Raw genomic sequence first — 72,089 nt, forward strand, 5'->3', positions numbered from 1 at the left:
TTGACATTGCATCTATATCTATGTCTATCTAATCTAATCTAATCTATCTATCTATCTATCTATCTATCTATCTATCTATCCATCTTGCTAGCATGTACAAGATAGAATCTTCCTGCTGGCTTGGTGAAGTAAGTGGCCATGCTGAGGAAGCCCACGGGGCAAAGAACTCTGTATGGGTGGCCCCTCTGCGCTAAGGACAGCCTTGAGGCCCTGAGGGTAGCTTTCAGCTGACAGCCAGCAAAAAGCAAGGGTCCTGTGTCATACAATCACAAGGAAATGAATTCTGCCAAAAATCTGAGTGAGCTTAGAAGCAAATTTTTACCCTGGAGCCTTGCTAGACCCTGAGGAGAGGACTCAGCTAAGCCATGCCTGGACTCTGGACTCACAGAAGCTGTGAGCTAATATATAAATGTTGTTTTAAACTGTTCAATTTGTGGTACTGTTTTTACGCAGCAATAGAAAACAAATGCTAATGTATACTGAGTGCTGGAACTTCATTAGATATTTGATGGTGTAGTGGTAAGGGAGATGAGAATCTTGCCCTCATAGATCATAAAGACTAACAGGGGAGATAGATGTAGTAACTCTTGCCATCATGAATGTCACACTGTTGGGTATTAAGGGAGGTAGAAAGCATAGTAGGGGCCCTAACATAAGGGTCAGAAGAAGACCTCCCTAGGGAAGTGATGTTTGAGGCTTGAAGGATGAGTAGAAGTTAAGCAAAGGAAGAGATGGGGAAGAAGTCTCTGGGAAGATGAACAAGGACTCAAAAGAGAGCAGAGCGCATACAAAAGAATTTGAAGGGAGACACAGAAGAATCATACAGAACAGATCTTTCAGGAATTGTCAAGTAAAAACCACCTGCAAAGAAGACAGAGGAGGCAGTCAGAGAGTAGATCGAGGGAGCATGTCCTTGGGCCCTCTATTTTAGATGGGAGAGGCTTTATCTCGCTTAAATGGTGACAGAAAGAAGCCAATACATAGGGGAAGTTGAAAAATGCAGAAAAGTAGAGATAATCAATAAAGCAAGTCCATGAGGAGGTCAGAGGAGATGAGATCCATATCACAGGTGGAGATAGAAGCTGTAGATAATAGTACCTTGCTTCCAGAAAGGATGGGGGAAAAAAATGAATGGGAAAAAAACTAAATATATTTGCAGGTTGGGTGGTAGGAAGTTGAATGAGGTGTCTTCCGATGGTTTCAACCTCCCTCTACTCATAAACCAGAAGTCATATACTGAAGGCGAGCCCTGAAAGTTGAAGGAGAGAGGAGAATGTTTGAAATGCCCATTATGGAGAAATATACAGACAATTGACTGAAAAAATATAGGATTATCAGTAAGTGTTGAAGACATAATTTAAGAGTTACAATAAGTGATGAGATGAGCCTCTTATTAAAAACTCTCGGACAAATATAGATGTGATTCAATAAAGAGGGCAGTGAACATTGGGCAGTGAATCAGAGACAGAAAGCAGGAGTAACTCGGAATGAAGCTGCTAGAGAAGATAGGCAAACAGAGAAGCTTGGGGTTTGGATGGGCCAGAGATTACAAGAAAAAGAAGCACAGTTAAGTTAAATGGCCTTGGTGTCTAAATTTGAGAGTATGATTGTTGTGTATGTGCCAGGAGAAGGTGTGGTCTTAGTCATAACCTAGCTTTGCTTGCTTGTTTGTTTTTTGCTTTGGTACGGGAGAAAAAGCGTCCAGGCTCAGAGTATGTCAATGTGCAAGAACCAACCCATTTATGTAACCTCTACAGACAGACACATGGACTCACTATCTCCCTCATGGGATGGAACTCCAAACATCTTTACTCTTTGCAGAGTCTTCTTCTCCTGTGGCGTGATTCTCTCTTCCCCTCTCACTGACCCTCTCTGTCCCTCTTTCCATTTTTAACACATGATTTCATGTCACATTGCCCCCCCCCCCCCCCCATAACTCCACAGCCTCTCATATATCACTCTGGACGTCTACTTTTGGCCACTCAGATTCCTCTCAATTCTGTACTTTTAGGGGTTCTGGACAGTAGGTCTGGGATGCTGTACATCTCCCTACTATATGCCAGTGTGAGAATTCTGAGCACTTGCCAGAGCTCTTCCCTATAGCACAGAGCTGCACTAAAGTCTGAGGTTACTACTCATAAACATAGAACTCCCCAGTTGTTATTGCCCAGATATCATCAGAGATCCAGGTCTTTGTCTCTAGCTGTCTACTAGAAATGACCACCTCCATGCCCTTCAAGGATCTCAAACATAATATACCCTATCTCTTCTAATTCATGCCCACATCTCCAATCCTTTACATTTGAAAACACTGGTTCTCTTCATATCATCTTCGAGAACCACCAACTACCCAGTTGCCCAAATCAGAAACTTGGGCATTATCCCAGACACTTCCCTTTCTTTTTCTACTCACAGTCAATACATCTAAACTGCACAGATTCTGCTTCCTTAGTATCTCCCACTTCAGAAATTCGACAATGTTCTCTCTATCATGGAGGCTTTAAAGATACCCTCTCTGATGCCTACAAGATAAAAATCTAAATTCCTTTACTGAACAGGCTAGGCCCTTCACTATCTAACAGCTGCTCACCTACAAATAATCATCTTTTATCAGTCTTTCTCCTCCCCTGCAGACAATTTATTTTATACCCTCCAGTATTACTTATGTTTTCCAGAACATGCCTGGTTTTTTAACATTTTTCTGATTTTCATTTAACTATACCCTCAGTTTTACAGTATTTTCCCCTAATTTGCCTGCCTCTTTGGTGATACCTCCCCTGACTCTGACACTCAGAAGGGTTTTTTCTATGCTTTTATGGAACTTATTGCTCATCTCAGTTATAGCACTTGTCACAAGACATTAAACTTGGCTAATTGATGACAAAGTCTATGTCATCTTCACTCATGTAACCCTAGCATATGCAGTACATACGGAATAGCTGATGGTTTAATAATTTTTGAATGAATGAACAAATGGTGGGGATGTTGCTAAATTTCTTATCGTTTTCCAGTTTATATAGTAAAGAGATTGGGGTCATGGCATGAGTTCTTAGTGTCACTTTTTTTTTAATTGAATGTTTTCCATTTGGATTCTGTTCAAGAACAAGAAAGACCAAGAGATTTGTGGATCCAGTATAGAAATCATGAAGATATTGCACTGAGGATATGGAGGAAAGAGGAGCCTCAGTGGGTATTAATGATTTTCATGATCCATCTTGCATAGGAATAAACTTCTGTGAAGAATCCTTCACTTCCCAGGGTGACACTTCCTTTTGCCCAGGACAGGATTCCACGCAACCTCCCACTGCAGATGGCTGGAGCAGCTGAAACTTCCTACCAGGGAAAGGGAACAAGACATCAATGTTTCTTTGTTCTCATGGAACAATAATAAATCCCAAAAAGTAGCACTTTGTAGTTGCAGAGGCATCTAAGGGGCTGGATTCATTTTTCTTGAGAGGGGACAACCCTCTCTTCACATCCACGTAGGTCTCTCCTCTCTTGGTTCAAACTTAATCCAACCTGAGTGTAAGCAGGAGAAAGAACAAATGGTTCTACTCAGAATCTCTCCCACTCTAAAAAGGGGAAGCGGGCGTAATGACAAAACCAAAGACTGGGGGCCAGCCTGGTGGCGTAGTGGTTAAGTTCACACGTTCTGCTTTTCGGTGGCCCGGGGTGCGCTGGTTCGGATCACAGGCGCTGACATGGCACCACTTGGCAAAAGCCATGCTGCAGTGGGCATCCCACATATAAAGTAGAGGAAGATGGGCATGGATGTTAGCTCAGGGCCAGTCTTCCTCATCAAAAAAAAAAAAAAGAGGAGGATTGGCAGTAGTTAGCTCAGGGTTAATCTTCCTCAAAAAAAAAAAAAAAAACCACAAAAAACCCCCCAAAGACTGAGGAGGGAGAGGAGAGTGACTTCAGGCCCGTTGGATGAGTACCCTTTGATTTCTTGCAATCACCTCTCCTCCTCATGGAGCCCTGGCTATCTTCCTAGCTGGGGAAAGGAAAGATACCTTGATTTTAGACATGCTCTTCAGAGGCTGTCCCACACACATGATGTTTACTATCATTCTTCCATCTAGCATATTCTGGCAGTCATTGAAGGGAAGAGAATGTTTGTTTATCCAAGTCAGGATGTCAGGGTCACTAACTGTGGAAAAGAGAAGACAAATGAAGTTCAGGGTGCTTTCCTTATCATATATACTCTTGAGATCAGCCCGTTTTGTAAATACAATAATCCCTGAGAATATTCAATGCAGATAGCCAACATTCCATCCTTCTTCGGATCCTCGTTCAGCATCTCTGTGTTAGAGCAGTGGATTCAGAGCATCAAGTCCCATCAGATCTGTAGTTCTCTCTCTACTATGCATAATTTAGAAAACTTTGAAAATCCACAAGAAAATTATGAATGACTATGAAAAGAGACAGACACAAAGCCATTGTTCCCAAGAAACCCTTACTTTTGGCACCTACTTCATCTTCTTTACATTTAATCATAAAGGGAGAAAACTATTTTTAATGTGTCTAAAAGTGCTTTTTTAAAGAAATAGATTATTTAGTAATGGGTTATTTATAAGTGTATATATGTGTGTATATGTATTAATATACATAAATTTTCCCCTCAGAAGTCATATTGCTCATCTCCATCATAGCAATTATTACTATACTGTTAGCCTCAGGATGCAAGGATTCTAACCAAGGTATTACATAATTTTAATCTCCGGTGGAGAGCAGCAGGAGGAAGGAAACAAAAAATTGACCAGAGCCTAGTGTTACTTACGGAGCAGGATTTTTCTGATAGAGTATATCCAATCTAATGTCCTAAAGAAGATTAAACCAGAAAGTGTCAGGTTAGAAAAGAGAGGAGTTATGTTGAGTTTTAAGTTTTTATGGGAATTCAATTGACGTATATAGAATAAACTAGGTGAAAGTTTTTGAAACAGTGAATTACTAGAAAATATTGGGAGCCTTGCACCAGAAAGCTTATAGAATTACAATTTTTCGCTATGATTCTGACTTGCAGAGCCTGTGTGATAAAACCTTTGCAGTACAGTTTTATTTTGTTTTCAAATGGTATATTATAAATTACTTTTGTAAAATGTGATGCAATTAATTTGAATAAGACGTAAAGTTAAGGATAAAAATCATGAAGCTTCAATTTATTCAGAAAATATATTCACTTAGATTTTCAGGAATGTTGCTTCTAAATTGAAAATGAAGTTACAAATACTGAAAATATAAAAGTCCCTACTTTTTATTTCCGTTTTTTTACAAAACATTGATTTTAAAATTTCCCACTTTTTATTTGTTTTTATAGAACAGACGGCTTGTTCTGTAGGCACCAGCACAGTTTAAGCCTGATTAGTATCCATGGCAACTAGCCTCAGCAACACAGCTTTAGCAAACCAATCAATGAATGCCACTTTTTAAACTCAGCCAATCAGATGCCCTTCTAATAAAGGTGCCCCAGAGTGCCAAACAATCAACAAAAATCTCACCCAAGTTATTGTGCCTCCACAGATGATGTCAACCCTCTTAAGACTCTGAAGGTCTTCCAGTTCCTGTATAGAAACTTCCCACAAATCCCACATAAACCCAGTACTCAGCTCTGCTCAGTGAGACTGTGCCTGCTTAGCATTGCTCTTCCTTACTATAATAAGCAATAAATTTAGCTTTATCAATTTATTTCAAATATCAAGTGGTGGTTCCATCATCCTTTGACAATACCTAAAGAGAGTATAACGAGTTATTAGTAGCCACATGAAGTAAAGGCCACGAGGGACCAACCTTCTCTGCTCATACCAATTAGAGTTCAGAGGGTAGAAGGATGTGTGCCTGCAACCTGGGTGGTGGCAATTTTTCCCAGAGGCATGTCAGACCAGAGGGACACCAACAGTATATCATAATAATCAACTCCCCTATGAATCCTGCTAGTCCCCACTTCAAAGTGAGAACTATTGGAGGAAGCAATAGATCTAAGAGTAAATAGCAGTCTCTGCAAGGAAACAGCTCTGGTGATGGGAGAGATGGCTGCCTCCACCACCTTCTTATCTCTCAGAATCCACTTGAATGAATCACCATCAACATAAGGTTGGGTATGGCAGGGAGTGGGAAGTATTCTCTGTTGCCTCACCATATCACTTGTTTTGTTTTTGTTTTTCTCACTGCTGTTCCATTAATTTCTTGGTGGACTATCAGCAGCCACAGGATGTCTTGAATACTATCTCTAATGTGAGGACTTCTAGTTTCCCCAACTTTATTTAAGTTCAGTTCCCTGGACTCTTGTCTATTGAATGTTCTAGAGATATAACAATTACTGCCTGCTCCATGCATCAGTGTAGATTGGCTGCCCTACATCAATCAGTCTCTTTGAATTTTATCATTTGGCCTCTACTCCTGATAGTATAAAGTCCTGGCAGTAATCACTCTAGGGTCAAGAACAATACCTCATAGCAGTTATTTCCTTCAAGTATATTCCTCCACATTTTTCCCAACTCCAAAGTCTCTTCAGGATGAACATAGAGTCAAATACTTACGGTTTTTATACTCATTCCAGATCCAGGTTGGGATAAAGCAGGTATCATTAGTTGCTAAGTGTTCCATAGCTATGGCTATGGTTCCTACATGGCTGTTGAGTGCCGCAGGCTTGGACAGTTTTATCATCATCAGGTCATTTTCCAGGGTTTCTTTGTTGAATTCAGGGTAGATCACAGTCAATGAGTAATTCCGTATCTGCTCTTTCTTATTTTTGATGCTGGGTTGATAAACTCCCAGTCGGATTTTAACACTTCGGAAGAAAGAGGGCAGGAAGATGGAAAAGAGCAGGGTCACAGAATGTAAGAACTGCGACAAACATCACAAATGACCTTCCCCAATCATCTTAATTTTATCTCTTAGACCTGAGAACTGAAGTGACCTGCCTTGGTCTGTAAAATAGTAATAACAATAGTTTACAGGATTATTGTATTAGAGTCAATGTATGTATAGAACCTGACATCACGGTATGTACCACCTAGAACACTCTCAGCACAGTCTAGTTATTATATTATTATTGTTACTGTTAAGATTTGGATAATCCAAATGAGCAGGTAATAGAGATGGCACCACAATCCATTATTCTAGAGCTCTTTGCCTATACTACACAGCCTCAAGCAACTCTAGAACAAGCATATTGGACCCTTTGTTTCCGGCTATTCTTAGGCCCTTCCCAGCTGCTCTCAGGCCAAGTAAGACAGACTCTTAATATCATCAGGTAAGACAGACTCTTCATAGTCTATCAGGATTCCCACTTACCACTTTCTCTTATATTTCCTGGACAAATTCAAACCCACCCATTTCCATTGCCAGGAGTCCAGTCATACAACAGATACAAGAACCATTCCCTACCAAAAACAGTTCATGCATTAGATCTAGTGGAGAAAAAAAAAATCAGATTTTCCAACTTCAACTCTTGGAAGGAATGAACTGTCTTTATTTCCTTTATATTTCTGATAAGGCGCAGAGCAAGGGTTCACTCTGTGTTCAAGTAAACTGTTTTTGAAAAACTAGGTGGCTGAGAGCTCTGAGTTTGAAATAACCCTTGTATACTGCTGAAACTCTGAATAGGTCCCAGTCATAAGACACATCTCTCACCCAATCACAATAGAGACACTGAAATTTACAAAGGATAGCATTATTTTGTGCAGTGCCCCTTGCCCTTCTCCTGTTTCCTGCATCACATCATATGGCTTCTGCCTAACTCTTCAACCTCATCCTGCGAACATCCCTCCTACTCTATACACTCAGTCAACACTGGCCTCTGTTTGCCAAATACTTAAATATCTTTACAACTTCATGGACTTTATGTACACTCTTCCCTCTGTCTGGAATATTCTCCAGGCTGTATTCACTTGGCTGCCTCATCTTCTTCCTATTGGTCTCGTCTCTTCAAAGAGGCTTGGCATGACCACCCTAACTAAGGTAGATCTCTTGTTTGATTCTGGTGTATTACAGCTTGCCACTCTTTTTGTATTTTATCTTTGGCCACTTATTTGTTTTGGCTTACTTCTTCTACCAGAATGTAAGCTCCATGAGGGAAAACTTATTTCCATCTCATTCCCTCGCTGTTTTCTCAGTGCATTAAGCAGTCCCTGGCAGATAGTAAATGTTCAATAAATATGTTGAATGAATGAATATTATTTACTCTCCATGAGAAAGAGTCTTCTGACACCTTCCTATTGATCTCCTCTTAAACCACCAAAATGTGTATTATTTTCCCCATTGGGAAGAAGAGCCTCTCTCTTCCTGGACCTTCTGATTCCCTTAGGATATCATTAAAACTTGCTGAGATGCCTCATAAGACTTGCTTTCATTTAAATAGATTTCTTCCAGCTCCCAAGAGCAAAGGGATACTTACGGTAAGGGGCAGTGAGCAGCTGTCAATACCCACTCAGGGTGAATGAGAGACCCCACACAGGGTTCTGGGCTGGATTGCAGATAGACCATGTAAGGAACAGGAAAATCTTCTTGTAAGTCCAGCTTTTCATTTTTAGAATCGTTGGCCAGAACAACTGTCATAGGTGGAAAGAGACAAAAAGTTTGAGAGGCGAGAGTTGGCTAAGGCAGTTTTTCCTAACCTAAGGTTTTCAAAGATATTATCAAGGTCTTCACCTTATTTTAAATATTTTTTTTTAAATCAGAGGGAATTATGCATGTCACCCAAGCTATACACATTAAGAAAACCAACATGTCTCTTTGCTTGAGATAGAATTATATTAAAGATCTGTTAAACTAGCACATGGGCTTGTCTGAGCCTGATCAGAAACTGGCAGCACTGTGTATTACAAAAGTGAAAAAAGTGAATTATTACTTTGGAAACATTATTTTTAATTAACTTTTGCCAATTAAGCATGGAAGTAAAAAATTGCATACTGCCTGACTTTGGTGATCAAAGCTCTGGGGAGGGCCATGAGGCTTCCAGAGCCCTGACCCAGCCCACCTTCCTTTCCTGTGCCCACTCCTCTAAAGCCCATCTGCCCAGGGAAAAGGAAGTGTGGCTGTCCAGGAAAAGTGGCAGTCTAGGAAGTCACACACCCAAGACTCTTGGGAGAAAGTAAGCCACATGTGGTGACATAACCTAACATGTTCACAGGTCTCAGAGAGGCTTAGAGAGCATGCTGATGGGATGAGCTGCACACTGAGAGTGTTTCCTTTCATTTCCTTCAACAGTTAATTGAAGCAAATGCTCACCACTTCCTATCTCTTCAGTTGTGGCTAGCTGCTTCTCCTTCCTCCCCTTCCCTACGCAATCCCATCTCTTTCTAGGCCACTGCAAGGCCTCAGACTCACCAGCTGCACTCATGAAAGCAAAGATGAGACAGCACTTCATGGCAGGCTGTGATCTCACCAGGAGCAGACAAGTTGGATCAAGTTGTAAACTGTCCCAATTTTCAGTCCAAGTGCCCTTGACAAGAACTGCTGGGGGAGAAACATTAATTGAGGGTCATGAGGAAAAGCAAGGATCTTACAGCAGTTTTCAAACTAGTCCTCATCAAAACCCATTTGTATAAGGCATGGCTGGGAGCTGTCTCTGATATGAGTGAAAGAGAGAAAGGAGCTGACCAAGTCAAGACCCTGGTGCCTCTTCTCTGCTCCTAAAAATCTCAGGAGTGATGATGTATCTGCTGACATTTTTCCTCCCCTCTTTGTGACATAGCCTTTCTTTGTTGTCCCCTCTTCCCTTTGTGACTGTGGCTCCTCTCTCTCTGGCCTCACTTGCCATCTCCCTTCTTCCAGAGAGTCCCTCTGTCATTCTCAGAGACTCATCAAACATGGGGATGTGAAATAAATTTGATAAACCATTCCTCCGGCCCCTCCCCTCCCATTTTAGTGATGAGGAAGCTGTGGTCCTCATGGAAGTTAGAGGCAAAGGCAGGACTCAGAAATGAGTCTCTAGATTTCTTCTGACATATTGAACCTTACCTGAGTCTTGCGCTCCCAGAAAAGAGCAGTGAGTAAAAAATTCTCCAGGAATTTTGTATTCCAGGAAATGGTGGGCCACAGAGAATTGCCCATCACCACATGAGCTAGAAGAGACTGTCTACTCTTTCTTTTGGTTCCCAAAAGACTTGAGATGACTTCTTTGTTTACCTGTGATAAGGTCAAACACAGACCTTTCCCCTTTTGCCTGAACTTGCTGACATGACCAGACACAGACCCTCCAACTTTGTCTCATGAATGATTAGCTGAGCTTAGAACTATTTTTCCCCTGAAACTAGCTGAACATATAGAGATAAACACTTCTGTTTAGCTAACTGGTTGAGAATTCTCCTGATTGCAAAACAACCTCAACTGTGAATCTCTCCACCTGTAACTTGTGCATTTCTCCCTATAAAAGTCTAAGGCAAAACCATCCTGCTGAGACATTCTGATCTTCAGATCTGGATGCTCTTCTTATTGCAATAGTCTGAATAAGGTCAATCTCCTTACCTGTTCAGTTTTTGTCTTTGACACTTAGTACTCTTTCCAATGCACCACAGTCCTTTCTATAAGTTAGCCTTACATGATAACTTTCTGACAGAGATATGTGATAGTGAGTTCAATCAGGGATATTGGTCTATCATTTTCTTGTACTGTCTTTCTCTGGCTTTGGTATCAGAGTAATACTGGCCTCATAGAATGAGTTTAGAAGTGTTCCTTACTTTTCAATTTTTTTTGGATAAGTTTGAGAAGGATTGGCATTAATTCTTTAAATGTTAGGTAGAATTCACCAGTGAAACCATCTGGTCTTGGTTTTTCTGGGTTGGGAGGTTTTTGATTCCTGATTCAATCTTTTTTTTCATTATTTGTCTGTTCAAATTTTCCATTTATAAGGTGCTTAGAACAGTGAGTTCTAGTGGCAAACAGTAAATGCCATATAAATGCTTGTTAAATAAAATAATTGTAACCTTAAGATCCCCATATTTTCCAGCTTCTGGGGACGACTTTCTATCTTAATGTCCAAAAGTTGTTGTGAAGTCCTTAAATCTTTTGAAATTTCCATGTTTACTAAAATAGCAGTGAAGAGCATGGACTGGAGTCCAGCTTCTAGGGTTCAATTTCTCGCTTCAGGAATTCCCTAGCTGCCTTATCCTGAGAAAACCAGGTAATCTCTTTAAGCCTCAAAATGGGAGGAATATTAGTACCTATCTCATAGGATAGTTGTGGGGATTAAATATTATTTAAAAGCACATAAACATAGTGTGTGGCACATAGAAAATAATAAATACTAGTTATGATTATTATTACATTTTTGCACCTCTGCAAAAGTGAGAAATCAGTCCTGAATCCTAAGAAGGATCAAACCTTCAGTATGTTCCTGGTCCACAGAATTGTGTATTTTGGCTCCAGTATGGTCCAGGAACATGGTTCCTCCTCAAGTCAGGGATTCAGAATTATTGAGCACCTGTGGGTTTAAGGACTCCTCAATCCAATACAGCTCTCTCTGCTGAGATAAATTACTACCCATTCCAGTTCTAAACATGTCTCGCTTGTAACATCCGCTGACAAATGTGACTGAAAAGATGTGGGAGGATGAGGGGGGAGCCAATCAGTAGTCCTAATCTGCTCTGTGCTGTACTCGTTCTCAGCTGGCTTTCTCCTTGGAGATGAGTATAAATAACGAGAGTTTTGTAAGGTGGTAAGGGTTAACAGTAAATTTTATAAACTAAACATCCTGGGAATTTCATTAAAAACAAACTTTACTTTTGTTTTATACCTATCACACGTTTATTGAGAAAGATACAAAAAAGTGACAACAGAAATAAGAAACAACAACAACAAAAACTCACTAATTACAACTACATTTAGAGTTGTTCATTAAGAGTATATCAGGCATTGCAAAACTATCTTTTTTGCTCTTCCCATTCTCTATAATTTTCCTTCCCACTAAAAATGTTAACAATTCTTTAAGGCTTTTTTTAAAGAGCAGTTTTAGATTCATAGCAAAATTGAGAGGAAGGTAGAGAGATTTTCCATATACTTCCTGCCCACACACAGGCATAGCCTCCACCATAATCAACATCTTCCATCAGAGTTGTACATTTGTTACACTCGATGAACCTACATAGACACATCACTATCACCCAAAGTCCACAGTTTCCATTAAGGTTCACTCTTGGTGTTATGCATTCTGTGGGTTTGGACAAATGTATAATGACAGGTATCCATCATGGTATCATGCAGATTATTCTCACTGCCCTAAAAATCCTCTGGGCTCTGCCTTCTCATCCCTCCTACTCCATCCCAACGCCTGGAAATCACTGATCTTTTTACAGAATGTTGTATTGTTGGCATCATACAGTATGCTGCCTTTTCAGATAGATTTCTTTCATTTTTTAATATGCATTTAAGGTTCCTCCACGTCTTTTCATCATTTGATAGTGTATTTCTTTTTAGAGATGAATGATATTGCATTGTCTGGATGGACCACAGTTTGCCCAGTAACCTATGGGAAAACATCTTGGTTGCTTCCAAGTTTTGGCAATTACAAATAAAGCTGCTATAAACATCCATGTTCAGGTTTTTATGTGGACATAAGTTTTCAGCTCTCTTGGGTAAATACCAAGGAGTGTGATTGCTGGATAATATGGTAAGAGTACATTTAGGCGGATTCCTTGGCTTAGATAAATAAAAAATGATTAGAATGAGCCGCTCAGAGTTACTGAGTATCTCGAAGACTAAATAAAGACTTTTGTATTTGTATCCTTTCAACAAGACAAACATTCTTAACTGACTTTTAAAAGTATAAAAAAGACTAAAATAATACTAAGATAGTAAATTAGTTTTTAAAGGTATTTTAAAATTTGATTTCAATACTAAAGTTACGTGCTATAAAAGATAAATGATTAGAATAGTTTGCATTTAAAAAATAAATCAACTAAGATTTCTAGGGAAAAAGAGGCCTCTATTTGTTTGCAAATTTTCTTAGATAAATTCATCCTGAGCACATGTTGAAATTCTTTGCTTGTCAATGGGAAAACTAACAACTGGATTACAGAATATACCAATTTGAAGTAAACTTACTTCTACCCAGCTTATATATTCTATCTGAAAAAAAATATTTACATAAGCAACTAAGCTTGTAAGTGTGGATATTGCTTTATTTTACGTAGCTGTTAAAGGTCATAACCATGAAGTTGACAATTGAGAGCCATCTTCTCAGAGTTTTCAGGATCAAGTGATAAGTAAGGTAAATTTATCTGTTACTATAATTAGACATGAGAAGCAAAAAAATGTGTGTCTCTATGCAGTTGTTCCTAATGTCAGATAGTTACCTCTTTACATTTCTTTGTTTTTGCTACAAAGCTACCATGTCTTCCTGGATCTTATTGAATCACGAATTGGGTATTTATGTGTAGTAAATACATTTTAGGGAGAGATATTTCTCTGACTCTACAAAGTGGCTTTTTATTTTAAATTGTAGGATGTTTTCATAGGTCTGTTGATGTTTTTCTTTGATTATAGTTTAGAAGCAGATGTATGCTGTCTAGTCATCCATCCCTTTATCGTTCACTTTTCCTGTGGCATTTGCATTGATCAGCATTATATTCTATAGTCTCTATTATTTTCTATGTATCCAATCAGACTGTATATACCATAAAGGCAAAGTTTTGACTGTTTTCTTTCCTGCTATATCTTTGGTGCATAAAACAGAGTCAGGCACATAATAGGCCCTCAATAAGTATTTGTTGAGTAGGTGGTTGGATAAGTGAAGAGAATAGCTATAATGTCCACTGCGAGACATACCAGGTTTATTTAATCAATCCTCTATTAATGAATATTTGAATTGTGTCTTGATTTTCAGGCTTATGTGGATAATGCATCAATAAGCATCCTTGATTATTCTGGTGGACTTGGCGGCTGCCTCCTTAACATCCACTCCTTCTTCTTTTGATAACTGCTTTTATAATTATTCAGTTAACCAAACACATACCAAGAAGGCCATGTTTATTGCAGAATGGAAAGTCACTGCTTGCTCTGATGGTATGCCCTGTAACTTAATTGTAAGTTAATCAGCATAATCCCATTCGATTATTGGCTCAGAGATGTGCAAATGAGAAAATTCAGTTAAAGAGACATGACATGATGTCTGCCAGGGCCTTCTGGGAAAGAAGCTTCCTAGATCTTCCGGGAGCAACTTTATTTATCTCTCTCCCTAGATACAGACAAGGGAGAGTATTGCTCTGAGAGCCATTTTGATCACAAGGCTTTATCCTGAGGACAAAGCTGACTGTAATGCAGAGGGCAAAGACAGAAATAAATTGGGTCCTGGATGACATTTTTGAATTGCTCAAACCATCCTCGAAGCCATTCCGATTTCTAAGATTCCATTAGTACATTTTTAAAGACTGTGAATTGGATTTTCCGTTCCTTGCAACCGAATGACCCTTAAATGATACACTCACATTTATACATCTTTTTTTTCTGTTTTTACATGCATATTTTAATAGGCTAGAGTTCTAGAAGTTAAGTTGCTAGGTCAAAGAGCATATATGTTTCACATTTTAATATAAATTCACAAATTGTGAAGAGTTAGATTTTAAACAAAATAAGAGGGAGAAAATGGTGAGATATACTGAAAAGGGACTACTGGTTGGCATCAAGAAAAATGATTTATTTTCCCTTTTCATACTTTTCTCTGGGCCTGCCCTGAGCTTTTATATATCACACTTATCTTGTCAGGTCTCTGAATCTTCCCTCTGCCTGAGGTGGTTAGGCGAGTAAGTGTATACTGGTGGTGGTGATGGGATGAGGTAGGAAAATATTTCACTAGGAACAAGAAAATCTTCAAACTCATTTGTTTCTGGAGAAAAGCCTCTTTAGTTAATGTAGATCAAAGTCTTCTTATTTTAACAAAGAAGAGCTATAAGTGAAGTTAATTTAGGTATATGCAAATATAAAAGCAATTCAGTAAGAATTAAGGAAATAACACAAGACAGGTTAGTTATGACCAAATATTGAAGATCCTTGAATTCCAGGCTAAGGAATTTGGGCTCCATCCTAGTGTAATTGATAAGGCAATATTAGGGGCTTAGCACTGCTCCCTACAAATGTGCCATCCAGAGTTACAAAGGGATGGAAATTGGTAATAGGGGGACATATCTTCCTATACTTTCCTCTCCCAAGATATCTGTTATGGACTGGATATTCGTGTCCCCCCCAAAATTCATCTGTTCAAACTAACCCCCAATGGGATGGCATTAGCAGTGGGGACTTTGGGAAGTTTAGATGTAGTCCTATGGGTGGAGCCCCCATGATAGGAGGAGTGTCTTTAGAAGAGGAAGAGACTAGATCTAGCTCTCTGGGCCGTGTGCGAGAAGATAAGGCAAGAAGGCAGCTGTCTACAGCGAGGAAGTGCCCCTTTGCATTTCCTGTGGCACATTGATCTTGGACTCCTTAGCCTCCTGAAATGTGAGAAATTCATGTTTGTTATTTAAGCCAATTTAAACTATGTATTTTGTTATAGCAGCCTGAACCACTAAGGCAAAATTCTCCTTCATCTTACCACTGGGCTGAAAACATTTTCCACTTTCAAACCTCATTCACCTACTCTAATGTTTCTATGCCCAGACTCCATGTATCTTTCCCTTGATCTATTTCAGATATGCACATGAATCATGTCTTGGGACATATACTCCAAACCATCTTCCAGATGATCCATTGAACAACCTAGAGTTGGGGGAGCAGTGTTGAAAATTAAAACCTACCTCTACAGATAGGGCTGAAGAGATCAAATAACACCTCTGTAGCCAAGACTTTTATGACCTTAGGATAGTAGATCTGTTTTCTCCAAACTTATCTGCATTTGCATTTTTTCATTTTTTGCTTATAGTTCGGAACAGTACATAATTTGGGTTGGTATTTGGGGATTCTGGTTGTGAAAGAGGGGCCAGATTGCCTGCAGACATCACACCTACTATAGCAATAAACCCAGTTAGAAACAAGAAAGGTCCTGGAGACCTGGGATACAGTGGTAGGTGAAACCATGAAAAATGCACGAAATCTGTGGTTTTTAAGACTTTATTCATCAAGATGTTTTCCCTTATCTAGCCTCAAAGAATTTTAGAGAGATTAGACAAAAAAAGGGAAAGAACAATGTCACAGTAGTAGCAATGCCTTAGGAATAAGGATAGCTGGTGCTTCACCTCAGCTTTGCTATGAACTAGTTGAATGACTTTGGGCAGTTGATTTTAACTTCCTGCACTTAGTATCATTATCTGTTCAAAAATGTGATGGGAACGGTGATCCTAACCTTATTCATCTCTATATCCCCAATGTCCCACACAGATTCTGGCATAGAGGAGGTGACCAGTATACTTATTTTGATTAGGTTGAATGAGTAACTAAATATCTTTTTAGGTTTTATGTTCATATAATACTTTGATTCTATGTCCACTTTCTTATTCAGCAGATAGTTTCAAGAGAAAGTACAAAAATACAAAGTAGAGGAAAATTCTAGGACATATTTGGTGGAAGACAAATGTTTTTATTAAGCTATTGTTTTCAGGCATAGGAGGAAGGTGAAGTTAACTAACAGGAGATGGATTATGAAGAGAGAATGGTGTAGAGTTGGCAGCAATGGTCTGCTGAATCCAGTCCACATAGTTGCAGACCTTGGTGTAGACACCAAGTTTGCCTTTCAGAGTTCAGCCATGGCCCCAGGAGACAGTACCCCGGAGCTCTCCGTTGCAGACCACAGGACCACAAGAGTCATACCGAGCAAGTCAGAGGAGACAATTAGAACTCTGAACTATGCCCAGATGGGAGAAAGCCTCAAAGATGTTCCTCCAGTATCTTGAAGACATCATCAGGCTACTGATCTTCCATGAAGAACTCTTCTTCCCCTGGAAATCCAACCCTCAATCTCCATACTACATCCCATTCTTTTTTCTCCCTCTTTCTGGCTCCTCCTCTTTCTTTCCTTGGTTGCAGACCTGTAGGGCCAAGAAGAGTGAGGGCTGTGGAGTGTAATGCTGCCCAGCTAGCCCTGCTGCTTTCAAAGAGCTTCTTTCTACAATATACCTCCCAGGATGGCATCTGGATGTTTTTTGCATATAATCACTGTGTATCTTTTACTCTTAACCCTAACCCTTACTATGGCATAAAGGAAATCCATCATTTATCCCAAGTCTATCCCTCACCCCTCAAAATCAGTCCCAGAGACAGCTTTTCAATCTTCTGTGTTTCAGGAAAGGGTAAATATCATGGAGATGCACGAGGCTGAGTTGGAGGAAGGAGTGAAAAGAAACTAACCTGGCAGGAATCCTTTCCAGACTCCAAGAAGCCTGTACAGAGCATGTTGTTGGTGATCTGGCTGGATAGGCATTGTGGCAAACAAATGTTGGAGAGGATGGGAGCTTTCAGACACTGCAGGAGATCAGAGAGGTTGACTGTTGGGTGCAAGATTGAAAATGGAAGATTACCCATGTGATTCCTGGAAATTTCTTTCCCAATCTCTCTCTCTCCCTTCTTTCACAATACTCCTGCTCTTTCTCTCAGATTGCCAGTAACTGCTACTTGGGAAGAACAACTTTTATTTGGAAGGTGTTCCAATCAGTTTTTGGTGAGGAAGATTGTCCCTGAGCTAACATCTGTTGCCAGTCTTCCTATTTTTCTTTTTTCTCCACCAAACCCCAGTACCTAGTTGTATATCCTACTTGTATGTATTTCTAGTTGTTCTATGTGGGATGCCGCCACAACATGGCTTGACGAGCTGTGTATAGGTCCATGCCCGGGATCTAAACTGGCGAACTCCAGGCTTTTGAAGTGGAGCACATGAACTAACCACTTGGTCATGGGGCTGGCCCCTTCCAATCAATTTTAACTCACCAGTTATTCTCTCTCTGATACTAGGCTTCAGTGACCCCAGATTTCAAATCTACAGACCTTATTTCTTAAGCAGGTCTATCCTTCAGAAAATACCAAATCCCTGAGCCTCTGTTCTGTTGACCTTCTCAGTTTCTAGTTCTCTGCAAATCAGTAGTTACACATCAGATGAACACCTAGCTCTATATAATATTCATTTTTGTTGTGTTTCCAGCAGAGGAATCTTCCTCATTTCAAGTCATGTATTCTAAAACTCCATATAGCCACAAACTATACTCTGTGAACCTTGCCTTGAATGACAGTTTGGACTAATTGACCTGAAACATGCCTTTCACCTCTAGGATTCTCAGACTTGCTGCCTCTATTCCAGGTGACACTTACAGCCTTTGCTCAGGGTGTTGCCCCAGCCAGAGATGAGGCACTGGTTACTAGCAGCAGCACAATATCTTGGCTGAGAGTTTGTAGACGTTCAGGAGCTGATAGTGGCCTGGGAGCTCAGTTTAATCAGCAGGATGTTATTATCAATGGTGGTTTCATTGTATTTGGGGTGGGGGATGACCATGGCTGAATTAATGAATTGTTCGTTGCCCTTAACGACTTCAATGTTGTATTCTCCCAGATGCACCTGGATTCAGCTGGATTAAAGGATTACAAGTTTCCTAAGTATCCAACTTGAACTTTTCCCCCTTCCGAGGACACCCTAGTCATGAGCATAATACAGGCATCATTCCCTTCAAGCATTTGCAGTCATGGGTAATTGTGCCCTTAATGTAGTCCTACCAGATATGGTGCACGTTAGTGTATTTCTTAGGTAGGTGCCACTACAAGTACAGACTTACAGCCCACAATCTTGTGAGAATATTTAGGTTTAGGAATAGAACCAAAGGATGCCAAGAAAACAGTGGGAGGTGAAAGGGAACTACACAGCACCTGCCATTTCTCCTCTGGTTGGGACTATCAATTACTGTAGGGAGACATGACAGGAATTCGAGGTCTGACAGAACATTAAGGGAGTAGAATGAGTTGTTATTTTTAGTGATGACTGTAAACTGCATATGTGTTATCACCTCCATATGCCATCTTTTCCTGGTTGAGCTATAATGATTAGGACTATTTACTTGTTAATGCTCTTAAGCTAGTTCCAGTCCTACTTCATCACTCAGTATTTCCCCTCCTGTGTCTTTAGTACCATCATTTGGAAGGACATCAGGGAACTCTAAGTGTACCTTTCCATGAGAAAGTCCCTCAATACATCATACAATTTCTGGGGAGAACAATGTGGCTTTTAGAATCTGAATGCTCACTACTCAAGCATAGCTCTATAATTTACCCTGATTGTGGTTTGGCAGGGCCGGGGAATGAGTTGATCTTAGAGAACAGGGATGTTTGTCTTGTTTATTTGTGACTTGTAGCAGTGACTAGCAGACACAACCCACAGGTCGTTGATGAGGGAGCCACCACAGAGGTGGTAGCCAATGTTCAGAGATACCTGATAGAGGACGGAATTCTCCTGACACATGTAGCCCCTCTCCAATCTTGTTATCATTTTCAGTGAAGAAAGAAACTGACAGAAAAAAGTTGGAAACTATCCATTAAACAGATCATCTTGGAATTTCTACTCACCACCAAGTTTTTGCAGATTAACCGGAAAATAGCAGATAATGTTTTCTTGTCACACATAGTTGGAAATGGTGATTTAAACATAAGTTTTTCAAGATGTTATTATTCTATACCTTTAACGTATTCTACTTATACCATTATAAGTATCTAATTTTTATGCATTAAATTTTATGAAGATACTGCATTCTTTTACATAGGTACCACACACACACACAAACTCATATACATTCATTCACATACACACACATGGATCAGAGACTCTGTACATAAGAAATACCCTGGACACCGGTACTTAAGGATATAAAGAATACTTTTTACCAAAACCCTGCTCAGCATCCATGGAAATAGGCATTCAATAAAGCTCTGTTGTACCCATGGTGTTGTTTACTTGTGTGGCTGGTAGGGCACAGATATCCCCAAGAGGTAACAGAAAGGAAGCTTTAGAAGCCACCTGGGAATATTCTGGTCGGGAAGAAAATGGCAGTTTGTACTTTTGTTTCCCTAATTGCTCTTCATGGTTCTCGCCTAAAATTTTCAGGAAGTGATTTCATAGAACATTATAAGCTTTCCCTCTCCAACCTTTCCACTTATCCCAATTATCTTTCCAATGTTTTTCAATTTATTCAGTATTGTGAAGTCTGGCCACTGATTTATTAAGCTTCTTACAGCTTCAAAAGTCTCTAATTATATTATATGCTCCCTATTATTTAAATAGTTTAAAATAATTTTGGGAAAGACATTCCCAGGTGTATAGTAAGGTGTATTGAATTTATGCCTGCCCAATTAGAGAAAATTTGCAGTAAGTTTTAGTAATATAACATTTAGTAGTATAAAAGTAGAAATAGTCATTTATTTATTTCCTTCAATAATTGAATGGCATGTTACATTATGCCGCAGAGATTTCATTAGCAAAGATGTTGTAAAACCCAGCCCATAACTTTCATTCACAGAAAATCAAATATCTTTGCCTGTTAAGATGTCCTTTAGTACAGAGGAGACTCAGGCTCTGACCCTCACGACCTCTTCAAGGAGCACAAGATTAGTCATTGGTCTCAATTATTAACTCCTAATCCTTAGAAAGATCGAAACAACATTTACTTAATGTTGACCATCCTTTCGTTGTCTCTCATCCTTCATAGATTTTACCTTGAAGTTCAGGGCCATTCTGCCTTAGCCCATCTACCCCGATCACTCCTGCTCACTGTGATCTTTCCCCATATAGTGAGATTTAATTATCTGTAGACACGTGTATTACACACTGTTGTTTTGAATTTATAAGTCTCTTGAGTACAGAGATTGCTTTCAACATTTCAGAGTACAAACTTAAATATGTGACAGACACCTACTAATTCATTTATTGTTGGAGACTCACCAGTGGCTCCCAGGAGAGCAAGGAAGAGAAAAGTCTTCATGGTTACTCAATGGATCTGGACCACAGACTAGGATGAAGAGTTTTCATCCACAGCTGTTTATTTCTACCTCATTGACACTCATGGCCACAGGTGACAGTAAAGTGATTTTCCTGAAAATTCAGAAACCCAAATTTAGAATTCAATTGTGCCTAGTTGAAGATAATTCAGTGTTAAATTTAAACATCGACCTTTGTCTTTCTTTCCAGAAGTTTATGGAAATGGAAGTAATGGACCCACCTGGTTGGAACTGTTCCCCATAATAGAAAAGTAAGTTGGAGTAAGGTCACCCAACAGGGCTCCAAGTGTCCTGATTCCCAGACGAAATTCTTGGGTATTTGTCTTGCTTAACTGTGAACCTTCATCTTGAGTACTATCTTGAGAAATTGGAGCTGGTGCGTTTAATTAAAAATATACAGAATATAGCCTGCTGAATGAGATGGCACAAACCACCCACATGAGGTCAGCAGAGTTCCCTCAGCACTCAAGCTCCCTCTTTGGGGTAGTTAATACCTTGGGGTTGTTTTGATTGAAGGCTTAATTTCTTTCTTTCTTTTTTCTTTTTCCTTTTCTTTTTTTTGAGGAAGATTGGCCCTAAGTGGACATCCGTGCCCACCTTCCTCTACTTTATATGTGGGATACCTGCCACAGCATGACTTGCTAGGTGGTACATATGTCGGCGCCTGGGATCTGAACCGGCAAACGCTGGGCCACCAAAGTTAAGTGCGAACTTAACCTCTATGACACTTGGGTGGCCCCTGAAGGCTCAATTTCAATACACCCACACAAAGAAATAGTCAAAAGATTTGTTACTCACAGATCCCAGAGGCGAGGGGGTGCAACTGAGCCAGGGAAAGGGCAATCCTCAGGTGCCAGGTGAGGAACTAGCAGGAGGTAAGAGAGCAGGGCAACAAGCATCTCTTATTTCTAAGGTGGTTTGCATGGAGGTCATTAACTTTTCACGGGCTCCACTTTAAGTAGTTATTTTTTAAAAAATCAAAGCTGGTCTTGGGGTGGGAATCCTAAGCTTCAGTCCATATCTAAATGTCCAGACTCTGGGTGTGAGCGGGGTTGTCATACTGTAAAATGCCTAGGCAGCAACTCAAAATGAACATTTTTCTCATCACAATTGATCTTGGGATGCCTGGACATTAGTCTTTAGGGAAAATCATGGGCACTTTCTGAATGACGGAGATATCAAAAGTCACTGGCAAGGTTTTGGTCACCCAGTGCATGAAACATTTAAGCATAGAAAAAATGCCAATCAACAATATCAACAGGCAAACAACTGTTTGAAATCCTGTCCGTAACTGTCTCCCTCACTTGCTGGGGTCAAGTCAAGAAAATAAATCTAGGTCCTTGGGTAAGATTAAGGTAGGTATTTGATTGAAACTTGGGTCAGATTATGGAATACTTGTACCTGTTGGGCCATTTTTTGTAAGTTTGTCCGAATTTGTGCAGAATTATTAATAAACATGAAGCAAGTGGTACACTTTACAGCACATATACCCCCTTCCTTGGCCTATAGCTAATGTAAAACTAAAGAGTTACCCTAAACCATGTACAATAAAGAATCATGTTGTTGTTGCATTAAGGCAGGCTTTAGTGTAACAGCCCAACGTGTTGAACCAGCATGGCTACAGGTTAATGTTTGTTTTAATAATTTTTTCTTGCGTGACCAGTGCTGCATTGCCTGACCCCGTCCCTGCGAGGCATAGTAACAGACCTACTCCCAACATAATGGGAGTGAATACTGCATGCTTTCGATGTGAGGGAGAAGAAGGAGAGAAGAATTGGGGGTCCTGTTCAGTGATTTTTAAGTGTGGTCCCAGGGAGGCTCAAGTACACCGGTATGAATATATAGGACTCCCTAAGAGTTGGCATGGAGGCAAACATGCAAGTACAAGATACGGTCAGGATTCCAACCCAGGAAATCTGGCATCAGAGTCTGTGCTGTTAACCACTATGCAAAACTTCCCTAGAAAGTTCACCAGAATCTGGAGACCAAGATAGTACAGAATTCCCGGCCAATGATAATAGAATTGAAATTTTTGGAGTGTTTACTATGTGTCTGGCGCTGTGGACAGGATTTACATACATCAGCTCTTTCAATCCTCACCAACAACTTTACGAGTGTTGTTATGATTTTACCATTTTATAGATGGGGAGGATGAGTCTTAGAGAAGTTATTTATTTTGCTCAAAATTTTATAGCTGTTAAGTGGTTAATACAGCGTTCAAACACAAGCAGCCTTATTTCAGGGTCCATGTCCTTCTCTGCAATGCCATAAATACAACAAAAGAGAACAATATGAACTCTACCAAACCAGGGGATGACTCTAGGAAGCACACAGAATTCTGAAAAATCCAAGAAATGGGTTCCTGGGACAAGAATTGTCAGAATTAATGGAGTATGGCAAAAATATCAAGAGTAAGTGAATCTCAGTGAGAACTAACTTCCAGCCACACATACCCAGACTCTACACCCACACAATATATATGTGAATTGCCTGCCAGGATGCTATTCCTGCTTTAGCAAATAATCTCTTCTGAAGAGATCCTTTCTGTTTCCTTTACTGAAATTTAGTTAATATGAAGATGATTAACTAGAAGGCAGAGTTTTTCAACCCCATCATTATTGACCTTTTGGGCAAAATAATTCTTGTTGTGGGAAACTGCCCTGCACACTGTAGGATATTTATCAGCATCTCTAGCTCCTATTTGTAGTTATGACCACAATAAATGGCTCTAGACACTGCTAAGTGCCCCCCACGAGTCAAAATCATCTCCAGTTGAGAACGACTGAGAAAATGAGAAAAGATGGGCAAAGTACCTTCTAAAAAGCTATAGCCAAGGGAAAGTGCCTTGAGCTCTAGGACAATTTAAGCATTCATTAACTGAAAGAATGGCATACAAGGCAGGGACATGTCATTCATTGATCCCTAACATCAGGAAATACTAAGGAGTAAGGGAAAGTGCGGGATTCAGAATGGGGAAGAGGAAGTCTTCTTATGCTGTTGAATTATCTTCCATTGCTGAGGGAGTTATTGGATGAGTTGTTGGAAGCTGTATGATTCTACATCACCCCTGGAACTTCCCCTAACCTCATGAGAGTTCTTGGCCCACATGAAAATCACAACATTTTAGAGCAGAGGTTTTCACAATAAGTGGCTCATGTGCTGCTATGTCCCAGAGGGCTGTCTCTGGTGTGTCCTGGGCATTATTACTTGAACCCCTTCTTCCAGGAAAAGAAAGAGTGAGGGTTGCTAGCTTTATCTAGGATCAATTGCAAATTCCCAAATCAACACCTTGAGATAAAGAAACATGGACCTGACTGGCTGCAGTGTGATGATTCTTTAGTCATCTAAAGCAGTAGTGGGGATGTGGGGAAAATGTAAGTGATGGTTTCCAGTCTTCAATTATTCCCATGTTGCATGTAAACCACTTAGCACAGTGCCTGTAATGTAGTTACATTCTGATTTATAAACAGACTTCTTTTCCTGAGTCGCTTCTTAGGGAAAGATGTTGATATTTCGTGTGTTGGTGACTTTTTAATCTAATTCACAGTAAAATGAACATGTGTCATTTAGTGGAATAGCTATTTAAGTTAAAAAATGGTCATTTGTGCACTACCTAAAATCACGTTGAAGACTGCTATTGATGTACATTCCAACATGATACTAGGCTGACAAAAATGATACTAGGTTGGACAAAACCATGGTGGGAAAAACCAAAGATCCCTGATGATGGTGGTTGTAGTGGTTGCTGTGAGTGGAAGGGGTATGGAGGGGAGTCGATCTGGATATTAAGTGAACGCAATTAGTATTCCAAGTGAAAGTGACCCCTATTGAAGAGGCCAGGAGAATACAGGATCAGTATGAGGTGTCTCTGTATATGTGTATGCGTGCTTGTCATTTATGTAAATTGAATGAAGAAATCTGAAGAAGATATCCTTGCATGATTGTATGGGAGCTTGGACCTGCAAGATGCCTTTTACTTCTGAGATATTGTGAATCATTCTGTGATGTTTGACCCTGGAGAATTGGTTTGAAAGTTCCAAGACTCAATATTATTTTTCTTTTTTTAGGCTGTTTTAATTTATTGACAACATTGGTTTATAACATTATATAAATTTCAAGTGTACTTCATATTTCAACTTCTGTATAGACTACATCGTGTTCACCACCAAAAATCTAGTTTCCAACTGTCACCATATGCACATGTGACTTTACCCCTTTCACCCTCCACATCCTCCTTCCCCTCTGGTAACCACTGATCTGTTCTCTTTATCTATGTGTTTGCTTCTCTTCCACATATGAATGAAGTCATATGGTATTTTTCTTTCTCTGTCTGATTTACTTCATTTAGCATAATACCTTCAATGTCCATCCATGTTGTTACAAATGGGAGTATTTCATCTTTTTTATGGGTGAGTAGTATTCCATTATATATATATATGTACTATATGTTCTTTATCTGTTATCCATCAATGGGCATTTAGGTTGTTTTCAAGTGGTTGCTACTGTGAATAATGCTGCAATGAACAAAAGGGTCCATATATCTTTTGAATTGGTGTTTTCGTGTTCTTTGGACAAGTACCCAGACTTGAATAGCTAGATCTTATAGTATATTTATTCATAATTTTTTGAGGAACGTCCATACTGTTTTCTGTAGGAGTAGCACCAATTTACATTCCCATTAGCAGTGTATGAGGGTTCATTTTTGTCCACTTCCTCTCCAACACTTGTTATTTCTTGTCTTTTTATTTTTAATTTTTTTATTTTACGTTTTTTGGGAGGAAGATTGTCCCTGAGCTAAAATCTGTTGCCACTCTTCCTCTTTTTGCTTGAGGAAGATTGTTGCTGAGCTAAAATCTGTGCCAATCTTCCTCTATTTTATGTGGGATGCTGGCACACTGGGGCTTGATGAGTAGTGTTAGGTCTGCACCCAGGATCTGAATCAATGAACCCTGGGCCACCAAAGCAGAGTGTATGAACTTAACCACTACACCACTGGGCTGACCCCTCTTTTCTTTTTAATATTACCCATTCTGATGGGTGTGAGATGGTATTTCATTGTGGTATTGATTTGCATTTCCCTAATAATTACTGATGTTGAACGTCTTTTCTTGTGTGTTGGCCGCCTGTATACCTTCTTTGGAAAAATGCCTGTTCAGATCCTCTGCCCACTTTTTAGTCAAGTTTTGTTGTTGTTGATGAAGATTAGCCCTGAGCTAACATCTGTGCTAATCCTCCTCTGCTTGATATGTGGGCCACCACCACAGCATGGATGATGAGTGGTGTAGGTCTGTGTCTGGCATCTGAACCTGCAAATCTGGGCAACAAAAGTGAAGCTTGTCAAACTTAACCACTAAGCCATGAGGCCAGTCTCAAGTTATTTGTTTTGTTCTGTTGAGTTGTATCAGTTCTTTATATATTTTGGATATTAACCCCTTATCACATATTATTTTTGAATATCTTCTCCCAATTGATAGGTTGTCTTTTGGTACCATTGATGGTTTCCTTTGCAGGGCAAAAGTTTTTAGTTTGAGGTAGTCCAATTTGTTTGTTGTTCTTTTGTTGTTCTTGCCTGAGGAGACATATTCTAAAAGAGTCTTCTAAGACTCATGTCAAAGAGCATACTGTCAACGTTTTCTTCTAGTAGTTTTATAGTTTCAGGCCTTACATTCAAGTCTTCAAGGAATTTGAGTTTTGTATAGTATAAGATAATGGTCTACTTCATTCTTTTGCATGTGGCAGTCCAATTTTCCCAATATCATTTATTAGATTCAATATTTTTGTTCTGCACTTTATATGTGTGAACTTCTATTCTCAAAAACATCAATGGCTTCTTATTTACAACCAACTCTGAATATGCCACAGTGTGTGTGTGTGGGGGTCTCCTTCCTCAGTCTACTCTCATGAAAAGAGCCATGAGCAATGTATGGGGGATGCTCATATTCCTTTTGCCAAGCAGAGTGGATTCGTACCTATAACCAATGTGCAGGGAAACTTTTAAACAAGAATTCTTCTCCCTGAAAAATGATGTACTAAGAAACTTACTGAAAAACTGAAGTAAACAACCAGGGCAGGAAAAATACAAAAAGAAACAAGGTGCAAAGTACATGCTTGTGTGATAACCTTGATGCTAACCTCAGAATCTATGCTAAACTGAATTTCTAATCTTTGCTATATACAGGAAACCAGGGTTAGAGAACAGAATGATCTTTTTTTGTAAAATGAACCCTGGAACTGATGCAGGGATGGCGAGCTGAAGAGTCAAAAGAGAGATTTCTTGGACTCTCAAGGTCTGGCAGTAGTACTCTTTTATTTAGAGAATAGTATGGAATAGCATGGGGACAGGACCCATGGGCAATAAAGAGCTGCTGCTCTGAGTTGAGGGTTAGGGCTAAATTTATAAGGCACGGGTACATGACTTATTTTTACTGGAAAAAGAAAAGATGATGTAAAAAGTCATTAAATGATTTCAGTGCAGATGGGGTCTGGTTATTGTGCAGTCGTATAACTTTAGATACGAATCTGGTCATACAGATCGGCATGTAGGTGAGGATGCCCTGGGCTTCTCTCCCTGGGGCAGCCTTAATCTACATCAGAGCCACACCTAGGTTTCCTTGAGAACCCTCCTCAAGGATGCAATTAATTTGAGAGCATTTCTACTTTAGCTACATGTGATTCTCTCACAAAATTATTTGCAAGGGACAGCCAAGTTTTTCTGTAAAGAACCAGAGAGTAAATATTTTAGGCTTTTCTGGTAATATAGCCTTTGTCACAACTACTCTGTTGTTGTTGCTTGAAGGCTGCCATAGACAATACGGAGATGAATGAGTGCAGCCGTGTTCCAATTAAACTTCCTTCACTACAAGATGCTGCCGGCCAGATTTGTCCTGGGCCACAGTCACTTAACTCTGTTCTAGAAGATAAGAAAGAAATTATTAAATGCCCCATGTCCAGACTTGAAATTGAAATGACTCAGTTTCAATGATTAGGTATGGCTTGAAATAAAATTAGTAATCTTAGGGGAAACATCTCACTGTTGCCTTTACTTAAAATAATGTTTTAGGGAGAAAAGAAGAGGGGGATTAGAGATTTAGGACAGGGATGTTGGAAAGACAGAGAACAGTGCAGGGAAGAAAAGAGACTGACAAAGACAGAAAATTGTATCAACGTATGAGAAGCAACAAAATATTGGGAAAGAACACTTAAATCTTATGACCAAGTTCTAGCCTTGATTCTGTCACTAGCTTTTATTTGTTTATTAGTCTCAGAACTTTAATATGCTCTTGTAAAAAATGAATACCCACATAAAATAATGGAGAAATAGCAGAAGTTAAGAAAATCTTTGATTCACACATCAGAGTTTTGTGAAAGTGCCAATAGAGCTAATTAATGTCTCTTTCAGAATTCCCTTCTCATTGTTCTGTCTTCCCCTTTGTGGCCAGATCCTACCTCCAACCCACAAGATTAGATGGGAAAGCATACCTAACAAAAGAACCATTAATTTGTATCATAGAAACAGACAGGGATGTGTACCTGGAAAACACAGCTGTCAGAACAACATGTAGAAATACCCCATGAAATAGCTTGGAAACTTGGAACTCCTGAATATGATAGGCTGGTGAGGCATTTATGGAGAGAAAACATCTTACTGGATTAGAAAGAAATGGGATCAGGAAGAAAAACAGAATGTAGATGGAGGATGAAGTGAAGCTGAAGGCCAACATAGAGCATTGTAAATGGAAATGACAAGAAACAGGAACAGGACTTATAATACATGGCCGTATCAATTTGTCAATAAAACAGTTTTCTGTCAGATACATTTATATCCCCAATGCAAAGATCAGCACATAGTAGGAACTCAGAAAAACTGATTTTTTGGTGACTGTCCTCTCAGACATTCATTTTCCACCATCCATGTTGTTCCAAGTGGAGTAGAGAGACCCACTTATTTGCTGCTGGGTTGGTAACATAAACAAGAGATCACAGAGGCTGGAAATTTAATCTCTGTCACTGAATCTTACTTCCATATGGGAGGAAAAGAAAGACTTAACGATCACTTCTAGGAAAAGGAGCAACTTGATAGTCTTCATGGTGGTTCTCCAAATGCACTTGGAGTGATGCAGAAGAATGAGGGCACAGTCCAATTTATAATCCCCAAACCAATCTTCTCTCTAGTCCAATGCCCCAGGGCAACAGGTGGAATATGATAGGAGACACCCAGATGTTCATCTGGAGGGGCTTCCTTTTCTCAAGTATGGCAAACATTGTTGCTAGGTTAATTGTAAACACAAATAAAAAGGGGAAGGTGGGATTTGCAGTAGACACCATATGGCTAAGACCTTCTCATGGCTATGGTTTATTATGGGTTTCCTGCAAAAACAACAAAAGATCACTGCTCAACACAACTCTGCATCAGTCGAAAAATGAAACACTTCTAATACAAGTGATATATAAATGCATCTCCCACTGTATATATTCTCCCTCTATGATTTTTTGTAAACTAATTTCTTATGATTCATAATTATCTCTAATATCAAAAATTCCTAGCCACTAGAACAGGGAGAAATTAAAGTTTGTTGTTTAAGCCACGTAGGCAAAGGTAGTTTGTTATAGCACACCGAACCGCTTAACACAGTATTCTCCTTCATCTTATCCCCACCAAACTTTACCTACTCCAATGTTTCCATGCTCAGAGCCCATCTATCATTTCCCTTGATCCACACCATGTATGCAAAGGACTCCTGTGTCAGGGCATATACTACAAGCATCCTCAGGATGATCCATAGAATAACATGGAGTTTGGGAGAGTGATATTGAGCAACCGAAACAGGATGTCTGTGCTGCCTCCCCAGAAAAGAGTTGAAGAGATAAAAAAAATACCTCTGTAGTCAGAATTTTACGACCTTAGAGTCATAAATCTGTTTTCTGCAAACTTATCTGCCTTTGCACTTTTTTTGGTTTATTGGGCAAAAAATGACATAATTTGGGCTGGGATTTGGAGGTTCTGGTCGCGGGAGAGGGGTCAGATTGCGGGTGGACATCACATCTACTATAGCCATAAAATTCCAGCTAGAAACAAGAAAGGTCTTAGAGACCTGGGACATATAGGCAGGTGAAACCTTGGAAAGTGCAGGAAATTTGTGATTTTTAAAACTTACTCCATCTAGGTGTTACCCTTACCTAGCCTCACAGACTTTCGGATAGATTACAGAAGAAAGACAGAGCATGATGTTACAGTAGTAGCAATGCCTTGGGAATAAGGACAGCTGGAGCTTCATCTTAGCTTTACTATGAACTAGTTGAATGAATGTGGATGGCTGAATTTAACTTTCTGCGTTTAATGTCATTATCTGTTCAAAAATGTGATGGGAACAGTGACCTTAACCTTATTCATCGTGATAGTCTCAATGTTTCACACAGAGTCTGGCATAGAGGAGGTGACCAGTATACTTATTTTGATTAGGTTGAATGAATAACTGAATAACCTTTCAAATTCTATCTTCATATAACAGCTCAATTCCACGTCAATCCACTTACTTAGCACACAGTTTCAAGAGAAAGTTCATAAATATGAAGTAAGGAAAGATCTTGGACATAATTGGTCCAGGACAAAATGTTTTTATTTAGCTACGGGTTTCAGACATGGGAGGAAGGTAAAGTTGACTAACAGGGGATGGGTCATGAAGAGATCAAGATGTTTAGTTGGCAGCGATGGTCTGCCTAATCCAGTTCACGTAGTTGTAGACCTTGGTGTAGACACCAGGCTTGTTTCTCTGAGCACAGCCATAGCCCCAGGAGACAATGCCCTGGAGCACTCCACTGCAAGCCACAGGGCCACCAGAGTCACCCTGAGCAGGAAGGAAGAGACAGTTAGGACGCTCAACTATGCCCAGATGGGAGAAGGCCTCCAAGATGTTCTTCTATTATCTTGGAGCCATCTTCCCAGGCTATTGATCCTTTAGACAGTACCTTCTCTTCCAATGGAAACCCACCCCTCAGGCTCCATACCACATCCCTCTTTCCTTAGTTGCAGACCTGTGGGATCCAGAAGAGGTGGGGATTGGAGAGTATAACTCTGCCCAGCTAGCCCTGTTCCTGTCAAAGAGCTTCCTTCCACACTATGACTCCTGGGAAGGGTGCCTCGATGCTGTTTGCACACCATTGTCTGTGTACCTTTTTGCCCTTAACCCTAACCATTACTATGGCAAAAAGGAAATCCATCATTTATCCCAAATCTATCCCTCACCCCTCATAATCAGTCTCAGACACAGCTTTTCCATCTTCTGTGTTTCAGGAAAGGGGAAATAAGGCAGAGATGCATGAAGGTGAGCTGGACGAAGGAGTGCCAAGAAACTAACCTGGCAGGAGTCCTTTCCACCCTCTAGGAAGCCTGCACAGAACATGTTGCTGGTGATCTGGTTTGGGTAGGAACTGCGGCAAGAACTATCGGAGAGGATGGGAGCATTCAGACACTGCAGGAGGTTAGGGTAGTTGGCTGTTGGGTGCAAGAGTGAAAATGGAAGAAGATTACCCAGACGATTCCTGGAAACTTCTTTCCCAGTATCTCTCCTCTCCCTCCCAGTACTCCCACACTTTCTCTAAGATTGCCAGTAGCTGCTATTTTGGAAGCACAACTTTTATCTGGAAGGTCTTCCAAACAGTTTTAATTCCCAAGTGATTCTCTCTCCGACACTAGCTTCAGTGACCTCAGAACTCAAATGCGGAGACTATTTCTCAAGCAGGTCTGTCCTTCAGGAAGTACCAAATCGCTGAGCCTCTGTTCTGTTGACCTCCTTAGTTTCTAGTTCTCTGCAAATCACTAATCACACTTGGCATCTTTATCATAGTTCATTTGTGTTACGCTTTCCAGCAGAGGAACCATCCTCATTGTAATTAATGTATTCTAAGTCTGCATTTATCCCCAAACTGTTCTCTGTGAACCTTGCCCTGAGTGACAGTTTGGAGTAATTGAACCTGAACATGCCTTTCACCTCTAGGGTTCTCAGACTTGGTGCTTCTGTTCCAGGAGACACTTACAGCCACTGCTGAGGGTGTTTCCCCAGCCAGAGATGAGGCACTGGGAACCAGCAGCTGGGAAAGATGCTGGCAGAGAGATCGCAGACACTTTAGAGTTGATGGAGGCCGGGGAGCTCAGTTTAATCAGCAGGATGTCATTATCGTAGGTCCTTGAATTGTAGCTGGGGTGGCGGATGACCTTGGCTGAATTAATGAATTGCTCATTGCCCTCAGTGACTGCAATGTTGTGTTCTCCCAGACGCACCTGGAATCGGCTGGATGAAAGGATTACAAGTTTCCTCAGTATCCAACTTGAGCTTTGTCCCCTTCCCAAGACACCCCAGTCATGAGCACAACGCAGACACCATCACCTTCCAGCATTCACACTCACAGGTAATTGTGCCCTTAAGGTAGTCCTACCAGATGTAAACGGGCTGGAGTATTCATTAGGTAGGTGTCACTACAAGCACAGACTCTCAGCCCACCATCCTGTTAGAATAGTTAGGTTTAGGAATGGAACCAAAGGACCCCAAGCAAACAGTGGGAGATAGATTGGAATGGGTGGTGATTAATCAGCACCTGCCATTTCTCCTCTGGTTGGAATGACCAATTACCGTAGGGAGATGTGGCAGGAATCTGGGATCTGACGGACTATTAAGGGAGCAGAATGAGTTGTGCTTATCCTTATTGTTGACTATAAATTGCATGTATGCTATTACCTCCATATGCCATTTTTTCCTGGTTGAGCTATAATGACTAGGACTATTTACTCATTAATGCTCTTAAGCTAGTTCTAGGCACACTTCATCACTCACTGTTTCCTCTCCCATGTGTTTAGCACCATCATTTGGAAGGACATCAGGGAACTCTAAGGGTACCTTCCCATGCAATAGTCCCTCAATACATCCAACAATGTCTTGGGGGAAAAATGAGGCTCTTAGGATCTCAAAGCACACCCCTCAAGTCTGAGACTGTAGTTTACCCTGATTGTGCTTTGGCAGGGCTGGGGGAAGAGTGGATGTCAGAGAACAGGGATGTTTATATTGGTTACTTACGACTGGTAGCAGTGAGCAGCAGACACAACCCACTGGTTACTGATGAGTGAGCCACCGCAGATGTGGTAGCCGACGTTCAGAGACACCTGGTAGGGCACAGAATTCGCCTGACAGGTGTAGCCCCCGACAATCTTGTCATCATCGTCAGTGGAGGAAGCAACTGACAGAGAAAAGTTGGAAACTATTTGCTAAACAGACCCATCTTGGAATTGTTACTCATCACCAACTTTTTGCCGATTAACCGGAAAAGAGCAGATAATGTTTTCTTGTCACACGGAATCAGGAAATGGTGAAGTTAATGTAATTTTTTTCAAAAACTTATTTTTTTACACCTTTGAAATGCACCCTACTTATACTATTATAAGTATGCAATTTTTATACCTTACATTTTATAATTATACTGTTTGTTTTACATTTCTACCCTCAACACACACTCACAGAAACACATTCACACAGCAACTCACATGTCAGAGACTCTTTACATAAGAACTGCCCTGGACACAACAACTTGATGTCATAAAGAATACTTTTACACATAACCCTGCTCAGCAACCATGGAAATAGGTGTTGAATAAAGCTCTGCAGTACGCATGGTACTGTTTACTTGTGCAGCTGGTATGGGGTAGATATCCCCATGAGGTAACAGAATGGAAGCTTTACAAGCTACCTGAGAATGTTCTGGTCTGGAAGGAAATAGGAGTTTTTACTTTTGATCCTCGAGTTTCTCTTCTTGGTTCTTTCCTATAATTTTCAGAAAATAATCTCATAGAACATTATAAGTTTCTCTCTCCAACCGTTCCCCTTATGGCAATTATCTTTCCAACAGTTTTCAATTTATTCATCATTCTGACATCTGACCCACTGATTTATTAAGCTTCTTATGGCTCCAAAGGCCTGTGATTATATTATGGGTGCCCTATTTTTCAAATATTTTAGAGCAATTTTGGGAAAGACATTTACAGGTGTAGAGACAGGTGTATTGAATTTATGCCCAGCCAGCTTGGGAAAATTTAGTAGTAAGTTTATTAATATAACATTTAGTAGCATAAAAATAGAAGTAGTCATTTCTCTATTCCTTTTGATAATTGAACGACACATTTTACTCTAGAGAGATTTCATTAGCAAAGATGTTGTAAAACCCATAAAGGGTTTTATGCCCATAGCTTTTATTCATGAGATATGAAATATCTTTGCCTGTTAAGATGCCCTTTAGCACAGAGGAGACTCAGGCTCTCACCCTCAAGACCTCTTCAAGGAGCACAAGGTTAGTCATTGATCTCAATTATTAACTCCTAATCCTTGGAAACGTCAAAACAGCATTAACTTAATGTTGACTATACTTTCCTTTTCTCTCATCCTTCATAGATTTCACCTTGAAGTTCAGGGCAATTCTGCCTCTATCCCATCTACCCTGATCAATCGTGCTTACTGTGATGTTTTCCCATATAGCGAGACAATTATGTGTAGACATGTGTACTAGACACTGTTGTTTTGAATTTATAAGCCTCTTGAGTACAGAGATTACATTCAACATCCAGAGTACAAAGTGCAAACTTAAATATCTGATAGACACCTCCTGGTTCATTTATTCTTAAATATGTAATAGGCAACTACTGATTTATTTACTAATAGAGACTCACCAGCAGCTCCCAGGAGAGCAAGAAAGATCAAGAGCTTCATGGTTGCTCACTCGATGTGGACTGGGGAGTAGGATAAGGGGTTTTCAACCACAGCTATTTATACCTCTAGCTTTGTCATTGACACCCATGGCCACAGTTGTCAGAAATATGATTTCACTGGAAACTCACAAATCCAAATTTAGAATTGAATTCTGTGCCCAGTTGAAGATAATTCAGCATCAGATTTAAATATCAACATTTGTCCACTTTTCCAGAAGGTTATGGAAATGGAAATAATGAACCACCCGAGTGGGATCTGTTCTCTTAATAGAAAAATAAGTTGGAGTAAGGTCACAGAACAGGGCTCCAGGTGTCCTGATTCCCAGACAAAATGTTAGATATTTGGTTATCTCAAGTGTGAACTTTTATCCTCAGTACTATCTTGAATGCTATACCCTGATGTTTAATTAACATGGGCTTTTTTATAGTTATATAATTTTTCTTGTGGTCTTCTAGTCTTGTGTATCCATGTTAACTTTTCATTATTAATAGGAAAAACTTGTTCCCTTGAAACAAGAAAAATTGTTCCGATTTGAAACTACCATAGGCTAAACAGGAAAGTGGAAGAATGATGATAACTTACATTTATCTAGAACTTATTGAATATTAGAGTTATTCTCAATATTTTGCCTATATTAGTTTAGTAATTCTCATAACAACCCAACAACATGCCTATTATTACCCCCACTCTACAGATGGGAAAAGTGAGGCACAAAAAGTATAGAGGACTTGACCAAAATCATGCATCAAGTACAAGGTATAATCAGGATTCCAACCGAGGTAACCTGGCTTCAGAGTCTGTGCTCTTAACCACTATGCAAAACTTCCCAAGAAAGTTCACCAGAATCTAGAGACTAAGATAATACAGAATTCCTGGCCAATGATAGCACAACTGAAATTTATGGAGTGCTTCTATGTGTCTGGCACTGTGGATGGGATTTACATGCATTGACTCATTCAATCCTCACCAACAACTCTATAAGTGTTGTTATGATTATTCCCATTTTATATATAGGAGAAGGTGATCCTTAGAGACATAATCTGTTGTGCTCAGAGTTTTATAGCTATTATATGGTTAGTACAAGATTGAAAATCAAGCAGCCTCATTTCAGTGTCCATGTCCTCCACTGCAGTGACATGAACACAATCAGGGAGAATGATCTGAACTCTACCAGTTAACAGCTATTCTGGGGAGACAAGAGAATTCTCAAAATTCCAAGAAATGGGTTCCTGAAGCAGGAATTGTCAAAATTAATGGGGTTGTGGCAGAAATATCCAGAGTAAGTGAATCTCAGTGAGAACCAACCTCTAGTCACATGTAGCCAGATTCTAACCCACAGAATACATTTGAAAGCCTTTCCAGGATGCTATTCCTGCATTAGCCAAACATGAAAGGATCCTTTCTGTTTCCTTTACATTTGATATTTTGCCAATATGAAGATGATTAACTAAAAGGCAGAGTTTCTCAACCTCAGCACTATTGACATTTAGGCCAGATAATTCTTGTTGTGAGGAACTACCCTGCACACTATAGGATATTTTTCAGTGTCCCTGACCTCTAGTTACAAGTAACACTAGCCCTTCCTTCTGGTTATGACAACAAAAAATTGCTCCAGATATTGCTAAATATCCTCTGGTGTTCAACAGCATCCCCAGCTGAGAATACTAATCCAAAGAGAAAAGATGGACAAAGTAGCTTGTAAAGCTATAGCCATGGGAAAGTGCCCTATGGTCTAAGAAAATATAGGCACTCGTTAACTACTGAATGAATGGCACACAGGGCAGGGGGCTGCCATTCATTAATCCCTAAACATCAGGAAATGCTAAGGAGTAAGGGAAGCGACGGGGTCCAGAATGAGGAAGGGGAAGTCTTCTCATGCTGTTCAATTATCTTCCTTTGTTCAGGAATTTGTTCAATAAGTTGTTGGAAGTTGTATGATTCTACATCACCCCTGGAACTTCCCCTGAACTTCATCAGAGTTCTTGGCCCACATGAAAATCACAACACTGTAGAGAAGAGCTTTTCACAACAACTGGCTAATATGCTGCTATGTCTTAGAGATCTCTTTCTTGTGTGTCCTGGGCTTTATCACTTCAGCCCTTTCTTCCAGGAAAGGGAAGAGGGTTACCAGCTAAGGGATGTTATCTAGAATCAATTACAATTTCCAAATCAACAGCTTGAGACAAAAGAACACGGACCTCACTGGCTGCAGTGTGATGATTCTTTAGTCATCTAAAGCAGTAATGGGCATGTGGGGAAAATGTAAGTGATGGTTTCCAGTCTTCAGTTATTCCCATGTTGCATGTAAACCACTTAGCACAGTGCCTGTAATGTAGTTACATTCTGATTTTTAAACAGACATCTTTTCCTGAGTCGCTTCTTAGGGAAAGACATTAATATTTCATGTGTTGGTGAATTTTATCTAATGCACATTAAAATGAACACATGCCATTTAATAAAATAGCTATTTAAATAAAAATATTCACTGGTGCACTACTAAAATCATGTTTAAGACTACCAGTGATGCACATACCAACATGTTACTAGGCAGATTGTTGGACAAAATGAGAGTGGGAAAACCAAGGATGCTTGATGATGGTAACTGTAGTGGTTGCGGTGAGTGGAAGGGGTATGGAGGAGAGCAGATCTGGGTACTAAGTGGAAGCGATTAGTATTCTAAGTGAAAGTGACTAGGAGAATGCTCCCTATTGATGAGGCCAGGAGAATAGAGAATCAGTATGAGGTGTCTTTGGACATATGTAGGCATGTTTGTCATTTATGTAAATTAGGTGAAAAAATCTGAAGAAGATATCCTTGCATGACTTGTAGGAGCTTGGACTTATAAGATACCTTTAATTTCTGAAGTACTGTGAATCATTCTGTGAAGTAAGACCCTAGAAAATTGGGTGGAATGTTCCTAGACTCAATAAATACTCTTTCCTGTACTTTATGTGGGCAAAAATTCTGTTCTTAATAACATTCATGAGTTATCGTTTACAATCAACTCTGTATATGCCACAATGTGTGTGCAGGGGTTCCTTCTTCAGCCTCCTCCCTAAAAATAGTGATATATAGGGAACACTCATATTTCTTTTGTCAAGCAGAGTGGGTTGGTACTTATACTTCTTTTCCTGATTTCAAACACATGGTGGCCCAGAGGCATGTGTCTGTGTTTAATTAACCTGTATTAGTCAAATCTCTTTCCCATGCACATGGCTTAGTGGCCTTGGAAGGATTGTTTAAATTTGTGCCTAACTGGGGGTTGATTGGCCTTGGCAAATATATTGACATTTGTATTGGCAGGAGCAAGGATCTTGCCTCTAAAGGATTTTATGCTCTTTTCCTGAATGGAATCTGTTTCTTTCCTTAGCTATTCCAGCCACTTTTCTTGGTAGCACACCACTAGTTACCAAGGCCGTGCTGGCTCTTTGCCACAACAGTGTGTATGGAAATTTTTAAGCGAGAATTCCTCTCCCTGAAAAAAGATGTGCTAAGAAACTTACTAAAAAACAACCAGGGCAGGAAAAATACAAAAAGGAACAAGGTGCAAAGTACATGCTTGTGTGATAGCCTTGATGCTAACCTCAGAGTCTATGCTAAGCTGAATTTCTAATCTTTGCTACATATAGAAAATCAGGGTTAGTGAAGAGAATGATGCTTTTTGGTAAAATGAACCCTGGAACCACACTTTGGTTTCCTTGAGAACCCTCCTCAAGTATGTAATTAATTTGAGGGCATTTCTACTTTAGCTACATATGATTCTCTCACAAAATTGTTTGCAAGGGTCAGCCAAGTTTTTCTGTAAAGAACCAGAGAGTAAATATTTTAGGCTTTTCCGGTAATATAGCCTTTGCCACAACTACTCTGTTGTTGCGTGAAGGCTGCCATAGACAATACGGAGATGAATGAATGCAGCCGTGTTCCAATTAAACTTCCTTCACTACAAGATGCTGCCGGCCAGATTTGTCCTGGGCCACAGTCACTTAACTCTGTTCTAGAAGATAAAGGAGAAACCATTAAATGCCCCATGTTCAGATCTGAAACTGAATGGTGGCTAAGTTTCAATGATCAGGTATGACTTGAAATAAAATTAGTAATCTTAGGAGAAACATCTCACTGTTGCCTTTACTTCAAATAACGTCTAGGGGAAAAGGAGGAAGAGAGGTATTGTAGATTTAAGGCTGGAATGTTGGAGAGACAGAGAACAGTTCAGGGAAAAGAAGATACTGACTGAAATAGAAAACTGTATCAAACTATGAGAAGCGACAAAATATTGGAAAAGAAAATTTAGATGTGGTGACCAGAGTTCTAGCCATCATTACGTCACTAGCTTCTTTGTTGTTAATGTTCTTCTTTGGACTTTAATATGTTCATGTGTAAAATGAATACCCACAAAAGTAATGGGGAAATAGAAGTTAAGACAATCTTTGATCCGCATATCAGAGATTTGTGAAAGTGCCGAAATGACCAACTCATGTCTCTGTCAGTATTCACTTCTCATTGTACTGTCTTCCCCTTTGCAGCCAGATCCTATCTCCATCCCACAAGATTAGATGTGAAAGCATATCTAATAAAAGAGCAATTAAGTTTTATCATAGAAACAGACAGGTGTGTATACATGGACTATCAGAACAACATGTGCAAATGCTCCCATGAAATAGTATGGAAACTTGGAACTCCTGAATATGCTGGGCTGGTGAGACATCTATGGAGATAAAACATCCTATTGGATTGGAAAAAATGGAATTAGGAAAGGAAACAGAATGGAGATGGTGGTTGCAGTGAAGCTGAAAGTCAAAATAGAGCATCGTAAATTGAAAATGATAAGAAACCAGGAAAGAAGTTATAACACATCCCATATTAAATTTTCTATAAAAAAGTCTTTTATCAGATACATTTCTTTCCCCAATACAATGTTGAGCACATAGAAGGAAGTCCGGAAAACTTGTGTTTTGATGATTGTCTCCAAGCTCCATCATCTAATCCCTTCAATATGCCCACCTTGAGTCTATGGAATGTATTTTCTACGTTGAAATAAATTGATATTATTCAGCTCTAAAATATTTTTCTATTATAATTTTGGAAACTGTACTTTGGAAAATCGGAATAGAAACTGTGAAGCATCCTGAATTCACTCTAGGGACAACATATAGATCCTGTGGGACTTAAGATGGTGAGCAAACCAATCACAGGGCTGTAACCCTCAGAGCCACAGTCATTGTCGCTTTCCTACTCTGCTCCTTTTGAGGGACAGTCTTCAGGCCACAAGCATTTAGCAAACTTAGCGGAGAATACGTGTTCACTTAGAGCAAGTCATGTCAAGCTAACCCCATCTTCTTTTGGGTTAGCTTATTAGAGTGAGGAATTCTGAGAAAGACTGGGAAGTAGCATGCCTTGTTTTCAGCAAAGTACTTGACAATGTTTCCACAAGATATTTGCAGTTAAGGAGCTAAGACATACATGCTCTTGATGTGGTTCTCTGAGGTAGACTCAAGGCTGGCGAATGATTATCTCCAAAGTGCTATCTCAGAGCCCATATTAAATGTAGCAGAAACTCCATGAAGTTTTTGATTTGAGAGCACAGAAAGCCAAATAGTCAATTCACTAATGACCCAGAGCTGAGAAGAATCACTGTCACAGATGACTGAATCAAGGCACCAAAGAAATCACATTGAATGTAAAAATATGCCTGGCTTGTCTTAGTAGCTCTCCAATTCTCTTAGTTTCTTAAGTGCTAATATCAGAATCATCTGACTCATAATTCAGATATAATGCCATTCCTAGAGAGATGGAATTCAAAGAGACCAAGGCCAATGACACAGGATCAAATCACATGGTCAATCATCCTTCTGGGATCTTGTCTCCTCTGGGCTCAAGCATCTCAGCTGTTACCACGTTCCTTGTGGTCTATCCTCATTGACTCACTGTATCCAGTAAAAGGGTGTTCTCCTGTCCCCAAGTTTTTGTCTTAATACTCACTTGGTTCCCCATTTACTTAGAAACATTGTTCAGTCTTACGCTTACCAGTCTCTGGAACAAAACTGTCAACCCCTAAGCCTGAATTACTGCCTCTTCCATCCATCTGATGCTTACAGCTAACTTCCTGGGCCTCCCCCAGTCTTCAGACCTCGACTCCCAGTCACCACAGCTGCCTACTCTCACTGCTTCCTATTGCCCATTTCTCAGGCCTGTGGTGATTTTCTTCTCCAGTTCCCTTGATTTAAATAGACATAGGCAAAATAAATTCTGTCCATGGAGGATAATCTGCCTGGTGAGAGGAATGGATTACCTGACCCTCAGGGATGGCTAAAGAGATGGTGACCTGGAGAAGAGGTCCCCAAGGGGACATGGCCATTGTTGTCAAATATCTGACATATTGACATGTTAGAAAATACAGAATTGTGTCACAAAGATACAGATGATCCACAAGGATTAGGACTAAGGAGTGAGCATTATAAAAGAGCATGTCATGGCTCAGTGTAACAAAGAACTTTCTAACAACAGATGGCAACCCATCTGGGGAGCAGCAAAAGGCTTCTCTCTGCTGTATCAGAGGAGAGATCTATAAAGTCCTTTCACAGTTTTGAGAGGAGGTTTTGATGTTATGGTAAACTTTCCTTCATCTTAGTCTTTATCACTCAAAAAGTGTAGTTGTTCATACAGATAAGTACACTTTTGTATTTGAGACTCTACGAAGCAAACTGTGTCAGCAGTCGCCAGTTGGTTGGGCTGCAAGAAACTCAGGTAGTGTGCGAGTGTGGCCTGATTTGGCCTTGCTAATTGGTGAGTGGCAGCAACCTGAATTGAAACTGGGATCTCAGAGGAAGCAAAGGTTGTCTCTGGGCCAAGAGTTGCCAATCTTGTGGCCCATAAGCATCATGAGGAGGTGGTGGTTAGAAATGCAGAGGAATTCTGATTATTGGGAGGGACCAAGAAGCTGAAGTTTTGAAAAGGTCCTTAGAGTGACTCTGCTTTAGGTGATTTGGGGAACTCCCTTGGGGAAACGTTACCAGAAACATTTCCTTTGAAACCTTGACCAGTTTGGAAGGATGGCAACTATTTTAGTGAATGTATTTTACTGACAGGTCTATGTGAGAGATATGAGCCCTCCCTAGGTGAGACAAGGTTAAAGAGGGTTCCATGCCCTGGATCTGAGCCCAGGGAGGGTGGAAACTCCTCAGTTGGCTGCCGTGGTGTTCTGAATCCACTGGATGTAGTTGCAGACTTTGGTGTAGACTCCAGGTTTGCCTTTGAGGGCACAACCTGCACCCCAGGAGACAATGCCCTGAAGGATTCCATTGCAGGCCACAGGTCCCCCCGAATCCCCCTAAAATGAGAAGAAGAGAATGTCAGAAGTAGTGCCTCCACCTCTTTAGCAGATGCAGAGGCCAGGGCAGGGATGGAGGGAAACCCACCTGGCAGGCATCCTTCCCACCCTCAAGAAAGCCCAGGCACATCATGCTGTTGTTGATCAGGCCTGGGTAGGTTTTTTGGCAGGTGGTGTTAGAGAGTATGGGGGCCTTCAGGCATTGCAGAGAGTTAGGGAGCTTAGACCCATTGCTTTCTTCCTTTTCTGTGGGAGAGCTCATTCCTGCACAAGGGCATGGTGATATTTGTTATCTACAGATATTGAATAACACCCACCTATGCATGGATATGGACTTTTCCAATACCCTTTTTCCAAACTCCTTACAGAGTCAGCTTCTGCAAAGGGCAACAAAGCCTTTCTAATAACAATAATAACAATTAAAAAAAAAAACTAGTACTATCTTTTCTTGACCACTTACTATGTGCCTTTTACGGTTCTAAGCTCATTACATGTATTATCTCATTTAATCCTTATACTCAACCAGTAAGTGAGGTATTATTATTATCTCCATTTTGCAGAGGAGGAAACTTACATATGCTAGTTCAAACAAATTCCCACAAGAAAACTGAGCCATACAAACCTAGGCAGTGTGTCTCCACAGCCCTTGACCTCCTCTTGACCTTAGCCTGACTGTAGTGACTCTTCTCTCAGTGAGTCACCCTGAGGCTCACTCACTAGCAGAAGGGTGTGTACTGCTCTAGCCAGAGATCAGGCACTGAGTCCCCATCTTGGTGCAGGAGCTGACAGGGAGATGGTGTTCACACTCTTGTTGAAGATGGCTGGCTTGACCAGCTTGATTAGCGTGATGTCATGCCCTGTGGTTATGCTCTTATAATTGGGTTGTTTGATGATCTTGACCATACTGATGATCTGTGTGGTCTCTTCCAAGACTGTGAGCTTATGTTCACCCAGTCTCAGTTGGAAGCATCTGCAAAGGGAGAGAAGAAGACACAGTCCTTTTGCTAATCAGCTGGCTCTTGCTTTCACACTCATAGTCCCACCGTGTGGTACCCCAGCAGGAGCTTACAAGCAAATGAAACAACCCAAGAGAAAACTGGCTTCATATATGGAGTTGCAGAAATCTTTATCTGATAGCAGATTGTATCTTATGTGGAAACAGAGGCAACGAGCAGAGCACTCTAGCTTTTGAGGCTCTCTAACATTAGCTAGAAGTTGACTACAGGCTGTTCAAAATGTGTCAAAAGAGAAGCAAATGATGTGGACACCCAGGAGGTCAGGAGTCCCTGGAGACAGGGCATCTAAAGTTAATTATAGTGGAAAGTTGCACATTAATGGGCCTAAAGTTTCAGGTAAGTAAGATGAATAAGTTCTACAGGTCCACTGCACAACATTGTACCTATAGTGAACAACACTGTATTGTACATTTAAAAATTTGCTAATAGGATAAATCTCATGTTGTTTTATTACTACAATAAAGTAAAATTTAAAAAAAGAAGAAAAGAAAAGAAAGTTAATTAGAAAGTCATGGTTTAGTGAAGACTAAAATGCTGGAATTCAGATCATGAAGAAGGCTTTAACCATACAAAAGAAGGAAACATTTTATTGAGAGATGAGAGGATGCTCAAGAAGATGGTTACAAAGCAAGTTTTCCTTATTAGCCCGTGAACCTCTCTGCCAGGGCCTGTCCTCCTAACATGATGAGTGAAAGCCAAGGAATCAACCTGCAGGTGGTGTCAACTGCCACCCACGGGGGCTCCAGGTGCCCACATTTATGGTCTGTAGCAGTGAGCAACTGACTGCACCCACTGGCTGCTGATGAGGGTGCCGCCATTCACGTGAGATCCAACATACAGGGATAGCTGATAGAGAAGGACATTGATGTCACAAATATAGTCCCCTACAGTTTTGTCATCATCATTGTCACCATTCATGGGTAAAGCCCCTAGGAGATGAGAAGGATGGGGAGAATATAGTTGAAGATCATGCTTTGTCCCAAAACTTCTGGTAAGAAGGTAGATTTGAAAATATGCAACGTAGCACTTCAGGTCAGAACACTGGGGATGTTCTGCTAGTCTAGACCTCTGTTTTCTTCTTTTCCCAAATGAAAACAGTTTTAAACATGCTGTTTGAAATATAATACGGAGATCTTGTCAAGATGGTGGCGTAGGCAGACTCTGAACTCATCTCCTCCCATGAACACAGCCAGGTTACAACTATTTTGGGACAAATTACCCTGGATATGAAACTGAAAACTGGATAAAAAGAACCCCTCACAAAAAAGGATAGTCCTCACTAAGGCAAAAAAGGCAGAAATTCCTTTTGGAGAGAACAAAAGCCACCTTCAGCATCAGTGGAGTTTCTCAGCCAGCCAGCTGGGAGCCACCCTAAGGTACACAGCCCTCACTGGAGGAGAGAGGTCCTGAGGAGGGTCCCAATACTGCTATAAGCATCCTTCAGAATCAGCACAACTGAGACAAGGGTCTTACTATCTGGCTTTGCTGGCTATTAACTGCAGAGAGGAATACTCCCAGAAAAGCTATCAGATGAAAGCCGAAAAGACCTGCATCTTAAAGGGCCCATGCACAAACTCACTCATCTCAGCAACCTAAAATCACCAGAAAGAAAGCTGACAGTCCTTTGGTGAGAAGAAACTCACCTGCTAGGCTCTGGTTGCATCTTGGTGAGAGGAGAGACCTCATCAGAGACTGAGACATTGCTGGTGGCCATTATTGTCACCTAGTCCAGGTGTGCTGACACAGGCAGATGCCATTGAAGTTCTTCCCCTGGCCTGTTAGTCCAGGGGTCTGCCACACCCACTAGAGTGCAGATTTAATCTAGTTCAGTTGAGCAGGCAGCCTGCTCTAGGGACCGGCCCTGCCCAACAGCAAGCCCTCAGGCTACTTGTTGGCCTACATTGACTGGGTGCCTTGATCCTCTACAGGCAGGGAAGTGTGTCCACCTCTGTGGGGCAAAGCCTGTGTGAGGACCAGGGCAACTGTGGGGGACATTGATGAAGAGGTGGGGGCCTATGCAGTGGGGCATTGGGTATGCTCCAGGAGGTTGGGAAGTGTGCATGGACCAGGACTGTGTTCACAGTGTATGTGATCCTGTGGGTTGTGAGGCTTATCAGTGGCAGAAGACCTGTACTTCACAAATAGCCATAAAAGGGATCAGCCCCACCTTCCAAAGCCTGAAACAATTAAGTGCTCCCATGCCTAGGGCCAGACCCACTCAGCTGTATTCCTAAGAGAACTGACAATAGACTTGTAGACCTCAGGCCTATAGCAATGGTAAGCTCCTGAGCCTAGCAACCAGCTACACTGGGTACCAACCCAATTAATAGGAAAACTGCAACAGGAGTGTGCTGTTAGACCTTGCAGCCAATGGTGCTGAGTTTCCCCAAATCAGATTTACAAATAGCTGGCCAGGGAAGGAAAGACTAGGCTCCCTGGGTACCTAATTAAGAGCAACCCTGCCACAGCAGAAGGACACAAGTAGCCCAAAAAGGGGTCACTCCTGGGTCGTTTGGACTGGTGATGAGAGGAAAGCCCACTGCTGGGCCTCAAAAGGCATCTCTTACACAAGGCCACTTCTCCAAGATCAGGAGATGTAGCCGACTCACCTAATACATAGATATAAGCACAGAGAAAGAGGTATAATGAGGAGACAAAGGAATACATTCCAAACAAGGGAACAGGACAAAACTCTAGAAAAAGGACTAAATGAAACAGAAACAAGCAACCTACTTGACAAAGAGTTCAAGCAAAAACTCATAATGATGCTCATTGATATTGGGAGAAGGCTGGATGAACATAGTAAACTCATCAACAAAGAACTTGAAAATAGAAAAAAAGAACCAAGCAGAAATGAAGAATGCAATAATGGAAATGAAAAATCCACTAGAGGGACTCAATAGCAGAGTGAATGATACAGAAGAATGGATCAGCCATCTAGATGAAAGATTAGAGTAAATCACCCAAGCTGAACAGAAAAAAGAATTAGACAGAATAAGAACAGTCTAAGAGAAATCTGGGACAATATCAAGTACACTAACATTTGTATTATAGGTGTCCCAGAAGGAGAAGAGAGAGACAAAGGGACAGAAAATCTATTTGAAGAAATAATAGCTGAAAATTTTCCTAACCTAAGGAAGGAAACAGTCATCCAAGTACAGGAAGCACAGAGAGCTCCAAACAAGATAAGCTGAAAGAGGCCCACATCAAGGCACATTATAATTAAAATGTCCAAAATGAAAGATAAAGAGAGAATCCTAAAAGAGGCAAGAGAAAGGCAACAAGTGACATACAAAGGAAAACCCATAAGGCTATCAGTGAACTTCTCAGCCAAAACTCTACAGGCAAGAAGAGACTGGCATGACATATTTAAAGTGCTAAAAGGAAAAAAACCTACAGCCAAGAATACTCTATCCATCAAGGTTGTCACTCAGAATGGAAGGAGAGATAAAGAGCTTCCCAGACAAGCAAAAATTGGAGGAATTTGTCACCAAGAAACCAGTTCTACAAGAAATGCTAAAGGGACTTATTTAAGTGGGAAAGTGAAGACCACAAATAGGGACAAAAAAGTTACCAAACCCCCGCTCCCCGAAAAAACCAGGCAATAAAATCACTGGTAAAGGTAAAAATATAGTAAAGGTAGAAGATCAACCAACTGTGAAGATAATATGAAGGCTAAAAGACAAAAGTACTAAAAGTGCCTGAAATAATTGAAATAATTATGAGGGTAATGGATAGACACACGCAAAACAAAAGATTAGATATGATTTCAAAAACATAAAATTTGGGAGGAGGGGAGTGAAAAGGTGGAGTTTTTAGAAAGAGGTCAAGCTAAAGAGTCTATCAACTTAATATAGACTGCTATATACATAGAATATTATATAGCATCCTCATGGTAATCATAAATCAGAAACATATAATAAGTAAGCAAATAAGTAAGACAAAAGAAATCAAACATATTACTAAAGAAAGCCGTCAAACCACAAGGGAAGAGAGCAAGATAAAAAGAAAGGAACAGAGAAGAACTACTAAAACACTCAGAGAAAGAAAACAACAAAATGGCAATAAATACATATTTATCAATAGCTACTTTAAATGTCAATGCACTAAATGCTCCAATCAAAAGGCATAGGGTGGTCAACTGGATAAAAAACAAGACCCGTATATATGCTGCATACAAGAGACACACTTCAGACCTAAAGACACTCACAAACTGAAAGTGAAAGGATGAAAAAAGATATTCCATACAAATTACAAAGAAAAGAAGGAGGGGTAGCAATACTTATATCAGACAAAATAGACTCTAAAACAACAACTATAACAAGAGACAAAGAAAGGCACCACATAATGGCAAAAAGAACAATCCAACAAGAAGATATAACTCTTGTAAATATCTATGCAGCCAACATAGGAGCACCTAAATATATAAAGCAATTATTAACAGACATAAAAGGAGAAATAGTAACACGATACTCGTAGGGGACTGTAACACTCCACTTACACCAATGGATAGATCATCCAAACAGAAAATCAATAAGGAAACACTGGCCTTAAATGGCACATTTGACCAGATAGACTTAGTAAATATATATAGAACATTCCATCCAAAAACCAGAGAATACACATTCTTTTCAAATGCACATGGAACATTCTCCAGGATTGATCACATAATAGGCCACAAAACAAGTCTCAATAAATTGAAGGAGATCGAAATAATACCATGCATCTTTTCTGACCACAAAGGTATGAAACTAGAAACCAACTACAGGAAGAAAATCAGAAAACCCACAAAAATGTGGATATTAAACAAAATGCTACTGTACAACAATTAGGTCAACGAAGAAATCAAAGGAGAAATAAAAAAATTCCTAGAAACAAATGAAAATGAAAATATGGCATGCCAAAATCTATGAGGTACAGCAAAAGTGGTTCTAAGAGTGTTTATAGCAATTCAGGTCTACCTCAACAAAGAAGAAAAATCCCAAATAAACAATCTAATAGTGCATCTAAAGGTACTGGAAAAGCAAGAACCAACAAAGCCCCAAATCAACAGAAGGAAAGAAATAATAAAAATCATAGTAGAAATACATGAAATAGAGACTAAAAAAACAATAGAAAAAATTAATGAAACCAAGAACTGGTTCTTTGAAAAGATAAACAAAATTGACAAACACTTAGCTAGACTCACCAAGAAAAAAGAGAGAAGTTTCAAATAAATAAAATCAGAAATGAAAGAGGAGAAATTACAATGGACACCACAGAAATACAAAAGAAAATAAGAGAATATTATGAAAAACTATACACCAACAAACTGGATAATCTATAAGAAATGGATAAATCCTTAGAAACCTACAGTCTTCAAAAACTGGACCAAGAAGAAGTAGAGAGTTTGAATAGACCACTCACGAGTAAGGAATCAAAACAGCAATCAAAAACCTCCCAAAAAATAAAAGTCCAGGACCAGATGGCTTCCCTGGTGAATTCTACCAAACAATCAAAGAAGAATTGGTACCTATCCTTCTCAAACCTTCCCAAAAAATTGAAGAGGGGAGGCTTCCTAACTTATTCTATGAAGCCAACATTATCCTGATACCAAAACTATACAAGACAACATAAAAAAGAAAATTGCAGGCCAATATCACTGATGAAAACCAATGCAAAAATTCTCCACAAAATACTAGCAAATTGAATACAACAATATGTTAAAAAAATCATACATCATGATCAAGTGGGTTTCACTCCAGGGATGCAGGGATGGTTCAACATCCAAAAATCCGGCAACGTGATACACCACGTTAACAAAATGAAAAATAAAAATCACATGATCATCTCAATAGATACAGAGAAAGCACTTGACAAGATACAGCATCTATTTACGATAAAAACTCAAAATAAAATGTGTGTGGAAGGAAAATACCTCCACATAATAAAGGTCATATATGACAAACCCACAACAAATATCATTCTCAATGGAGAAAACCTGAAAGCTATCCCTCTAGGAACAGGAACCAGACAAGGATGCCCACTGTCACTACTCTTATTTAATATAGTATTGGAAGTCCTAGCCAGAGCAATCAGGCAAGAAAAAGAAATAAAAGGGATTGATATGGAAAAGAAGTGAAACTGTCACTCTTTGAAGATGACACGATTTTATACATAGAAAACCCTAAAGAATCCACTAAAAATACTTTTAGAAATAATAAATGAATACAGTCAAGTCGCAGGATACAAAATCAACATAGAAAAATAAGTTGTGTTTCTGTACACTAACAACAAAGTAGCAGAAAGAGAAATTAAGCATACAATCCCATTTACAATTGCAACAAAAAGAATAAAATACCTAGGAATAAACTTAACCAAAGAGGTGAAAGTTCTTTACACCAAAAACTATAAAACATTGTTGAAAGAAATTGAAGAAGACAAAAAGAAATGGAAAGATATTCCATGCTCTTGGATTGGAAGAATTAACATTGTTAAAATGTCCATACTTCCTAAAGCAATCTATAGATTCAATGCAATCCCTATCAAAGTTTCAACAACAATTTTCACAAAAATAGAACAAAGAATCCTAAAATTTATATGGAACAACAAAAGTCCCTGAATAGCCAAAGGATTCCTGAGACAAAAGAGCAACGCTGGAGGTATCACACTCCCTGAGTTCAAAATATACTACAAAGTCATAGTAACCAAAATAGCATGGTACTGGCACAAAAAAAGACACACAGATAAATGAAAGAGAATCAAGAGCTCAGAAATAAACCCACACATTTATGGACAGGTAATATTTGACAAGGGAGCCAAGAGCATACAAGGGAGACAGGAGAGTCTCTTCAATAAATGGTGTTGGGAAAACTGGACAGCCACATGCAAAAGAGTGAAAGTAGACCATTCTCTTACACCATGCACAAAAATCAGCTCAAAATGGATTAAAGACTTGAATGTAAGACCTGAAACCATGAAACTTCCAGAAGAAAACATAGGCAGTACGCTCTTTGACATTGATCTTAGCAGCATATTTTCAAGTACCATGTCTGACCGGGAAACGGAAACAAAAGAAAAAATAAACAAATGGGACTACATCAGACCAAAAAGCTTCTGCACAGAAAAGAAACCATCAACAAAATGAAAAGACAACCTAACAATTGGGAGAAGATATTTGCAAACCATATAGCAGATAAGGGGTTAATATCCAAAATATACAAAGAACTCATACATCTCAAGAACAAAAAAACCAACAACCCAATTAAAAAATAGGCAAAAGATCTGAACAGAGATTTCTCCAAAGAAGATATATGGATGGCCAAAAGGCATATGAAAAGATGTTCAACATCATTAACTATCAGGGAAACGCAAATCAAAACTACAATGAGTTTGTTACCTCACTCCGATCAGAATGGCTATGATTAACAAGACAGGAAACAATAAGTGTTGGAGAGTATGTGGAGAGAATGGAACCCTCGTACACTGCTGGTGGGAGTGCAATCTGGTGCAGCCACTATGGAAAACAGTATAGAGTATCCTCAGACAGGAATAGATCTCCCATATGATCCAGCTATTCCATGGCTGGGTATTTATCCAAAGAACTTGAAAACATAAATGCATAAAGATACATTCATCCTTATGTTTTCATTGCAGCATTATTCACAATAGCCAAGACCTGGAAGCAACATATCTGCCCATCAGGTACGAATGGATAAAGAAGATGTGGTACATATACATAATAGAATACTATTCAGCCATAAGAAATGATGAAATCCGGCCATTTCTGGCAACACCAGTGGACCTTGAGGGTATTATGCTAAGTGAAATAAGCCAGATGGAGAAAGTCAAATACCATGTGATCTCACTCATAAGTAGAAGATAAAAATGACAAGAAACAAACACTTAGCAACAGAGATTGGATTGGTGGTTACCATAGGGGAAGGGGGAAGGGGAGAGGGCAAAAAGGGTGATTAGGCTCACATGTGTGGTGATGGACTATAATTAGTTTTTGGGTGGTGAACACGACGTAATCTACACAGAATTTGAAATATATTATGATGTATATCTGAAAGCTATATAATGTTATAATCCAATGTTACTGCAATAAAAAAAAAGTTAAATGTGGTCATAAGGGTGGAGCCCTAATCCAATAGGACTCGTGTCCTTATAAAAAGAGGAAGAGACACTAAGGAGAGTGCACACAGAGAGGAGGCCATGCAAGGAGACACAATGAGAAGGTCATCTGCAAGCCAAGGAGAGAGGCCTCATGAGAAACCAACCCTGCTGACACCTTGATCCTGGACTTCTGGGTTCCAAAACTGTGAAATAAATTTCTGTTGTTTAGGCCAAAAAAAAAAAAAAAGGAAATATAATACACATTCATGTATGAAACTTACAGAAGCACAATACAGTATCAATTCAATAATACAGAAGACAAACTTTATCTCAAATTCTACTCAGTGAAAATAACAACTCTAAATACAATAACGTAATGTAAGACATTTATTCAGATAATTTCTTTGTAAATACTTGCCCACATATACACACTCACATACATATATATAATATATTTTCATTATTGAGGCTCTACTTCACATGCTATTCTCCAGCATTTTTTTTTAAAAGATTTTATTTTTTTCCTTTTTCTCCCCAAAACCCCCAGTACATAGTTGAATTTCTTCGTTGTGGGTCCTTCTAGTTGTGGCATGTGGGACACCGCCTCAGCGTGGTCTGATGAGCAGTGCCATGTCCACGCCCAGTATTCGAACCAACGAAACACTGGGCCGCCTGCAGCAGAGTGCGTGAACTTAACCACTCAGCCACGGGGCCAGCCCCTCTCCAGCACTTTTGACTGAATGAATTAATCTACTCTAAAATGTCTTAAGTGGTAGAACAAATTTTAAAGACTTACCTTGAGGGGTCACCCAGTAGGAAAACACAAATATGACCACTTGTGAATGGTAGAGAAATCAGCATAAGCGCCACTGATTGGTTTAGTAAAGCTATAACAACTTCCACAATAAACAAATCAAATCAAAATGGATGAGTATATTGGACAGTCAGTATATAGAATGAGAGGTGTAATCAAGCTCTACATTTTCAGAAGTTATGTATTGGAAAACTGAAGGTTGTATAATGTCATAGAGGCAATAAGAATGGAGCCAGCATTGAAACCCAGTTTTCCTGACTCTGGATATAGTGCTTCCCTTGACATCCCAGTGACTCCTGTCCATATAGTTGAGGTCACTTTGTATATGAACACGATCGTTTTCACGGGAGGACTTACCTCAAAGGACATACTAGAGTGTTCACATTTTATAATATTAACAATATGCAGCCTTTATTGGGTGTGAAAAAGAATCATGAAACTGGCATGCGACGAGAGAAAGACTAAGGCAATTTTCTCCCATATCTGCCTATTAGATAGAAAGGATTCAGGGAGTGGAATAGTTTTAGGAACTGCTTGTATGAAGGATGGATGGAAGGAACAGGGATCAGAGGATGGGAGGGGAGCAGGGAAAGAAGAAGAGAGGGTGCCCTGAATCTGAGATCTGTGATAAAACTTGCTAGTAGTCTGGGGACAAAACAAGATTTTTGATATAAAGGAATATTCCTAAGCTGTCTGTCCCAGACGAATACGGGGAATACTTTTGGTTCTCTCAAGACCCTAACAGCACAAGGAAGGATGTGACTTGGGTAGAATACCTGACTAGCCCACATGGAGACTTTCCAGCCAATGAACAGACATTTTTCCAACTCTAGAAGGCCTCAACTGAATGTGGTTTCTGCAACTTTAACTTTCATATTATAACAAGAGGGTCCAAAGCTGACACATCTCTTGGTTCTCATTCACATCTAAAGCCAGGAATCCAGGGTAGAGAAAGCTGTGAGGGGCAAGGACCAGCAACAGTGACCTAGAGAACATACATATGCATATTGTTGCATATGGGTAAACTCCAGGTCTTGATTTGCTAGGGACAGTTATAGCTTATGCATGATGACCTGCTAAAATTGTTAATTGTGTCATTTTTCACTCTCAAAAATGTCCACGTTTGGTCAATCAGTTACATGGCCACCCTAGTTACATGGCAAGGTCTCATGTGATCATCAGACCTGGGGTGGGGGGTGAGACTGGAGTTTGATGTTGCTGGTTGCATGCGTTTTTGATTCCTCTCAGACATTCATTTTCCATTCTCCATGTTATTTCAGGGGGAGAAAAGAGACCCACTCATTTGTTACTGAGTTTTTGACCTACACAGGAGATCACAGAAGCTGGAAATTTAGTCCCTATCACTGAATCTTACTTCAATATTGGAGGAAAAACAAAAAAGATTTAACAGCAATTTTTAGGAATGTGAACAAGACAATGATCTTCCTGGTGGTTCTCCAAATACATATGGAGTGGTGCAGAAGAATGAGGGAACAGTCCCATTTTTAACCTTCAAACCAACCAATCTTATCTCTAGTCCAAAGCCCCTGGGACACAGGTGGAGTATGATAGGAGACACCCAGAGGTTCGTCTGGAGGGGCCTCCATTTCTCAACCATGGCAAACATTTTTGCTGGGTTAATCATAAACACGAGTACAAAAGGGAGTATGGGATTTGCAGAAGCAGACCCCAAGTAGTTAAGACCTTCTCACGACCTTGGTTTAATATGGATTTCCAGCAAAAAATGACAAAAAGAGCACTGCTCAACAGAACTCTGCATCAGTTAATGGATGAAACACATCAAATACAAGTGATGCATAAGTCCTTTTCCCACTGTATAAATTCTCCCTCTTTTTATAAACTAATTTCTTATAATTCATAATTTCTCTCTAATACCAAGACTTTCTAATCACCAGAACTGTAAGAAATTAAAGTTTGTTGTATAAACCACGCAGGAAATGGTAGTTTGATATAGCAGCCTGAATCGCCCAAGACAATATTCTCCTTCACCATATCACTGCAGATATTTTCCCCTACAAACTTCATTAACCTTCTCCAATGTTTCCATGCTCAGAGCCCATCTGTCTTTTCCCTTGATCCATACCATGTATGCACAGTACTCATGTGTTGGGACATGTACTCCAAACCATCCTCTGGATGATCCATAGAACAACCTAGAGTTGGGGGGAGTGGTATTGAGCAACTTAAGCAGGGTGTCTGTGCTGCCTCTCCAGATAGGGCTGAAGAGATCAAAAAACACCTCTGTAGTCAAGATTTTATGAACTCAGAGTCATAAATCTGTTTTCTGCAAACTTACATGCATATGCATTCTTTTGGGACTTATAGGTCAAAAGATATAATTTGGGTTGGGATTTGGGGGTACTGTTGGTGGAAGAGGGGCCAGTTTGTCTATAGACATCATGCCTATTACAGCAATAAAATCCCAGCTAGAAACAAGAAAGGTCTTGGAGAACTACAACACACAGGTAGGTGAAAACCGGGAAAATCTAGGAAATCAGTGATTTTTGAAACTTTCTCCATCTAGAGGTTTCCCTTATCTAGTCTCACAGACTTTCAGATGGATTAGAGAAAAAAGAGAGAGCACGATGTTACAGTACTAGCAATGCCTTGGGAATAGGGATGGCTGGGGCATCATCTCAGATTTACCATGAACTAGTTGAATGACTTTTGGCAGTTGATTTTAACTTCCTGCTTTTAATGTCATTATCTGTTCAAAAATGTGATGGGAACAGTGACCTTAACCTTATTCATCGTGATAGTCTCAATGTTTCACACAGAGTCTGGCATAGAGGAGGTGACCAGTATACTTATTTTGATTAGGTTGAATGAATAACTGAATAACCTTTCAAATTCTATCTTCATATAACAGCTCAATTCCACGTCAATCCACTTACTTAGCACACAGTTTCAAGAGAAAGTTCATAAATATGAAGTAAGGAAAGATGTTGGACATAATTGGTCCAGGACAAAATGTTTTTATTTAGCTACGGGTTTCAGACATAGGAGGAAGGTAAAGTTGACTAACAGGGGATGGGTCATGAAGAGATCAAGATGTTTAGTTGGCAGCGATGGTCTGCCTAATCCAGTTCACGTAATTGTAGACCTTGGTGTAGACACCAGGCTTGTTTCTCTGAGCACAGCCATAGCCCCAGGAGACAATGCCCTGGAGCACTCCACTGCAAGCCACAGGGCCACCAGAGTCACCCTGAGCAGGAAGGAAGAGACAGTTAGGACGCTCAACTATGCCCAGATGGGAGAAGGCCTCCAAGATGTTCTTCTATTATCTTGGAGCCATCTTCCCAGGCTATTGATCCTTTAGACAGTACCTTCTCTTCCAATGGAAACCCACCCCTCAGGCTCCATACCACATCCCTCTTTCCTTAGTTGCAGACCTGTGGGATCCAGAAGAGGTGGGGATTGGAGAGTATAACTCTGCCCAGCTAGCCCTGTTCCTGTCAAAGAGCTTCCTTCCACACTATGACTCCTGGGAAGGGTGCCTCGATGCTGTTTGCACACCATTGTCTGTGTACCTTTTTGCCCTTAACCCTAACCATTACTATGGCAAAAAGGAAATCCATCATTTATCCCAAATCTATCCCTCACCCCTCATAATCAGTCTCAGACACAGCTTTTCCATCTTCTGTGTTTCAGGAAAGGGGAAATAAGGCAGAGATGCATGAAGGTGAGCTGGACGAAGGAGTGCCAAGAAACTAACCTGGCAGGAGTCCTTTCCACCCTCTAGGAAGCCTGCACAGAACATGTTGCTGGTGATCTGGTTTGGGTAGGAACTGCGGCAAGAACTATCGGAGAGGATGGGAGCATTCAGACACTGCAGGAGGTTAGGGTAGTTGGCTGTTGGGTGCAAGAGTGAAAATGGAAGAAGATTACCCAGACGATTCCTGGAAACTTCTTTCCCAGTATCTCTCCTCTCCCTCCCAGTACTCCCACACTTTCTCTAAGATTGCCAGTAGCTGCTATTTTGGAAGCACAACTTTTATCTGGAAGGTCTTCCAAACAGTTTTAATTCCCAAGTGATTCTCTCTCCGACACTAGCTTCAGTGACCTCAGAACTCAAATGCGGAGACTATTTCTCAAGCAGGTCTGTCCTTCAGGAAGTACCAAATCGCTGAGCCTCTGTTCTGTTGACCTCCTTAGTTTCTAGTTCTCTGCAAATCACTAATCACACTTGGCATCTTTATCATAGTTCATTTGTGTTACGCTTTCCAGCAGAGGAACCATCCTCATTGTAATTAATGTATTCTAAGTCTGCATTTATCCCCAAACTGTTCTCTGTGAACCTTGCCCTGAGTGACAGTTTGGAGTAATTGAACCTGAACATGCCTTTCACCTCTAGGGTTCTCAGACTTGGTGCTTCTGTTCCAGGAGACACTTACAGCCACTGCTGAGGGTGTTTCCCCAGCCAGAGATGAGGCACTGGGCACCAGCAGCTGGGAAAGATGCTGGCAGAGAGATCGCAGACACTTTAGAGTTGATGGAGGCCGGGGAGCTCAGTTTAATCAGCAGGATGTCATTATCGTAGGTCCTTGAATTGTAGCTGGGGTGGCGGATGACCTTGGCTGAATTAATGAATTGCTCATTGCCCTCAGTGACTGCAATGTTGTGTTCTCCCAGACGCACCTGGAATCGGCTGGATGAAAGGATTACAAGTTGCCTCAGTATCCAACTTGAGCTTTGTCCCCTTCCCAAGACACCCCAGTCATGAGCACAACGCAGACACCATCACCTTCCAGCATTCACACTCACAGGTAATTGTGCCCTTAAGGTAGTCCTACCAGATGTAAACGGGCTGGAGTATTCATTAGGTAGGTGTCACTACAAGCACAGACTCTCAGCCCACCATCCTGTTAGAATAGTTAGGTTTAGGAATGGAACCAAAGGACCCCAAGCAAACAGTGGGAGATAGATTGGAATGGGTGGTGATTAATCAGCACCTGCCATTTCTCCTCTGGTTGGAATGACCAATTACTGTAGGGAGATGTGGCAGGAATCTGGGATCTGACGGACTATTAAGGGAGCAGAATGAGTTGTGCTTATCCTTATTGTTGACTATAAATTGCATGTATGCTATTACCTCCATATGCCATTTTTTCCTGGTTGAGCTATAATGACTAGGACTATTTACTCATTAATGCTCTTAAGCTAGTTCTAGGCACACTTCATCACTCACTGTTTCCTCTCCCATGTGTTTAGCACCATCATTTGGAAGGACATCAGGGAACTCTAAGGGTACCTTCCCATGCAATAGTCCCTCAATACATCCAACAATGTCTTGGGGGAAAAATGAGGCTCTTAGGATCTCAAAGCACACCCCTCAAGTCTGAGACTGTAGTTTACCCTGATTGTGCTTTGGCAGGGCTGGGGGAAGAGTGGATGTCAGAGAACAGGGATGTTTATATTGGTTACTTACGACTGGTAGCAGTGAGCAGCAGACACAACCCACTGGTTACTGATGAGTGAGCCACCGCAGATGTGGTAGCCGACGTTCAGAGACACCTGGTAGGGCACGGAATTCGCCTGGCAGGTGTAGCCCCCGACAATCTTGTCATCATCGTCAGTGGAGGAAGCAACTGACAGAGAAAAGTTGGAAACTATTTGCTAAACAGACCCATCTTGGAATTGTTACTCATCACCAACTTTTTGCCGATTAACCGGAAAAGAGCAGATAATGTTTTCTTGTCACACGGAATCAGGAAATGGTGAAGTTAACGTAATTTTTTTCAAAAATTTATTGTTTTACACCTTTAACATCACCCTACTTATGCCATTATATGTATCTAAGTTTTCTGCTTAATTTTCATAAGTATCCTTGTTTTTTTCGCTATCTACCATACACTCACACCCACACGAACACATTCATACACTTGCACCAAAACTCACAGATCAGACTCTTTACATAAGAAACACCCTGGGTACCACTACGTATGGTTGTAAAGATACTTTTTACACAAAACCTTGCTCAGCAGCCATGGAAATAGGTGTTGATTAGAGTTCTGCAGTACGCATGGTGTTGTTTACTGTGTGACTGTTATGGGGTAGATACCCCATGAGGTAACAGAAAGGAAGCTTTAGAAGCCACTAGAGAATGTTCTGGTCTGAAAGGAAATAGGAGTTTGTACTTTTGTTCGTCGAGTTTCTCTTCTTGGTCCTCTCCTATAATTTTCGGAAAATAATCTCATAGAACATTGTAAGGTTTCCCTCTCCAACTTGTTCCCCTTATTGCAATTATCTTTCCAACAGTTTTCAATTTTTTCAGCATTGTGAAGTCTGCCCCCTGATTTATTAGGTTTCTTACAGCTCTGAAAGTCTCTGATTATATTATACATGCCCTATTGTTTAAGTATTTTAAAGTAATTTTTGGAAAGACATTTCCACGTGTGTTGAATTTATACCTGCCCAATTTGAAAAAAGTTAGTTGTAAATTTCAATAATATAACAGTTACTGGTATAAAAATAAAAATAGTCATTTCTCTATTTTTTTTGGATTCAAAGCTTTATTAAATAAGAATTTGTTTTCCCTTCTCTCGTATTATTTTTTTAAAGTAATTTTATTGAGATCATAATGGTTTACAACTTTGTGTAATTTTGGGTGTACATTATCATTTATTACTTTCTGAATAAACTTCACCATGCTCACCCCTGGTAGTCCTATTTTTATCCATGACCATACCCTTTATGTCTTTCACCCAACCCCCAATCCCCTTCCCCTGTGATAACCAGTAATCTGTTCTATTTATCCATGTATTTGTTATCTTCCACATATAAGCGAAATCATGCAGTATTTGTCTTTCTCTGTCTGGCTTATTTCACTTAACATCATACCCTCAAGCTCTATCCATGTTGTTGCAAATGGGATGATTTCATCTTTTTTATGGTTGAGTAGTATTCCACTGTATATATATACAACTCTATCAAAAAGTGGGCAAAGGATATGAACAGACATTTTTCCAAAGAAGATATACAGTTGGCCAACAGGCACATGAAACTATGTTCAACATCACTGATTATTGGCAAAATGAAAAATCAAAACTACAATAAGCTATAAGTACCAAGAATGGCTCTAATTACCAAGACAAAAAACAACAAAAGTTGGAGGGGATGTGGAGAAAAGAGAACGCTTATACACTGCTGGTGGGGAGACAAACTGGTGTAACCACTATAGGAAAGAGCATAGAAATTTCTCACAAAATTAAAACAGAAATATCACATTATCCAGCTATCCTACTTTGGGATATTTATCCAAAGAAATTGGAATTGATGATCCTGAGAGATTTATTCACCCCTATGTTCCTTGCAGCATTATTCACAATAGCCAAGATGTGAAAGCAACCAAGTGCTCTTCTACGGATGAATGGGTAAAGAAGATGTGATATATACATAAACAATGGAACACTACTCTTTATTTCTTTCGATAATTGAATGACGTTATTTTACACTAGAGAGATTTTGTTAGCAAAGATGTTGTAAAACTAGCCCATAGCTTTTATTGATGAGAAATAAAATATCTTTGCCTGTTAAGATGCCCTTTAGTAAAGAGGAGAGTCAGGCTCTGACTCTCACAGCCTCTTCAAGGAGCACAAGATTAGTCATTGGTCCCAATTTTTAACTCCAAATCCTTAGAAAAATCAAAACAACATTTACTTAATGTTGACTATCCTTTCCTTTTCTCTCATCCTTCATAGATTTTACCTTGAAGTTCAGGGAAAATTTGCTTCTATTCCATCTACCCTAATCACTCCAGCTCACTGTGATCTTTCCTCAACTAGTGAGATCTAATTATCTGTAGACATATGTACTAGACACTGTTGTTTTGAATTTATAAGCCCCTTGAGCACAGAGATTACATTCAACAGGCAAAGTACAGTACAAACTTAAGTATGTGATGGACACCTACTGATTGTTTATTAATAGAGACTCACCAGAGGCTCCCAGGAGAGCAAGGAAGATAAAAGTCTTCATCGTTGCTCACTGGATCTAGACTGGGGAGTTGGATGAAGAGTTTTCAACCACAGCTATTTATACCTCTAGTTTTGTCATTGACACCCATGGCCACAGTGGTCAGAAATATGATTTCACTGGAAACTCAGAAATCCAAATTTAGAATTGAATTCTGTGCCAAGTTGAAGATAATTCAGCATCAGATTTAAACATCAACATTTGTCCACTTTTCCAGAAGGTTATAGGAATGGAAATAATGAACCACTCTAATGGGATCTGTTCTCATAAGAAAAAAGTAAGTTGGGGTAAGGTCACAGAACAGGGCTCCAGGTGTCCTGATTCCCAGACAAAAATCTTAGATATTTGGGTGTTTCAAGTGTGAATTTTTATCCTCAGCACTATCTTGAATGCTACACCCTGTTTGGTTAACGAGGGCTTTTTCACAAGTATATAATTTTTCTTGTACTTCTGACCTCATATATTCATATTATGTTTTCATTATTAATAAGAAAAACTTGTTCCCTTGAAACAAGAAAAATTGTTCTTATTTGAAACTACCATAGAGCTAAATAGAAAGTGAAAGAACGATGATAACTTACATTTATCTAGAGCTTAGTGAATATTAGGATTATTCTAAGTGATTTGCGTATATTAATTTAGTAATCCTCATAACAACCCCACAAGATACCTATTATTACCCCCACTCTACAGATGGGGAGACTGAGGCACACAAAAACATAGAGAACTTGACCAAAGTCATGTATCAAGTACAAGGTATAATCAGGATTCCAACCTATGAAATCTGGTTTTAGAGTCTTTGCTTTTAATCATTATGCAACACTTCCCCAGAAAGTTCATCAGAATCTGGAGACCAAGATAACACAGAATTCCTGGCCAACGATAATAAAATTGAAATTTATGGAGTGCTTCTATGTGTCTGGCTCTGTGGATGGGATTTACATGCATTGACTCATTCAACCCTCACCAACAACTTTATAAGTATTCTTACAATTTTTATCATTTTATAGATGGGGAGAGTGTGGCTTAGAAATGTAACCTGTTGTGCTCAGAGTTTTATAGCTATTATGTGGTTGATACAAGGTTGAAACTCAAGCAGTCTCATTTCAGCCTCCATATCCTCCACTGTGATGCTATGAACATAATTAAGAGAAATATCTGAACTCCACCAATTAACAGATACTCTGGGGAACCAAGGAAATTCTGAAAAATCCCAGAAATGGGTTCCTGAAGAAGGAATTATTATAATTAATGGGGACATGGAAGCAGTATCCAGAGAAGGCAAATCTCAGTGAGAACTAACCTCTTACCACATATAGCCAGATTCTAACCCACACAACCCACATAACCTATCCAATGGCCTTCCAGGATGCTATTCCTGCTTTAGCAAATCATGAGAAGATTCCTTCTGTTTCCTTTCCATTTGAAGTTTTGCTGACATGAAGATGATTAACTGATGGCAGAGTTTCTCAACTCTAGCACTATTGACATTTTACACCACATAATTCTTTGTTGTGGGGTAGGATATTTATCAGCATCCTTGGCCTCTAGTTACAAGTAGCACTAGCCCCTCCTCCTGGTCATGACAACAAAAATTTGTTCCCGATTGGCAAATGTCTCCTACGTTTCAAAATCACCGCTAGCTGAGAACTACTGATCTAAGGAGAAAAGATGGACAAAGTAGCTTGTAAGTCTATAGCCATGGGAAAGTGCCTTGAGCTGTAGGACAATACATGTATTCATTAACTATGAATGAACGGCACACAAGTTAGGGAGTTGCCGTTCATTGATTCCTAAATGTCAGGAAATACTAAGGAGTAAAAGAAGTCACAGGATCCTGAATGAGGAAAGGGGAGTCTTCTCAAGAGTTGTTCAATTATCTTCCATTGCTGACATGTTCACAGTGAGATGTTGGAATGCTTTGATTCGACATCACCCCTAGAAGTTCCCCTGGACCTCATCAGAGTCCTTGGCTCTTATGAAAGTCACGACACCTTAGAGCAGAGCTTTTCACAATAAATGGCTCATGTGCTGCTATATCCTAGAGAGCTCTTTCTTGTGTGTGTGTGTCCTGGGCTCTATCACTTCCACCCTTTCTTCCAGGAAGCTAGGAGAGAGGGTTTCCAGCTAAGAGGAGTTATTTAGGATCAACTGCAATTTCCAAATCAACACATTGAGACAAAGGCATATGGACAGTAGCTGCAGTGATGATTCTTCAGTCATCTAATGGAGTAGTGGGGATGTGGGGAAAACGTAAGTGATGGTTTCCAGACTTCAGTTATTCCCATGTTGCCTTCTTTTTTTAAATTTTTTTTGAGGAAGATTAGCCCTGAGCTAACTACTGCCAGTCCTCCTCTTTTTGCTGAGGAAGGCTGGCCCTGAGCTAACATCTGTGCCCATCTTCCTCTACTTTATATGTGGGACGCCTACCACAGCATGGTGTGCCAAGTGGTGCCCTGTCTGCACCCGGGATCCGAACCGGCGAACCCTGGGCCGCCGAGAAGTGGAACGTGCGAACTTAACCGCTGCGCCACCAGCCCCCTCAATTTCTTCTTAGGCAAAGACATTGATATTTCGTGTGTTGGTGAATTTTATCTAGCGCAGATTAAAATGAACACCTATGGGGCTGATCCAGTGGTGTAGTGGTTAACTGCATCTGCTCCACTACGGCAGCCCAGAGTTTGTTGCTTCAGATCCTAGGCGTGGACCTAGATGCTGCTCATCAAGACATGCTGTGGTGGCATCCCACATAGAAGAACTATAAGGACTTACAGCTAGGATATACTACTATGTACTGAGGCTTTGGGGAGAAAAAAAAAAAAGAAGAAGATTGGCAACAGATGTTACCTAAAGACCAAGCTTCCTTACCAAAAACATAAATAAAATAAAATAATAACACATATTTTTTAATAAAAATATTTATTTAAATAAAAATAATCATCCATGCACTATCTAAAATCATAGTGAAAACTAAGTGATGTGCATATCAACATGGTACTGGGCAGATGGCTGGAAAAATGAGGGTAGGAAAACCAAGGGTCCCTGATGATGGTGGCTGTGGTGGTTGCTGTGAGTGGAAGGGTATGGAGCAGAGTAGATCTGGATATTAAGTGGAAGCAATTAGTATTCTAAGTGAAAGTGACTAGGTGAATGGTCCCTATTGAAGAGGCCAGGAGAATAGAGAATCAGTATGAGGTGTCTTTGGACTTATGTGTACACGCTTGTCATTTATGTAAATTGGGTGAAGACGTCTGAAGAAGGTATCCTTGCATGATTGTGAGGGAACTCGAACTTAAGGGATACCTTTTGCTTCTGAGATACTGTGAATCATTCTGTGAAGTTTGACTCTGGAGAATTGAGTTGAAAGTTTCCAGACTCAATAAATATTCTTGTCTGCACGTTATGTGTGCCGAAATTCTGTTCTCACTAACATCCACGAAGTCTCCTTTACAATCAACTTTGAATATGCACAGCATGTGTGGGAGTCTCCTTCCTCCACCTCCTCCCTTTAAAAGAATTGTGACTGATGTATGGGAAATGCTCATATTTCTCTTGCCTAGCAGAGTGTGTTGATACCTATACTTCCTCTCCTAACTTCAAACACATGGTGGCCCAGAGGCATGTGTCTGTGTTTAATTAATCTGTATTTGTCAGCTCTCTTTCCCATGCACATGGCTTAGTGGCCTGGGAAGGACTGTTTAACCTTGTTCCTGAACTGGGGGCTGATTGGGCTCCAGCAAATATAATGACATTTGTATTGGCAGGAGCAAGATTCAATGTCCTCCAAAAGCGATTTGATGCTCTTTGGCTGAAGAAGGTCTGTTTCTCTTTTTCCTTAGCTTCTCCAACCACTTTCCTGGTTAATACATCGGTAGTCATTGAGGACCTGCAGGCTCTTTGCCCCTCCAAAGTGTGGGAAAATTTTTAAATAAGAATTTTTCTCCTTAAAAAAAGATGTACTAAGAAACTTACTAAAAAACTGAAGTAAGCAACCAGGAAGGCAAAAATATACAAAGAAACAAGTTACAAAGTATGTGCTTGTGTGATAAACTTGATGCTCACCTGAGAGTCTATTCTAAGCTGGATTTCTAATCTTTGATACATATAGAAAATCAGGGTTAGTGAATACAAAGCTCTTTCTTGGTAAAATGAACCCTGGTTTCCTTGAGAACCGTCCTCAAGGATTCCATTAGTTTGGGAGCATTTCTGCTTTAGCTACATGTGATCTTCTCGTAAAATTGTTTGCAAGGGTCAGAAAAGTTTTTCTGTACGAGGCCAGATAATAAATATTTTACGCTTTGTGGCCAATATAGCCTCTGTCACAACGACTCTGCTGTTGTTGCATGAAAGAAGCCATAGACAATATGGAGATGAATCAGTGCAGCTGTATTTCAATTAAACTTCATTCATTAAAAGAGGTTCCTGGCCAGATTTGTCCTGAGCCATAATTAGTTGACTCTGCTCTAGAAGATAGAGAAGAAACCATTAAATGCCCCGTGTTCAGATCTGAAACTGAATGATGGCTCAGTTTCAATGATCAGGTGTGGCTTGAAATAAAATTACTAAGCTTAGGAGAAACATCTCACTGTTGCCTTTACTTAAAATGTTTTAGGGAGAAAAGAAGAAGAGAAGCGTTGGGGATTTAAGGCTGGGATACTGGAGAGACAGAGAACAGTACAGGGAAAGAAGAGCCAACTTAACAACTAGGCCACCAGGGCCAGCGCCTTTGTTGCTGTTTTTTGTTGTTGTTGTTGGACTTTTAAATATGATCATGTATAAAGTGAATACTCACATAGAAAATAACAGGGAAATAGGATAAGTTATTAAAATCTTGATCCACATATCAGAGTTTTGTGAAACTGCCAACATAACTACCTTGTGTCCTGTCAGAATTCCCTTCTCATTGCTCTGTCTCACTTTTGTGGCCAGATCCCACCTCCATCCCACAAGATTGGATGGGAAAGCATACCTACCAAAAGAAAATACAAGTTTTATCATAGAAACAGACAGGTGTGTATACCTGGAACTCACAGCTGTAAGAAAAACATGTGCAAATGCTCCCATGAAATAGTATGGAAACTTGGCACTCCTCAATATCATGGGCTGGTGAGGCATTTATGGAGAGAAAATATCCTAATAGATTGGAAAGAAATGGGATTAGGGAGAGAAACAGAATGGAGATGGAGGTTGAAGTGAAGCTGAAAGTCTAAATAGAGCATCATAAATAGAAAATGACGTGAAACAGGGAGAGAACTTATAATACAAGCCCCAAATTAAATTTTCGATAAACAATCTTCCGTCAGATACATTTTTGTCCAATGCAATCTTCTGTGCATAGTGGAACTCAGGAAAACTTGTCTTTTTGGTGATTGTCTTCAAACTCTATTATCCAATCCCTTCAATATACCCACTTTGATTCTATGGCATACATTTCCTACATCAAAATAAATTGACGTTATTGAGCTAGAAAATATTTTTTGATTATAATTTTGGAAGCTGCACTTTGGAAAATAGGAATAGAAAATGTGAAGCATCCTGAATTCACTCTAGGAAGAGCATATAGACCTGTGGGACAGAAGTTGGTGAGCAAACCAATCACAAGGCTGTAATCCTCAGAGCCACAGTCATTGTCGCTTTCCTACTCTGCTCCTTTTGAAGGACAGTCTTCAGACTACAAGCATTTAGCAAAATTAGCAGAGAATACATGTTCACTTAGAGCAAGTCATGTCAAGCTAACCCCATCTATTTTGGGTGAGCTTATTAGAGTGAGGAATTCTGAGAAAGACTGGGAAGTAGCATGCCTTGTTTTCAGCAAAGTACTTGACAATGTTTTCACAACACATTTGCAGTTAAGGAGCTAAGACATACATGCTCCTGATGTTGTTCTCTGAGGTAGACTCAAGGCTGGTGAATGATTATTCTCCAAAGTGCTGTCTCAGAGTCCATAGGAAATTTATCAAAAGCTCTGTGAGGTTTCTGATTTGAGAATACAAAAGCCAAATAGTCAGTGCACTAATGACCCAGAGCTGAGAAGAATCAATATCACAGATGACTGAATCGAAACACCAAAGAAATCACATTCAATGTAAAAATATGCCTGGCTTGTCTTAGTAGCTCTCCAATTCTCTTAGTTTCTTAAGTGCTAATATCAGAATCATCTGACTCATAATTCAGATATAATGCCATTCTTAGAGAGATGGAATTCAAGGAGACCAAGGCCAATGACACAGGATCAAATCACTTGGCCAATCATCCTCCTGGGATCTTGTCTCCTCTGGGCTCAAGCATCTCGGCTGTTGCCATGTTCCTTGTGGTCTATCCTCATTGACTCAGCGTATCCAGTAAAAGGGTGTTTATTTGTCCCCATTCTTTTGTGTTAGTACCCATCCAGTATCCCAATTCCTTAGAGACACTGTTCAGTCTCCCTCTTACCATTCTCTGAGACCAAATGATCAACCTCTAAGCCCAAATCATTGCCCTCTTCCTATTCCTTTGAGGCCAACAGCCCTCTTCCTGGGCCTCCCCCAGTCTTCTGGCCCAGACTCCCAAGTCACTCCAGCTGTCTACCCTAAGTACTTCCTATGGCCAATACCCTAGGTCTTTGGAGATGATCTGCTCCAGTTACCATGATTTAAACATAACCAAAATAAACTCTGTCCCCAGAGGATAATTGGCCTGGTGAGAAGAATGAATTTCCGGACCTTCAGGGATGTCTAAAGAGATGGTGGCCTGGAGGAGAGGGCCTCAAAAGGACGCTGTCATTATTGTCAAATACTTGACACACTGACATGTTAGAATATACAGAATTATGTCACAAGGATCCAGATGACAGGATTGGGACCTATAGGTAGATACTTTAAAGAGCATGTGATGGCTCAATGTAACAACGAACTTTCTAACAACAGATAGTAACCCATGTGGGGAACAGCAAGAGGCTTCTCTTTGTTGGTACCACAGGATACATGTATAAACTCCTTCACGATTTTGAGGGAACTTTTTGATGTTTTAGTAAACTTCATCTTATCTTGGTCTTTATCACTCAAAAAATGTAATTGTTCATACAGGTGAGTACATTTTGGTGTTTGAGACTCTATGAAGCAAGCTGTCTTTGTAGTCACAAATTGGATGGTTTGCAAGAAACTCAGGTAGTGTGCGAGTGTGGCCTGATTAGGTCTTGCTAATTGCCAAGTGGCAGCAAGCTGAGCTGAGGCTGAGATCTCAGAGGAAAGAAACATTGTCTCTGGGCCAAGGGTCACCAGTCTTGGGGCCCATAAGCATCATGAGGAGGTGGTGGTTAGAAATGCAGAGGAATTCTGATCATTGAGAGGGAGCAGGAAGCTGATGTTTTGAAAAGGTCCATGGAATGACTCTGATTTAGGTGATTTGGGGAACTCCCTTCGTGAAACACTACCAGAAACATTTCCTTTGAAACCTTGACCAGTTTGAAAGGATGGAAACCGTTTTAGTGAAGGTATTTTATTGACAGGTCTACGTGAGAGATATGGGCCCTCCCGAGGTGAGACAAGGTTAAAGAGGGTTCCATGCCCTGGATCTGAGCCCAGGGAGGGTGGAAACTCCTCAGTTGGCTGCCATGGTGTTCTGAATCCACTGGATGTAGTTGCAGACTTTGGTGTAGACTCCAGGTTTGCCTTTGAGGGCACAACCTGCACCCCAGGAGACAATGCCCTGAAGGATTCCATTGCAGGCCACAGGCCCCCCCGAGTCCCCCTAAAATGAGAATAAGAGAATGTCAGAAGTAGTGCCTCCACCTCTTTAGCAGATGCAGAGGCCAGGGCAGGGATGGAGGGAAACCCACCTGGCAGGCATCCTTCCCACCCTCAAGAAAGCCCAGGCACATCATGCTGTTGTTGATCAGGCCTGGGTAGGCTTTGCGGCAGGTGATGTTAGAGAGTATGGGGGCCTTCAGGCATTGCAGAGAGTTAGGGAACTTCGACCCATCGCTTTCTTCATTTTCTGCTATATTTTCTGTGGGACAGCTCATTCCTGCACAAGGGCATGGTGATATTTGTTACCTACAGACACTGAATAACACCCACCTATCCATGGATATGAACTACTCCAAGCCTCTTGCTCCAAACTCCCCACAGAGTCAGGTGCTGCAGAGGGCAGCAAGAATTCTTTCTAATAATAATAATACTAACAAAAATGACTACTATCATTTCTTGAGCACTTACTATGTGCCTTTTACTATTCTAATTCATTGCATATATTATCTCATTTAATCCTTATACTCAACCAGTAGGCTAGATATTATTATTATCTCCATTTTGCAGAGGAGCAAACTGAATTAAGTTCTTTCAAATAAATTGCCCAAGGAAACTGAGCTATCTAAACCCAGACAGTGTGTCTCCATAGCCTTCCACCTCGTCTCCACTGTAGTCTAACTGTAGTGACTCTCCTGTCATTGAGTGACACTGAGGCTCACTCACCAGCAGAAAGCTGTGTGCTGCCCCAGCCAGAGATCAGACACTGAGTACCCATCTTGGGGCAGGAGCTGGGCAGGGAGATGGTGTTCACACTCTTGTTGAGGATGGCTGGTTTAGCCAGCTTGATTAGCATGATGTCATGCCCCGTGGTTACACTCTTGTAACTGGGGTGTTTGATGATCTTGACTGCACTGATGAACTGTTCAGTCCCTTCCAAGACAGCAATGTTATGTTCACCCAGTCTCACATGGAGGCGTCTGGAAAGGGAGAGGAGAAGCCACAGTTCTTTTGCTAATCTGCTGGATCTTGCTTTTACACTCACAGTCCCACCCTGTGGTATCCCAGCAGAAGCTTGCAAGGAAACGAAATGACTCAAGACAAAACTGGCCTCATAGGCGGGCTTGAAGAAATCTTTATCTGATAGTGGATTGTATCTGATGCAGAAACAGAGGCAGTGAGCAGAACACTCTCATTTCTGAGGCTCTCTAACAGCAGCTGGAAGTCGACTACAGGCTGTTCAAAACGTGTCAAGAAAGAAGGGACTAGTGTGTACTAAAACAGAAGGTCAGGAGTCCATGGATTCAAAGAATCTAAAGATAATTATAGTGGAAAGTTGCATAACAATGCGCCTAAAGTTTCAGTTAAGTAAGATGAATACGTTCCAGGGATCCGCTGCACATCCTTATACCTACATTGAATACTACTGTATTGTACAGCTAAAGATCTGCTAGGAGGGTAAATCTCATGTTAAGTGTTCTTACTACAATAAAGTAAAATTAAAAAAAGAAGAAAAGAAAAGAAAGTTAATTAGAAAGTCTGGGTTTAGTGAAGACAAATGTAATGGAATACACGTCATGAAGAAGGGTTTAGCCTTAGAGAAGGAGACATTTTCTTCAGAGATGAGAGGGAGAGGATGCTCAGAGATGATGGTCACAAAGAGAATGTTCCTCATTAACCCCTGAATCTCTCTACCAGGGCCTGCCCTCGTAACATGATGAGTGAGAGCCAGGAAATCAACCCTCAGATGGTATCAGTTGCCACCCACAGGGTCTCCCATACTTACCGTCTATAGCAGTGAGCAGCCGACAGCACCCACTGGCTGCTGATGAGGGCACCCCCACACCGGTGGAATCCAGCATACAGGGACACCTGGTAGGGAAGGGCATTGATGTCACAGGTATAGCCCCCAACAATCTTGTCATTGTCATCATCACCATTCATGGGTAAAGCCCCTAGGAGATGAGAAAGAGGGGGAGAAGATAGTTGAAGATCATGCTTTGCCCCAAAACTTCTGGTAAGAAGGTAGATGTGAAAATATGCAACATAGCACTTCAGGTCAGAACACTGGGGATGTCCTGCTAGTCTACACCTCTGTTTTCTTCTTTTCCCAAATGAAAACAGTTTTAAACATGCTGTTTGAAATATAATACACCTTCATGGAAGAAAATCACAGAAGTATAGTACAGTATCAATTCAGTAATACGGAAGAAAAAGTTATCTCAAATTCTACTCATTGAAAATAACAACTGTAAATGTATAGTAACGTAATGTAAGACATTTATTCAGGTAATTTCTTTGTAAAGACCTGCTCACATATACACACTCACACACATTTATGGAATATGTTTTCATAAGTCAGGCTCTATTTCACGTGCTATTCTCTAGCACTTTTGACAGAAGTAATTAATCTACTCTAAAATGCTTTAAAAAGCTGAGCAAATTTCATAGACTTACTTTGAGGGATCTCCCAGTTGGAAAACATGATCATGAGCACTTGTGAAAGGTAGAGATAGTACAAGAGCCACTGATTGGTTTAGTAAAACTATAAAAACTTCCACAATAAACAAAGCAAATCAAAATAGATGATTATATTGGACAGTCAGTATATAGAATGAGAGATGTAATCAAGTTCTACATTTTCAGAAGTTACATATTGGAAAACTGAAGATTGCATAATATCATAGAGGTAGTAAGAGTGGAGCCGGCATTGAAACTGAGTTTTCCTGACTCTGGATGCAGTGCTTCCCTTGACACCCCAGTGTCTCCTGTCCAAATAATTGAGGTCATTTTGCATGTGAACACAATCATTTTTATGAGAGGCATTGCTAAAAGGGTATACAAGAACTTTCACATTTTATAATATTACCCATATGTGCAGCCTCTATTGGGAATGAAAAGGGATCATGAAACTGTCATGTCACAAGAGAAAGTCAAGAAAATTTTCTTTTGATTCCCATGTCTTCCTGTTAAATCAAAAAGGATTCATGGATTGAAATAACAGGAGCTGTTTGTATGAAGGATGGAAAATAGGGAGGAGAAAGGAAGAGGGATGGAGGACGGCAAGGAGAGAGGAAGGGAGGGTGCTCTACACCCGAAGTCTGTGCTAAAAATCAGAAGTAGTCTGGGGGCAAAAATAAGATTTTTGACATAAAGAAATATCCCTAAGTCCCAGATTAATAAGGAGGAGCACTTTTGATTCTCTTGAGAAGCTAACAGCAAAGGGAAGGATGTGGCTCTGGTAGAAAACCTGACTAGCCCACGTGGGAGGCTGTCTGTTTCCAGCCAATGGGCACACATTTTCCAACTCTAGAAGGCCTCAAGTGAATGTAGCCTCTTGAATTCTAACTTTCATATTATAACAGGGTCCAAAGCTGACACATCTCTGGGCCCTTATCTAAGTCCACAGCCAGGAATTCAGAGGAGAGGAAGCTGAGAGGGACAAGGACCAGCAACATTGACCTGGACCACATACATATAGGAACACACAGACACACACACACACACACACACACACACACATATACACACATGTTGTTACATATGGGTAAACTCCAGGTCTTGATTTGCTAGAGATAGTTCTAGTTTATGCGTGCTGCCCTGATACAATTATTATTTGTGTCACTTTTCATTCTCAATAATGTCCCAATTTGGTCAATCAGTTACATGGCCACCCTAGTTACAAGGTCTCATATGATCATCATATCTGAAGGGGAAAGTGAGGATTAGAGTTTGTTATTGCCTGTTGCATGCCTTTTTGATTCCTATCAGACGTTCATTTTCCATTCTCCATGTTGTTTCAGGTAGAGTAGAGAGACCCAAATGTTTTCTGCTGGGTTTCTGACCTACACAGGGGGTCACAGAGACTGGGAATTTAGTTTCTATCACTGCCTCTTATTTTAATATTGAATAAAAAAAACTTACCAGCAACTTCTAGGAACATGAGAAAGATGATGGACTTCATAGTGGTTCTCCAAATGCACTTGCAGTGATGCAGAAGAATGAGGGGATGGCCCCTTTATATTCCCCCAAAGCAACCAATCTTATCTCTAGTCCAAGGCCCCTGGGCCGCAAGTGGAGTATGATAGGAGACACCCAGATGCTCATCTGGAGGGGCCTCCATTTCTCAAGCATGGCAAACATTGTTGCTGGGTTAATCATAAACAAGAGTACAAAGGTGAGTATGAGATTTGCAGAAGTAGACCCCACATGTTTAAGACCTTCTCATGCCCTTAGTTTAATGTGGGTTTCCTGAAAAGATGAAACAAAGAGCACTGCTCAACAGAACTCTGCATCAGTTGAAGAATGAAACACCTCCAATATAAGCGATGCATAAATATTCTTTTCACTTTATACATTTTCCTTTTATGATTTTTTACGCACTAATTTCTTATGATTCATAACCTATGCCTCTAATACCACCCTCTTTCCTGAGTTTCCCTTAGTTCCAACTTCTACCTGAACATATCTCCTCAA

At 40.3% G+C, this 72,089-nt stretch overlaps 3 protein-coding genes and 2 pseudogenes across 3 annotated transcripts; all 5 read right to left on the reverse strand.

Moving 5' to 3' along the window:
- Positions 1-16,544: 16,544 nt before the first annotated feature.
- LOC124243355 (trypsin-like) lies at positions 16,545-20,876 on the reverse strand (annotated as a pseudogene).
- A 9,711-nt stretch (positions 20,877-30,587) lies between these two features.
- Positions 30,588-34,640, reverse strand: LOC124243889 (cationic trypsin-3-like). The gene is made up of 5 exons (XM_046669973.1): positions 34,601-34,640; positions 32,961-33,120; positions 31,927-32,180; positions 31,248-31,384; positions 30,588-30,737 (listed from the first exon to the last, which is right to left on the reverse strand). The coding sequence occupies exons 1-5, from the start codon at positions 34,638-34,640 to the stop codon at positions 30,588-30,590; spliced, it is 741 nt and encodes a 246-aa protein (XP_046525929.1).
- A 7,177-nt stretch (positions 34,641-41,817) lies between these two features.
- On the reverse strand, positions 41,818-44,684 carry LOC124243356 (trypsin-like; annotated as a pseudogene).
- Positions 44,685-54,970: 10,286 nt separating this feature from the next.
- On the reverse strand, positions 54,971-59,892 carry LOC124243892 (trypsin-like). Its single transcript, XM_046669979.1, has 5 exons — positions 59,853-59,892; positions 57,344-57,503; positions 56,310-56,563; positions 55,631-55,767; positions 54,971-55,120 (listed from the first exon to the last, which is right to left on the reverse strand). The coding sequence occupies exons 1-5, from the start codon at positions 59,890-59,892 to the stop codon at positions 54,971-54,973; spliced, it is 741 nt and encodes a 246-aa protein (XP_046525935.1).
- A 7,575-nt stretch (positions 59,893-67,467) lies between these two features.
- Positions 67,468-71,577, reverse strand: LOC124243904 (trypsin-like). The gene is made up of 5 exons (XM_046669984.1): positions 71,538-71,577; positions 69,400-69,568; positions 68,340-68,593; positions 67,706-67,854; positions 67,468-67,617 (listed from the first exon to the last, which is right to left on the reverse strand). Exons 1-5 carry the CDS (start codon positions 71,575-71,577, stop codon positions 67,468-67,470), a joined length of 762 nt encoding a protein of 253 aa, XP_046525940.1.
- Between the last annotated feature and the right edge of the window lie 512 nt (positions 71,578-72,089).

The sequence above is a fragment of the Equus quagga genome, chromosome 8 (assembly GCF_021613505.1).
Source record: "Equus quagga isolate Etosha38 chromosome 8, UCLA_HA_Equagga_1.0, whole genome shotgun sequence".
Classification (NCBI taxonomy): domain Eukaryota; kingdom Metazoa; phylum Chordata; class Mammalia; order Perissodactyla; family Equidae; genus Equus; species Equus quagga.

What these genes read in the sequence shown, in the direction of transcription:
- LOC124243889 (XM_046669973.1), bottom strand. Translation starts at nt 34,640, where the DNA reads ATGAAGCTCTTGATCTTTCTTGCTCTCCTGGGAGCTGCTG. An exon ending in TGCTCTCCTGGGAGCTGCTG is followed by an intron (nt 33,121 to 34,600) that starts GTGAGTCTCTAT and finishes TTTCTCTGTCAG; the next exon opens with TTGCTTCCTCCACTGACGAT. An exon ending in AAACACCCTCAGCAGTGGCT is followed by an intron (nt 31,385 to 31,926) that starts GTAAGTGTCTCC and finishes TGCACCCAACAG; the next exon opens with CCAACTACCCTAACCTCCTG.
- LOC124243892 (XM_046669979.1), bottom strand. Translation starts at nt 59,892, where the DNA reads ATGAAGACTTTTATCTTCCTTGCTCTCCTGGGAGCCTCTG. An exon ending in GCTGCTCACTGCTACCAGTC is followed by an intron (nt 56,564 to 57,343) that starts GTAAGTAACCAA and finishes CCTTTCATCCAG; the next exon opens with CCGATTCCAGGTGCGTCTGG. An exon ending in AAACACCCTCAGCAGTGGCT is followed by an intron (nt 55,768 to 56,309) that starts GTAAGTGTCTCC and finishes TGCACCCAACAG; the next exon opens with CCAACTACCCTAACCTCCTG.
- LOC124243904 (XM_046669984.1), bottom strand. Translation starts at nt 71,577, where the DNA reads ATGAAGTCCATCATCTTTCTCATGTTCCTAGAAGTTGCTG. An exon ending in GCTGCTCACTGCTATAGACG is followed by an intron (nt 68,594 to 69,399) that starts GTAAGTATGGGA and finishes CTCCCTTTCCAG; the next exon opens with ACGCCTCCATGTGAGACTGG. An exon ending in GTGGGAAGGATGCCTGCCAG is followed by an intron (nt 67,618 to 67,705) that starts GTGGGTTTCCCT and finishes TTCTCATTTTAG; the next exon opens with GGGGACTCGGGGGGGCCTGT.